The 72,089-nt window shown below is 34.7% G+C and overlaps 1 protein-coding gene and 5 long non-coding RNA genes across 7 annotated transcripts; 4 read left to right on the plus strand and 2 right to left on the minus strand.

Moving 5' to 3' along the window:
• Positions 1-27,387: 27,387 nt before the first annotated feature.
• On the plus strand, positions 27,388-31,390 carry LOC145950145 (uncharacterized). Its single transcript, XR_014428246.1, has 4 exons — positions 27,388-27,500; positions 27,622-27,691; positions 27,906-27,968; positions 31,345-31,390. It is a non-coding gene; the product is annotated as an uncharacterized LOC145950145 (long non-coding RNA).
• Positions 28,071-28,825, minus strand: LOC145950143 (uncharacterized). The gene is made up of 2 exons (XR_014428244.1): positions 28,755-28,825; positions 28,071-28,415 (listed from the first exon to the last, which is right to left on the minus strand). It is a non-coding gene; the product is annotated as an uncharacterized LOC145950143 (long non-coding RNA).
• Positions 31,391-31,478: 88 nt separating the features above from the next.
• On the plus strand, positions 31,479-31,845 carry LOC109818327 (uncharacterized). Its single transcript, XR_014428248.1, has 3 exons — positions 31,479-31,561; positions 31,652-31,694; positions 31,785-31,845. It is a non-coding gene; the product is annotated as an uncharacterized LOC109818327 (long non-coding RNA).
• A 1,014-nt stretch (positions 31,846-32,859) lies between these two features.
• Positions 32,860-35,548, plus strand: LOC145950144 (uncharacterized). Its single transcript, XR_014428245.1, has 4 exons — positions 32,860-32,911; positions 32,989-33,038; positions 35,119-35,253; positions 35,396-35,548. It is a non-coding gene; the product is annotated as an uncharacterized LOC145950144 (long non-coding RNA).
• A 3,557-nt stretch (positions 35,549-39,105) lies between these two features.
• Positions 39,106-41,622, minus strand: LOC145950146 (uncharacterized). Its single transcript, XR_014428247.1, has 2 exons — positions 41,372-41,622; positions 39,106-39,314 (listed from the first exon to the last, which is right to left on the minus strand). It is a non-coding gene; the product is annotated as an uncharacterized LOC145950146 (long non-coding RNA).
• A 3,581-nt stretch (positions 41,623-45,203) lies between these two features.
• Positions 45,204-56,127, plus strand: LOC109818325 (uncharacterized). Of its 2 annotated transcripts, none has more exons than XM_083061119.1 (13): positions 45,204-45,457; positions 50,739-50,813; positions 50,889-51,023; positions 51,165-51,554; positions 51,639-51,877; positions 52,533-52,862; positions 53,004-53,199; positions 53,654-53,746; positions 53,843-53,934; positions 54,231-54,348; positions 54,525-54,578; positions 55,358-55,409; positions 55,525-55,664. In XM_083061119.1, the coding sequence occupies exons 3-12, from the start codon at positions 51,015-51,017 to the stop codon at positions 55,370-55,372; spliced, it is 1,536 nt and encodes a 511-aa protein (XP_082917245.1). In that variant the 5' UTR covers positions 45,204-45,457; positions 50,739-50,813; positions 50,889-51,014; the 3' UTR covers positions 55,373-55,409; positions 55,525-55,664. The 2 variants fall into 2 exon arrangements, with proteins under 2 accessions (XP_082917245.1, XP_082917244.1); XM_083061118.1 differs by having other exon boundaries at positions 45,210-45,457; positions 54,525-54,610; positions 55,525-56,127.
• Positions 56,128-72,089: the final 15,962 nt, after the last annotated feature.

Consider the following 72,089-nt stretch of genomic DNA (forward strand, 5'->3'; position numbering starts at 1 on the left):
CTGTGTTCACTGACCATGCAGCTATCAAATACTTGCTAACTAAATCTGATTCCAAACCAAGGTTGATAAGATGGATTCTGCTGTTATAGGAATTTGATTTAGAAATAAAAGACAAGAAGGGCTGTGAAAATCACATTGCAGTTCATCTGTTAAGATTATAAAATGAAGAGGTGACCATACTTGAAAGTGCAATCCATGAGGAATTTCCAGATGAGAAATTATTCTCTGTGCAAGAAAGACCTTGGTTTGCTGATATGGAAAATTTTAAGGCAGCTGGGGTTATTCCTGAAGATCTTAATTGGCATCAAAGAAAGAAATTCTTCAAGCATTCTGCTTACTATGTATGGGATGATCTTTATTTATTTAAGATTGGTGCTGACAGTTTGTTGAGAAGGTGTGTTTCAGGTATAGAAGTCAGGGATATCTTGTGGCATTGCCACAATTCACCTTATGGAGGTCACTACAACGGAGATCGCACAGCAGCAAAGATCCTCCCGTCAGGATTTTACTGGCCTACTATTTTTAAGGATTCTCATGAACACTGCAAAAATTGTGATAAGTGTCAGAGAGCTGGAGGGATTTCCAAAAGACATGAGCTACCTTTGCAAAATATTCTTGAAGTTGAAGTCTTTGACTGTTGGGGAATTGATTTTGTCGGACCACTTCCATTGTCTTATTCTAATGAGTACATTCTGGTTGCTGTGGACTATGTCTCTAAATGGGTGGAAGCAATGGCAACTCAGAAGGCTGATGCACGAGCGGTGATCAAGTTCTTAAAGAAGAATATCTTTACCAGATTTGGAACACCAAGAGTGCTCATTAGCGATGGTGGTTCTCATTTCTGTAACACACAACTGAAGAAGGTGTTAGAACATTATGGTGTCAGGCACAAGGTCGCCACACCATATCATCCTCAAACCAATGGGCAAGCTGAAGTATCCAACAGAGAATTGAAGAGGATTCTGGAGAAGACAGTGGCCAGTTCTAGGAAGGATTGGGCTTTGAAGCTAGATGACACACTATGGGCCTATAGGACTGCATTCAAGTCTCCTATTGGGTTCTCACCATTTCAGCTTGTCTATGGTAAAGCCTGTCATCTGCTAGTGGAATTGGAACACAAAGCATTTTGGGCTTTAAAGGCCTTAAATTATGATTTGAAGGCAGCATGGGAGAAAAGAAAGCTTCAATTGCATGAATTGGAAGAAATGAGGTTGCAAGCCTATGAGTCTTCTAAGTCCTACAAGCACAAAGCCAAGATATACCATGACCAAATAAATATGAAATTGATTTGTTAAAGCTCAAGTATGAATAAATATTACGAAGATAATCATTCAAAATAATAGATTGTTTCGATCTTTAACAAAAACTTTGGTTAAACTTAGACGTCATGCGGCAACAATACTCTTCAATGCCTAAAAAAATTGAAATTTATTAATTTATAATTATAAATTATAAATTAAAAAAATACAAATATATAAGATATTTCACATCATCACCAAAATTATCATTTTCGTATTTTTGCAAACGTTTATTTCTCAAATCTACATTTTTGTCAATTTATTTTTGCAAATGGTGTTGGTAAAACTTAAACTCACATGGTTGCACTCATATACACAAAGAGGCATGACACAGTTGTGGCTAGTGAAAGGAATGATATTAGATTTAGGATTTCTATATACTATTAGAAACTTGTAGTATTAATATATATATATATATATATATATTATTTATTTGATTAAATTAATAGATAATAGGTGGGGATGTGGCTGGATAGGGTGGAATGGGGTGGATACCATAGTATTTAGATTTATATCCCACTTGTAGATATTTTTGCACATATCCATAGGGTTTGAGTACACTTTGTCATCTCTAAGTGAGATTAAGAATCATCCACCTCATTCCCAACACAAATTCACATGAAAGGATATAAAATATAAAAGAAGTTGGATTCGATCTCAAGTCCTACTTAATAAAGCAAAAAGACTTAACCAAATGTATAATCCTTATGAGACAATTAGTATTTTAATCTATATAATAGATAAAATAATATTTGTTTTATATAATTATAATTTGTAATAAAATAGTATAATAATTTTATGCCTATACAAGTTTTAACCTTTTAATTTGTAATATATAATGTATTTATCATTTAGATTTAGATATTATATAAGTATATATTGATAAATATGTATATAAATATTTCAAAAATATTTTAACATAATTATGAATATATTAAAATAACTTTATATTCACATATATCTTATATTACATTAGTTTATATAAATGTTTGTTTTTAAAATGATGGAAAAGAAGATACACACTAGAAAGGAGTTGAATAATGTATATTAAAAACTCGCTCTTTTCACAGTAAAGTAGTAAAAATGAAAACGGATGAAGTAGTGAAGGTGATCAAACGAAGCACTCAAAAGCAAACGAAATGGCACAAGTGTTTTTATACTGGTTCGTCTCCAACCTAGAGACTACGTCCAGTTCTCAATCCAATCAGATTGAGTTCCACAATCTTCAATAAGATACAAGTATTCTTTACAAGCCACTTCTTACTAAACACCAAGTATTCTTTACAAGCCACTCCTGACTAAACCCAAATATTCTTTACAAGCCACTCCTAGCTAAAACCCAAGTATTCTTTCAACAAGCCTCTACAGGCTCAACTACTAAGTATTATTTTGCACATGTCTCTCCAAGTTCAACCCTTATAAATAAATTTGAAAAGAGTTACAAGTATAGTTTCGTCTCTTCTAGATGTGATTGCTATGAAAATACAACACAAAAAAAACTATATATGAGATTTACAATGAAGATCTCCTTTGTAGTGCCTCTGCTTCGTTCTTGAAGTTTTTAATCAGTTTGAACTGCTCAGTGAATGTTGAATGTTTATTATAACTCCTTTTCTTTTTATGTGTTCTCATATTCTCTTTGTAGAATGAAGGCTTGATCCTTGTCGCCACCCGCCGAAACGGACCTTGGCATTCGCGACGATGGTTGGACTCTTTTTAAATTTTGAAAAATGATGGATTGTTAGAACGACTTATTCTCAAACTGAGACCTCATCGAACTAACAATTTTATTAAATGATTCACCAATCCATGTTAATCCCAAGCGGGACCCTCCATGGATTAGTGGTTTTCGCAAAAAGAAGGGTTCTTGGAGTCGCCACCAATGTTTTACTCAAAACATTGGAAAAAGATATAAGGCAATTGATTTCATAAATCAACTTTGGCCATTACAACCAGAGTCGGGTAAGGGAGTCGGTTACGTGCGGGGAAGGTGTTAGCACCCTACAACGCCCCTTTCGGGTTCCCTATGACGGATTATTTCATAAATAACAGTGTAAAATTACTAAATTACCCCTATTTATTATAAACGGCTATGAATAAGATATCTACATGATGAATAAATTAAACATGCGATGCAACAATCAAAAAGCAGTAAAAGGAAGGATTTTGAAGAAGAAACCTTTGAAGCGTGCTTTTATATATTCAAATGTTAGGAGGCTTTTTGGCGCTCCCTCCCACTACACGCTCGCTCGCTCCTTCCCTAAAAATTAATCTTTACTATGGAAATCAAAAAGATTTCCCTTCGACTAGTTCGAATTCTCAAGCTAAATGCTCAGAACTCAAGAACTTCGTCGGATCGGCTCTCGGAGAGAATTCTAGGGCAGAACACTGCTCAAAAACCCCAGAATACTCAAGAAGAGAGTCCAAGAAGTGTGGAAAAGTGTGGAATGATGTCCAAATGACGTGCTATATATAGGAGTGAGGCGCAGTACGGCCTCTGACATCAATACGGCCCGTACTGAAGATTTGAACTACAGTACGGCCGTATTGAATTCAGTACGGCCGTACTGAAGTTTCAAAAACTTCAATACGGCCGTATTGGTTTCATTACGGCCGTACTGAAGTTCAAAAACTTCAATATGGCCGTATTGGTTTCAGTACGGCCGTATTGTAGTTCAAATTGTTCAGTACGGCCGTACTGAACTTCTAGGAGGCCGTATTGAGCTTCAATTCTCCCACATCCTTATTTTAAGCTACTCTAAGACCTCTAAACCTACAGATAATCATCCTAGGGTCTTCCAGGAGTCCTTCTGGCTGACTTTCCTTTGGTCTTCGAGAGTCTTTGAGTCTTATTTCCGACCCGGACAATTTTAGGGGTCTACAGCTGCCCCCCCTTTACTTAGTCAAACGGCTTTTTGGTGTACCGGTTGACAAGTAACGGAGTTGACCCAATTGTCCGGGGAGTAGGCCATCCTTCTGACTTGTAGTGTCTTCCGGTGGAAAATTGTTGAGTAGCCTCTCCAGGTTGAGTATTAGTCGTCGCCTCTCCAGGCTCGTGCATACCTCGGTGCTTCTGACAACCTTGGTAGCGTGAGTTTGCCCTCTCCAGGGTTAGCTTCGCTCGACACCCGAGCCGGAAGCTGCATACCTCCGTGTTTTTGACGACGGGGTAGTGTGAGTACCGCCTCTCCAGGCTTAGCTTCGCTCGACACCCGAGCCGGAAGCTGCATACCTCCGTGTTTTTGACGACGGGGTAGCGTGAGTACCGCCTCTCCAGGCTTAGCTTCGCTCGACACCCGAGCCGGAAGCTGCATACCTCCGTGTTTGTGACGACGGTGGCAGTGTGAGTTTGCCCTCTCCAAGGTTAGCTTCGCTCGACACCCGAGCCGGAAGCTGCATACCTCCATGTTTTTGACGACGGGGTAGTGTGAGTACCGCCTCTCCAGGCTTAGCTTCGCTAGACACCCGAGCCGGAAGCTGCATACCTCCGTGTTTTTGACGACGGGGTAGCGTGAGTACCGCCTCTCCAGGCTTAGCTTCGCTCGACACCCGAGCCGGAAGCTGCATACCTCCGTGTTTGTGACGACGGTGGCAGTGTGAGTTTGCCCTCTCCAGGGATTTGCAATGACTTTGTCTCCACAGTCCACGATGCTGCTTCGACGGTTGTTTTTGCTTTTGATGCCGCTGAGGGCTGGATAACGCAGGGATCCGTCTGGGGGATGTGCAGTTACTCATAGGTTCTTGTGTCCCAACTTTCCATTGCGTAGTTGGTACCCATTGGGGAATTTCTGATTCCTTGGGGTTGTCGCCACCGGCCCAAACGGGCCTCGGCGGTCGCGAAGACGGTCGAGCTCGCTTTTATTTTAGTTTTGAAAATGTATTGGATTATTAGAACGACTTGTTCTCAAACTGAGACCTTGCCGATCTTATCCAATTTATTTATTAAATGTCTCACCAATCCATGTTAATCCCAAGCGGGACCCTCCATGGATTAGTGGTTTTCGTAGTAAAAGGGTTCATGGAGTCGCCACCAATGTTTTACTCAAAACATTGGAAAAAGGGATAAGGCAATTGATTTTATAAATCAACTTCGGCCATTACAACCAGAGTTGGGTAAGGGAGTCGGTTACGCGTGGGGAAGGTGTTAGCACCCCACAACGCCCCTTTCGGGTTCCCTATGACAGATTATTTTTAAAAATAATAGTACAAAATTACTAAATTACCCCTATTTATTCTAAACGATTATGAACAATATATCTACATGGCGAATAAATTAGATATGCTATGCAACAATCAGAAAGCAGTAAAAGGAAGGATTTTGAAGAAGAAACCTTTGAAGCGTGCTTTTATATATTTCGTAAAACTGGGAAGCTTTTTGGCGTTCCCTCGCTCTACAAGCCCGCTCGCTCCCTCCTATAAAATTTTGACTACGGAAATCCGGAGGATTTCCCTTCGACTAGGTTCGATCCTCAAGCAAAATGGCTCGGGGCTCAAGAACTTCGTCGGATCAACTCTCTGAGTGATTTCTAGGGCAGAACACTGCTCAAAAACCCCAGAATACTCAAGGAGAGGGTTGAAACTATGTTCAAAAGTGTGGAATGACGTCCAATTGACGTCATATTTATAGGGAATAGGCGCAATACGGGCTACAGAATCAATACGGCCGTATTGAAATTTTTGAACTTCAATACGGTCGTATTGAAGTTCAATACGGCCGTATTGAAATTCAGAAATTTCAATGCGCCCGTATTGAGTTTACTGCGGCTGTATTGAAGCTTCAATACGGCCGTATTGATTTCAATACGGCCGTATTGAAGTTTCAGAAACTTCAATACGCCGTATTGAGTTCACTGCGGTCGTGTTGAAGCTTCAATACGGCCGTATTAAGTGTAGTACGGCCGTATTGGGCTTCATTCCCTCCACTTCCTTATTTTAAACTACTCTAAGACCTCTAAACCTACAGATAGCCATCCTATGGTCTTCTAGGAGTCCTTCTGGCTGACTTTCCTTCGATCTTTGAGGGTCTTCGAGTTTTATTTCCGACCCGGACAATTTTAGGGGTCTACAGCTGCCCCCCCTTTACTTAGTCAAACGGTCTTTTTAGTGTGTCGATTGACAAGTAAAGGAGTTGACCCAATTGTCCGGGTAATACGCCAACCTTCTGACTTGTAGTGTCTTCCGGTGGAAAATTGTTGAGTAGCCTCTCCAGGTTGAGTATTAGTCGTCGCCTCTCCAGGCCCATTGCATACCTCGGTGCTCTGGACATCTGGGTAGCTGAGTATTGCCTCTCCAGGCTTGTGCATACCTCGGTGCTCTGGACATCTGGGTAGCTGAGTATCGCCTCTCCAGGCTTGTGCATACCTCGGTGCTCTGGACATCTGGGTAGCTGAGTATCGCCTCTCCAGGCTTTGTGCATACCTCGGTGCTCTGGACATCTGGGTAGCTGAGTATCGCCTCTCCAGGCTTGTGCATACCTCGGTGCTCTGGGCATCTGGGTAGCTGAGTATCGCCTCTCCAGGCTTTGTGCGTACCTCGGTGCTCTGGACATCTGGGTAGCTGAGTATTGCCTTTTAGGCTTGTGCATACCTCGGTGCTCTGGGCATCTGGGTAGCTGAGTACCGCCTCTCCAGGCTTGTGCATACCTCGGTGCTCTGGACATCTGGGTAGCTGAGTATCGCCTTTTAGGCTTGTGCATACCTCGGTGCTCTGGGCATCTGGGTAGCTGAGTACCGCCTCTCCAGGCTTGTGCATACCTCGGTGCTCTGGACATCTGGGTAGCTGAGTATTGCCTCTCCAGGCTTTGTGCATACCTCGGTGCTCTGGACATCTGGGTAGCTAAGTATTGCCTTTTAGGCTTTGAGATGATTTTGTCTCCACAGTCCACGATGCTGCTTCGACGGTTTTTTCTGATTTTGTGCCACTGAGGGCTGGATAACGCAGGGATCCGTCTAGGGGATGTGCAGTCATTCACAGGTTCCTGTGCCCCAACTTGCATTGCATTGTTGGTACCCATGGGGAATTTCTGACTCCTTGGGGTGTAGACACAGATGCTCTTTCTCTCTGAGTTGAGCGATGCCTTATGTTTGGCTGACGTCCTTTGACGTTGGTGGAGTATCCCGGTTTATCCTTATTCGGGTATCTCTTTTTGATTTTCTGATTTTTGCTGCCTCTGTGTAGGCTGTTATCCGCTGGGGATTCTGGATGTTGATTTTGTCTCCACAGTCCACGATGCTGCTTCGACGATTGTTTTTGATTTTTGTGCCACTGAGGGCTGGATAACGCAGGGATCCGTCTAGGGGATGTGCAGTTACTCATAGGTTCTTGTGTCCCAACTTTCCATTGAGTAGTTGGCGCCCATTGAGGAATTTCTGTTTCCTTGGGGTGTAGACACGAAGATGCTCTTTCTGAGATGAGCAGTGCCTTATGATTGGCTGACGTCCTTTGGACGTTGGTGGAGTATCCCGGTTATCCTTATTCGGGTAACTCTTTTTAATTTTTGGATTTTGTTGCCTCTGTGTAGGCTGTTATCCGCCAGGGGATTTTGTCATTGGTTGTGATTGGCCTCTTCTGTTAGGCAGATCATCTTGATGTTCAATGATAGGCTGAGAGCCGGATTCCGCTTGGGGAATGATTATTGATCTTTTCAATTTTTTTTCTTTTTGAAGGGGTGCCTCTTGAGTAGGCGACTGGGGATTTGAAGTTCAGTGTTCGGCTGAGTGCCAAATTCCGCTTGGGGAATGGTTATTGATGTTTTTTGATTTTTCTCCTTTTGCAGGGATGCCTCTGAGTAAGCGACTGGGGAATGTGGGATCTTATGTATCCCAGAGTATTATTCAGGAAGCCTCTGCAGGCTTAGCCTCACTCAGCGCTTGAGTCAGAGAGCTATCTTCCACTGAGGAAGTTTTAAGTCCTTTGACTAGATATACTGCTTGGGTGATCGTGCTTCCATTGGGAATGTCGTCGATCTTGCTTTGATAGCTCTCGCTGGGGATTCGTTCCGTGAGCTTGAGTTGAGGTTTCTCTGGGGAGTATTATTTCTGCGAGCCTCTCCAGGCTCAATTATTCTTTGATGTGGAGTATTATTTTGGCGAGCCTCTCCAGGCTCAGTTATTCTGAAAGAGTATTATTTCGGCGAGCCTCTCCAGGCTCAGTTATTCTGAAAGATGTGAAATCTTTGTCTTTTTTTTTTTTTTTTTTTTTTTTTTTTTGTCGACTTTTGACTTTTTCTGTATTTTTGCCTTTTTTGTCATTTTTTGGCTTTTTCTGTATTTTTGCCTTTTTTGTTGTTTTTCGGCTTTTTCTGTACAGAAATGTCTCAGTTATTCTGAGAGAGTATTATTTCGGCGAGCCTCTCCAGGCTCAGTTATTTTGAGAGTATTATTTCGGCGAGCCTCTCCAGGCTCAGTTGTTCTGAAAGAGTATTATTTCGGCAAGCCTCTCCAGGCTCAGTTATTTTGAGAGAGTATTATTTCGACAAGCCTCTCCAGGCTCAGTTATTCTGTGGGAGTATTGTTTCGGCAAGCCTCTCCAGGCTCAGTTATTCTGAGAGTATTCTTTCGGCAAGCCTCTCCAGGCTCAGTTATTCTGAGAGTATTCTTTCGGCAAGCCTCTCCAGGCTCAGTTATTCTGTATGACGCTGTTGATTTTCTGAATCTTTGCATTTTGTTTGCTGCTGTCATACACAAGCAATTTTTCTATTTTTTCTATTTTATGCAATTGCCTCATGATAAGGTCTTTAAATGTGCAATTAATATGTGTGATGCATGCAATACAATTTTTTATTTTTGTTCATTTATTTAGAAAAGTGAGTGGCTCTCCCTATCCTCTTCTTCTTGGAGGACTTTCTGTCATTGACGCGAGGGAGTATTTTTATGAGCCTTTATGCAGGAGATTTATGGATTTTATAGGAACCCCTCCAATTTTCTTTATTTGACCGATTATTAAGAGAGTTTCGTACAATTTTTGAAACATCAATTTAGAGGCATAATCACATGGTCAAGAGAGAAAAGAAATGAATAGATATTTTATTGATATTCGCAAGTGTTTTTACAGAAAGATATACAGAAGGAAATTTCTGAAGAATGGCTGGCCAGGGTAGGCTATATACATTGGGCTTAACAATTATATCTGTAATTGTTGCTCTTTACGTTCCCCTAATTGCTTCGGCCTGAGCCAGGAGTGTAGATGCTGCAAGATGCTTGCTTCTAGAAGATAATCACTTGAATCGCCTTTCGGTTTTCGATTCAAGCGATCGTTGCTTGCTTTGCTTTTACATCTTATTCTTTTGCCCCTAACTTTTGCCTAGGACGTATCCTAGCGGGGATGATTTTGCCGTTGTTTTGCCTAGTACCCTTGTACTGGCGGGCTTTTTATTTTGCCCTAACTTTTGCCTAGGACGCCCTTTTTGGGTTTTCATCCTAGCGGGCCTATGCAAGCAACGTCTTCAAGCATAGTACTTCTTTACCACGTCAGTGTTGACTAAGTATCGAAGTTCTTCTCCATCCATGTTTGTGAGGATCAATGCTCCTCCTGAGAAAGCTCGTTTTACCATGTACGGTCCTTCGTGATTTAGGGCCCACTTTCCGATTTTGTCCTTTTGAGTTGGTAGTAATTTCTTCATTGCCAACTCTCCCTCATGGTAGACTCGAGGGTGGACTTTCTTGTCAAAAGCCTTCTTGATCTTCCTCTGATAGGCTTGACCATGGCATATGGCGTTCAGCCGTTTCTCTGGGATAAGGTTCAACCGGTCGTGTCAGCTTTGAACCCTTTCTGCCTCGGAAAGTTTTGCTTCCATGATTACCCTTATATAAGGTTTTTCGACTTCGACGTGTAGAATTGCCTCCTGAAGTCCTATAATCATGAAGAGCAAAGGGTAACATCTTGTGTCAGTCTTTAAATGAGACAACCATCTTTTGCACTATTTTCTTGATGTTCTTTTTGGTTGCCTCGACTGCCCCATTCATCTTTGGCCGATATGGGGAAGAGTTGTGGTGTTGGATCTTGAATTCTTGGCTCAGTTCTTCCACCATTTTATTATTCAGATTAGATCCATTTTCAGTGATGATTTATTTCTCCATGCTTCCACTAGATTATTCTAAAATCTTTTGGGACAAGAGAGAAAAGAAGGGAAAGATATTTTTGTTTTGAAGTTTGTGTTTTAGAGGGGATTTATTTTTCAAAAATGGTTTTTGTAAGAATGTTTGGCCAAGGTAGGCTTATGTGTTTAGGCTTGTTTGATTAAACACTTATGAAGTTAAGAAAATCTTTGTTTATTGACGTTGTGATTTTGACAACTTGGATAGCTGCTCTTGAACCTTTCTTTTTGAATTCGGTTCATGGTACCATCATGGATTTCTTTTGTTTTTTGATTGTCCTTATTTTTGCCTAAAACACCCTTTTGTGACGTTTTAGCGGACTTTTGTTTTTGTTCATTTTTGCAACCCTAACTTTTGCCTAGGTCACCCTTTTGTGGGATTCCTAGCGGGTCTTTTGCTCTTATTTTTGCGCAGACCCCTTTTTGGGTTTCCCGCCGAGCTTCTTTTATTTTAAAGGATTTCTTTTTATCCATGATGGCACTTATTGAGGCCAAGAAAAGGTGCTCCAAGTTGTCACACACACTTCCACATAAAAATGATGTGGGTTTATTATTATTAAGATGATTTTAACCTCATTCATGTTTATTCAAACAGGGTTAAAAAATGTGGTTTAGAATTTTATTATAAGCAAGAAAAGAAGCAATGAGAAAGAATGATTTTATTATAATCATAGTGGAAACATGTGTCCTTATTTCATCACTGATATGGGTCCCAATGTTGACCTCTTTCAATTCTTGACCCTGCCCCAAATTCACGGTCTCCAATTTCTCTTGACACGGTTGGAGTAGACGAGTTTCTTGATCCAGCAGTCTTTGCAGATCCGGAGAGATGGTCTCCTCATCACTGTCCAACTCAACCCTTTTATCCTCAACTTTTGGATCCCGGTCAGAGCGAACAATTACAGACATAATTATTTTATTGGTTCTGTTTAGGTTTAGAATTTATTAATGTTAATGAGAGAGAGAAAAGAACAAAATAAGAGAATAATGTGTGAAATATGCCTCTTTATTGATATATATATGTAAAACTGTACAAAACCCTTATTTACATGAAAAGGTACTCATGATCTAGGGTACTGATCACGAGTCCCTAAGAGAAAAGAAAAATATGGAGGGGCCCTATTGTGGCTTGCCATTCTCTACTCCTGCTTTGGTAGAGGATTCTTGCTCACATCGGGTGCTGTCGAATCGAAAGTGACCCACCCAGCATCAATAAGGTCTTGGACCTTATATTTGAGAACTCTACAGTCCTCCGTTGAATGCCCCGATGCCCCCGAGTGGTATAGACATTTATCTTGTGGTTTGTACCACTCGGGGTAAGGTGGATCCTTATCCTTTAGTGGAACGTAAGCTAGAAGATGAGCTTCTACTAGCTTCGGCAGGAGGTCGCTATATGTGGTCGGAAGCTTATCAAACTTCCTCACAGGCTTGTATTGCGACTTTCCCGACTTCGAAGTGGAAGAAGATGGAGAAATGGTTACAGCGTTGACTCCTCCCTCTTTCTTCTTCCCGAAGATCTTCTTAGCCTCGAATGATTGGGAAGACTTAGCTAGCTTCCCACTTTTCAATCCTTGTTCCACCCTTTCCCCAATGGTGATGATGTCCGAGAAGAGTGTCGTTGTGTTCCCTATCATCTTGTCATAATAGGGACCAGTCAACGAATTGATGAATATGGACACCGTCTCCTTGTCCGACAGCGGGGGCTCTATCTGTGCCGCCAACTCCCTCCATCGTTGGGCGTACGCCTTGAAAGATTCATCATTATTCTTGCTCAAGGCTTGAAGATCTGACCTATCGGGTGTTAGGTCTATGTTGTATTTGTAGCGCTTGAGAAAGGCGTCGGCCAACTGCCTCCATGTGTGTACTAGATTTCCATCTAGCTGCATATACCAGTTGAGCGCGGTATCAGCTAAGCTCTCTTGGAAGCAATGGATCAAGAGCTTTTCATTTGTGGCATATGCAGCCATCTTGCGACAGTACATGGTGAGATGACTTTTGGGGCAAGTCGATCCCACATATTTTGGGAAATCTGGCACTTTAAATTTGGGAGGGAATTGGATGTCCCTCACTAAGCACATGTCGGCGGCATCTTTGATGTCAAAATCATGCCCCTCCATAGCCCTTAGCCGATCCTCTAGGGCGTGGAATTGTTCTTTTGAAACTTCGGGCTCTTTAATCATGATTCCAGCCCCAATAGGTATGGCATGTGGAGGATCTTCTTCATGCTCTTCCTCCTCTCCTTCATGATGGGACCCATGGTCACTGTGATGAGATCCATGGATGTTGTGATGACGCATGAGTTCCAACATTTGCGCCATCTGCTCTTTGAGCTGTGAAAGCTCGGTCGTGAGCTTCTTGTTTTGTTCCTCTAGCGCTTCCATTTTCTTGATTTTCTTTGCGCGTGTGAGGACAGAGAGATGACCAGCCACTTTCTAAAATGAATGTTTATTCTAATTAGCTTATTTATGATATGAATACACTCTTGATGTGAGCTTGATAATCTTTCATCTTTGAGGCGCTGCCTTTTTAAGATGAAAGTTTATCACCCTCCCTAGGCTATTATCTCTCCACAACGGAGAATCTCAATAGTCACGGGTCTCTTTCACTCACATCGAGAGGGTATTAGTGAACCTATAAATGATGATGAGGATGCATGAGGTATTATTGATAATGATGCCTATGCTCCTTACTTTTATTATATTTCCACACATGGTCTTTCCTCTCATGTCATGGTATTTTCATGCATGGGGATTATTCTTTAGACCTTATCACGAGGTTTTATTAATGCACAAACAATTGCACATAAGCATTTACACAAACAATTCACTCATCCACGAACAGTCACGAGCGAATCACGAGGTAGGGGTCTCCTGCAGAAAAGTGTATATTCAAGGAGGATCTAACTGTTCTCACTTGGTCAAAGGCCCCCAAGGTGCCCCCATTATAGGGACCCAATTCCTCTCGTCGTAGGTCGATGGAAAGCTCCAACGCACCGTCGGACTCAAGTTCATGGTTATCACCTTGAGTGATGTTTTCCGACAACGGTCTACGGGCACCTATAGACCCATTCGACAACCGGCCGTACTAACATCCACTCCCTATGGTTAATCACTCATGCCCCCGGGTATAGAGGGAACTGTTGTGTGCAAAGGTTTGTGTGCAGTTTTTATTTCAAACAATTGCGTAATTTTAAAAATACAACAGTTATTAAAGCCAAATAGATAAACATGTTATCATACAAGTGAGGGGTAATAAAGTAATTTTAACTATTATTTGTTAAAAATAATCTGTCACTAAATGGGACTGACACTCGAGGCTTCCCCAGTGAAGTCGCCATCTGTCGCCACCGGCCCAAACGGGCCTCGGCGGTCGCGAAGACGGTCGAGCTCGCTTTTATTTTAGTTTTGAAAATGTATTGGATTATTAGAACGACTTGTTCTCAAACTGAGACCTTGCCGATCTTATCCAATTTATTTATTAAATGTCTCACCAATCCATGTTAATCCCAAGCGGGACCCTCCATGGATTAGTGGTTTTCGTAGTAAAAGGGTTCATGGAGTCGCCACCAATGTTTTACTCAAAACATTGGAAAAAGGGATAAGGCAATTGATTTTATAAATCAACTTCGGCCATTACAACCAGAGTTGGGTAAGGGAGTCGGTTACGCGTGGGGAAGGTGTTAGCACCCCACAACGCCCCTTTCGGGTTCCAATTGACAGATTATTTTTAAAAATAATAGTACAAAATTACTAAATTACCCCTATTTATTCTAAACGATTATGAACAAGATATCTACATGGCGAATAAATTAGATATGCTATGCAACAATCAGAAAGCAGTAAAAGGAAGGATTTTGAAGAAGAAACCTTTGAAGCGTGCTTTTATATATTTCGTAAAACTGGGAAGCTTTTTGGCGTTCCCTCGCTCTACAAGCCCGCTCGCTCCCTCCTATAAAATTTTGACTACGGAAATCCGGAGGATTTCCCTTCGACTAGGTTCGATCCTCAAGCAAAATGGCTCGGGGCTCAAGAACTTCGTCGGATCAACTCTCCGAGTGATTTCTAGGGCAGAACACTGCTCAAAAACCCCAGAATACTCAAGGAGAGGGTTGAAACTATGTTCAAAAGTGTGGAATGACGTCCAATTGACGTCATATTTATAGGGAATAGGCGCAATACGGGCTACAGAATCAATACGGCCGTATTGAAATTTTTGAACTTCAATACGGTCGTATTGAAGTTCAATACGGCCGTATTGAAATTCAGAAATTTCAATGCGCCCGTATTGAGTTCACTGCGGCTGTATTGAAGCTTCAATACGGCCGTATTGATTTCAATACGGCCGTATTGAAGTTTCAGAAACTTCAATACGTCGTATTGAGTTCACTGCGGCCGTGTTGAAGCTTCAATACGGCCGTATTAAGTGTAGTACGGCCGTATTGGGCTTCATTCCCTCCACTTCCTTATTTTAAACTACTCTAAGACCTCTAAACCTACAGATAGCCATCCTATGGTCTTCTAGGAGTCCTTCTGGCTGACTTTCCTTCGATCTTTGAGGGTCTTCGAGTTTTATTTCCGACCCGGACAATTTTAGGGGTCTACAGGGGTGTAGACACAAAGATGCTCTTTTCTGATGTGAGCGATGCTTTATGATTGGCTGACGTCCTTTCGACGTTGGTGGAGTATCCCGGTTATCCTTATTCGGGTGACTCTTTTGATTTTCCAGTTTTTGTTGCCTCTGTGTAGGCTGTTATCCACTGAGGGATTTCTGTCGTTGATTTTGATTGGCCTCTTCTGTTAGGCGGATCATCTTGACGTTCGGTATGTGGTTGAATACCAAATTCCGCTTGGGGAATGATTATTGATCTTTTTTGGATTTTCCTTTTTTTGGAGGAGTGCTTCTGAGTAGGCGAATTATCTTGATGTTTGGTGTTCGGCTGAGTGCCGGATTCCGCTTGGGGAATGGTTATTGATCTTTTTGATTTTTCTCTTTTTGAAGGGGTGCCTCTGAGTAGGCGAATGGGGATTGAAGATCTTATGTATCCCAGAGTATTATTTAGAAAGCCTCTTCAGGCTTAGCTTCACTCGTCGCTCGAGTTGGAAAGCTATCTTTCACTGAGGGAGTCTGAGTCCTTTGACTCGGATATTTCGTTTGGATGATCATTGCTTCCATTGGGGGATCTTACCGATCTTGCTTTGATAGCTCTTACTGGGGATTTGGTCCAAGAGTGCGAGCTGAGAAGTCTCTGGGGAGTATTATTTCGACAAGCCTCTCCAGGCTCACTTATTCTGTACAATTGGGGAGTATTATTTCGGCAAGCCTCTCCAGGCTCAGTTATTCTATACGATGAGGGAGTATTATTTCGGCAAGCCTCTCCAGGCTCAGTTATTCTGTATGATGAGGGAATATTATTTTGGCAAGCCTCTCCAGGCTCGGTTATTCTGTACGATGGGGGGGTATTATTTCGGCAAGCCTCTCCAGGCTCAGTTATTCTGTACGATTGGGGAGTATTATTTCGGCAAGCCTCTCCAGGCTCAATTATTCTGTATGATGAGGGAGTATTATTTCGGCAAGCCTCTCCAGGCTCAGTTATTCTGTACGATTGGGGAGTATTATTTCGGCAAGCCTCTCCAGGCTCAATTATTCTGTGGGAGTATTATTTCGGCAAGCCTCTCCAGGCTCAGTTATTCTGTACAATGCGGTTGATTTTCTGAATCTCTGTCTTTTTTGTTGATTTCTGTATTTTTTCCTTTTTCTGTCGATTTCGGTTTTTTCTGTATTTTTGCCTTTTTGTTGATTTCGGCTTTTTCTGTTGGCTGCTGTCATACACAAGCAATTTTTCTATTTTTCTATTTTATGCAACTGCCTCCTGATAAGGTCTTTGAATGTGTAACTAATGTGTGTGTAATGCACAAATGCAAGTTTTATCATTTTTATTAATGTTTTTTAGAAGAAATGAATGGCTCTCCCTATCCTCCTCTTCTTGGAGGAATTTCTGTCGTCGACGCAAGGGAATACTTTTATGAGCCTTTTACGCAGGAGATTACGGATTTTATAGGAACCCCTCCAATTTTTCTTTATTGACCGATTATTAAAGGAATTTCGTACAATTTTATGAAACACCAATTTAGAGGCATAATCACATGGTCAAGAGAGAAAAGAAATGAATAGATATTTTATTGATATTCACAAGTGTTTTTACAGAAAGATATACAGAAGGAAATTTATGAAGAATGGCTGGCCAGGGTAGGCTATATACATTGGGCTTAACAATTATATCTGTAATTGTTGCTCTTTACGTTCCCCTAGTTGCTTCGGGTGAGATGCCTGAGCCAGGAGTGTAGATGCTGCAAGACGCTTGCTTCTAGAAGATAATCACTTGAACCGCCTTTCGGTTTTCGATTCAAGTGATCGTTGCTTGCTTTGTTTTTGCATCTTATTCTTTTGCCCCTAATTTTTTCCTAGGACGTATCCTAGCGGGGATAAATTCGCCTTTGTTTTGCCTAGTACCCTTGTACTGGCGGGCTTTTTATGTTGCCCTAACTTTTGCCTAGGACGCCCTTTTCAGGTTTTCATCCTAGCGGGCCTATGCAAGCAACGTCTTCAAGCATAGTACTTCTTTACCACGTCAGCGTTGACTGGGTATCAAAGTTCTTCTCCATCCATGTCTGTGAGGATTAATGCTCCTCCTGATAAGGCTCGTTTTACCACGTATGGTCCTTTGTAATTTGGGGCCCAGTTTCCGATTTTGTCCTTTTGGGCGGGTAGCAACTTCTTCATTACCAACTCTCCCTCATGGTAGACTCGAGGATGGACTTTCTTGTCAAAAGCCTTTTTGATCTTCCTCTGATAGGCTTGACCATGGCATATGGCGTTCAGCCGTTTCTCTTTGATAAGGTTCAACTGGTCGTATCGGCTTTGAACCCATTCTGCCTCGGAAAGTTTTGCTTCCATGATTACCCTTAGAGAAGGTATTTCGACCTCGACGGGTAGAACTGCGTACTGAAGTCCTATAACCATGAAGAGCGAAGGGTAACATCTCGTGCCAGTCTTTAAATGAGACAACCATCTTTTGCACTATTTTCTTGATGTTCTTATTGGTTGCCTCGACTGCCCCATTTATCTTCGGCCGATATGGGGAAGAGTTGTGGTGTTGGATCTTGAATTCTTGGCACAGTTCTTCCACCATTTTATTATTCAGATTAGATCCATTTTCAGTGATGATTTATTTCTCCATGCTTCCACCAGATTATTCTAAAATCGTTTGGGACAAGAGAGAAAAGAAAGGAAAGATATTTTTGTTCTGAAGTTTGTGTTTTAGAGGGGATTTATTTTTCAAAAATGGTTTTTGTAAGAATGGTTGGCCAAGGTAGGCTTATGTGTTTAGGCTTGTTTGATTAAACACTTATGAAGTTAAGAAAATCTTTGTTTATTGACGTTGTGATTTGACAACTTAGATAGCTTCCCTTGAACCTTTCTTGAATTCGGCTCGTGGTACCATCATGGATTTTGTTTTTTTCATTTTTGCAACCCTAACTTTTGCCTAGGTCACCCTTTTGTGGGATTCCTAGCGGGTCTTTTGCTCTTATTTTTGCGCAGCCCCTTTTTTGGGTTTCCTGTCGAGCTTCTTTTATTTTAAAAGATTTCTTTTTATCCATGATGGCACTTGTCGAGGCCAAGGGAAGGTGCTCCAAGTTGTCACACACACTTCCACATAAAAATGATGCGGGTTTATTATTATTAAGATGATTTTAACCTCATTCATGTTTATTCAAACAGGGTTAAAAATAATGCGGTTTAGAAATTTATTATAAGCAAGAAGAGAAGCAATAAGAAATAATAAAGAATGATTTTATTATAATCATAGCGGAAACATGTGTCCTTATTTCATCACTGATATGGGTCCCAATGTTGACCTTTTTTATCTCTCGGCCCTGCCCCCAAATTCACAGTCTCCAATTTCTCTTGACACGGTTGGAGTAGACGAGCTTCTTGATCTAGCAGTCTTTGCAGATCCGGAGAGATGGCCTCCTCATCACTGTCCAGCTCAACCCATTCATCCTCAACTTCCGGATCCCGGTCAGAGCGAACAATTACAGACATAATTATTTTATTGGTTCTGTTTAGGTTTAGAATTATTAATGTTAATGAGGGAAAAAGAGAAAAGAATAAACGAAAGAATGATGCGTGAAAAATGCCTCTTTATTGATATGTATAAAAACTGTACAAAAAAAACCTTTATTTACATGAAAAGGATCTCATGATCTCGGGTACTGATCATGAGTCCCAAAAGAAAAGAAAAATGTGGAGGGGCCCTATCATGGCTTGTTCTTCTCTCTATTCCTGCTTTGGCCGAGGATTCTTACTTACGTCGGGCGCTGTCGAATCAAAGGTGATCCATCCGGCATCGATAAGGTTTTGGACCTTATATTTGAGAGCTCTACAGTTCTCCGTTGAATGCCCCGGTGCCCCCGAATGGTATAGACATTTGTCTTGCGGATTGTACCAATCGGGGTACGGTGGATCAATTTTCCTTGGTGGAATATAAACTAGAAGATGATCTTGCACTAGCTTCGGTAGGAGGTCGCTATATGTGGTCGGAAGTTTATCAATCTTCTTCACAGGGTTGTACTGCGACTTTCCCGACTTCGAAGCAGAGGAAGATGAGGAAATGGTTATGGCGCTGACTCCTCTCTCCTTCTTCTTCCCAAAGGTCTTCTTAGCTTTAAATGATTGGGAAGGTTTAGCTAGCTTCCCACTTTTCAGCCCTTGTTCCACTCTTCCTCCAACATGCCCCTCCATAGCCCTCATCCAGTCCTCGAGAGCGTGGTCTTGATCTTTTGAAATCTCGGGCTCTCTAATCGTAATCCCCGCCCCAAGGGGTACAGCTCGCGGAGGGTCTTGCTCTTCCTCATGATCCTCCTCATGATGGGACTCATGGTTACTATGGTGAGCCCCGTTCATGTTTTGGTGACGCATGAGTTCCACCATTTGCGCCATCTGCTCCTTGAGCTGTGAGAGCTCGGCTGTAAGCTTCTTATTTTGTTCCTCCAACGCGTCTATCTTCTTGATTTTCTGCGCGCGCGTGAGGACAGAGAGATGACCAGCCACTTTCTAAAATGAATGTTTAATCTAATTTTATTTATGGAGTGAATACACACTTGACATGAGCTTGGTAACCCTCCATCTTTAAGGCGCTGCCTTTTTAAGACGAAGTTTTACCACCCTCCTTGACTTATGACCTCTCCCCAACGGAGAAACTCAATAGTCGTGGGTCTCTTTCACTCATGTCAAGGGGTATTGGTGAACCTAAAATGGATGATTACGAGGATGCATGATGTCTTATTGGTAATGGTGCACATGCTCCTTACTTTTATTATATTTTCACACATGGTCTTTTTCCTCTCATGTCATGACATTTTTATGCATGAGGTTTATTCTTAGACCTTATCACGAGGTTTATTTTTAATGCACAAACAATATCACATAAACCTATACACAAACAATTCACTCATCCACGAACAGTCACGAGCGAATCACGAGGTAGGGGTATCCTGCAGAAAAGTGCATATTCAAGGTGGTTCTAACTGTTCTCACAGGTCTGAGGCCCCCAAGGTGCCCCCATTATAGGGACCCAATCCTTCTCGTCGTAAGTCGATGGAAAATTCCAACGCACTGTCGGACTCGAGTTCATGGTTATCACCTTGAGTGATGTTTTTCGACAACGGTCTACGGGCACCTAGGCCCATTCGACAACCGGCCGTACTAACATCCACTCCCTATGGCTTACCACTCATGCCCCCGGGTATAGAGGGAACTGTTGTGTGCAAAGGTTTGTGTGCAGTTTGTATTTCAAACGATTGCGAGAATTTAAACATACAACAGTTATTAAAGCCAAATAGATAAAACATATTATCATATAAGCGAGGGGTAATGAAGTAATTTTAAACTATTATTTTAAAAACAATCCATCACTAAATGGGACTGACTCACGAGGCTTCCCCAGTGGAGTCGCCATCTGTCGCCACCCGCCGAAACGGACCTTGGCATTCGCGACGATGGTTGGACTCTTTTTAAATTTTGAAAAATGATGGATTGTTAGAACGACTTATTCTCAAACTGAGACCTCATCGAACTAAAAATTTTATTAAATGATTCACCAATCCATGTTAATCCCAAGCGGGACCCTCCATGGATTAGTGGTTTTCGCAAAAAGAAGGGTTCTTGGAGTCGCCACCAATGTTTTACTCAAAACATTGGAAAAAGATATAAGGCAATTGATTTCATAAATCAACTTTGGCCATTACAACCAGAGTCGGGTAAGGGAGTCGGGTAAGGGAGTCGGTTACGTGCGGGGAAGGTGTTAGCACCCTACAACGCCCCTTTCGGGTTCCCTATGACGGATTATTTCATAAATAACAGTGTAAAATTACTAAATTACCCCTATTTATTATAAACGGCTATGAATAAGATATCTACATGATGAATAAATTAAACATGCGATGCAACAATCAGAAAGCAGTAAAAGGAAGGATTTTGAAGAAGAAACCTTTGAAGCGTGCTTTTATATATTCAAATGTTAGGAGGCTTTTTGGCGCTCCCTCCCACTACACGCTCGCTCGCTCCTTCCCTAAAAATTAATCTTTACTATGGAAATCAAAAAGATTTCCCTTCGACTAGTTCGAATTCTCAAGCTAAATGCTCAGAACTCAAGAACTTCGTCGGATCGGCTCTCGGAGAAAATTCTAGGGCAGAACACTGCTCAAAAACCCCAGAATACTCAAGAAGAGAGTCCAAGAAGTGTGGAAAAGTGTGGAATGACGTCCAAATGACGTCCTATATATAGGAGTGAGGCGCAGTACGGCCTCTGACATCAATACGGCCCGTACAGAAGATTTGAACTACAGTACGGCCGTATTGAATTCAGTACGGCCGTACTGAAGTTTCAAAAACTTCAATAGGCCGTATTGGTTTCAGTACGGCCGTACTGAAGTTCAAAAACTTCAGTATGGCCGTATTGGTTTCAGTACGGCCGTATTGTAGTTCAAATTGTTCAGTACGGCCGTACTGAACTTCTAGGAGGCCGTATTGAGCTTCAATTCTCCCACATCCTTATTTTAAGCTACTCTAAGACCTCTAAACCTACAGATAATCATCCTAGGGTCTTCCAGGAGTCCTTCTGGCTGACTTTCCTTTGGTCTTCGAGAGTCTTTGAGTCTTATTTCCGACCCGGACAATTTTAGGGGTCTACAATCCTTATATAGTAGTTTCAGAGAAGATGATCATTGCAACAACGTTTAAATTTAAACGTTCATATTTCTTCATGTGTTGCTTTGTTTGTCTTCCTAGGTGATATTAAAGAGTATTGTTGATGTATTTAATGCTCGCATTAAATGCTTATCAAGACGTGTGTACCTCTTATCTAATCTAGCAACTACTTATCATCATTTCTTTCTATTTTGAGTGTAGCAAAGAGTGTCAACATAGAGTAGTTGGGGCTGGTGTAGAGCAATACTTTTTCAGTCTCTTTTCCGTGATATTCGGGATCTTGCTTTATGGCTTTTCATAGTTATTTTGTCTCTTTCCTCATTAATGCTCTTCAAGACTTTTGAAGCTCCTTTTTACTTAATCTATTGAGGAATATCACATTAAATGAAGTGCAGTGTCAATCGTATAAAATAATGTTCATTTAATGTCAGTCAAGCGAATGATATGCTTCGTTTGATTTCTATTATCTTACAGATGATGTGTCATCTTCACATTTCGTCTGATATGTTTTATCTTTGAAGAATGCTTTCATTTACTTATAGAAAATCTTTTTGTTTGTTATCATTAAAACTTAAGGGATCGTTTGTAGTCTTAAAACAAGATTTTTTATTTAATAATCTCCCCATTTTTGATAGTAACAAACACCTTTAAAAAGATATACTAAGCTTTTTCCTTTGAAAGTAATTTTCTTTTTCTAATAAGACGAAACGAGTGTTCATATTTCGAAAAGAGTCTATAAGAGATGTCCAATTAAAAATTATCATACTGATGTGAGATATACATATCCAAGATGATAGAAGTCAAGTGGGCAACTTTGACTGTGGTCTGATTTCTTCTTATGACATTTGGTCTATCATATTTACTTAGTCATTTTAGCTAGACATTATTGTGTTTGACAGACTAAGGTATCAGAGCATATTATTCAAACATAAAGGACTCCCCCTGAAAACAAACATGGTTAAAACAAAAGTGATAAAAATAACACAAAAATATATTTCATTTCAGATAACATAACAGAAAGAACATAGTTTTATAAAATCAAAAAAGAGAAAAATAAAACACAAAGAAAAACACAAAAGAATCCTAAACCCTAACACAAGGAAAGCCAAAGGAAATTAGAAGAAATTTGAACATCTTCTCCCTTTGATTTGGTGGATATCTCCTCCCATTGCAGTAATTGTTTTAATTATTTTTTATTAGTTTATTATTATTAACCCTATATAAGTAAAGTGCGAGTTACAAATACAAATATAAGTGTCTAGGTACTAAACAATAGTAGATACAAAGATAAAGATCAAAATTGTTATCTTCGTAAATGTAGACCTGAGTACATATATAATTTTTAAACGCATATACGAGGATAAGTACCATAAAATCCTATCAAGAACTTATTCATTGTCATTTCTCTCATTGCAAATCCTCGAAAAAGTTAATGGTTGACTTTGATCTCATATGAGTCATGTCTAAATCTAATTTAAACTTTTTATAAAAAGAAATTAGAATACTAATTAAAAATATTTATAAATACTGTGTATTTATAAATACTGTGTATTTATAAAAAAAATAATATTGTATTATAACACTATCTTTATTCTTAATTATAAATAACAAATATTTTTTTTAATTTTAATTATAATTAATAATCATTAGTTTATGAAGTTACATAAGTTAAATTTCTCTTATATTTTGTTCATTATTAACTTTATTTTCCATACATTATAATTATAACTGATATTAAATATAATAATATTCAAAATAAAAAATATATTTAAAATAAAATTTAAATTTATGATAGAATTAATTAAAAATAATAAATATATCTAAGATAGGAAGTGTCAAATATTACTCCCTCCGTTTTTTTTTATATGGGTTTGGGGAAAAAATAAGTAGACATTAAAAATAAATACACACATTGTTCAGTAAACATGTATTAATTATTAAGGGTAAAAATGAAGAGAAAAAATTAATAAGTCATTGATTTTAGTAAAATGACAATGAAAAAAAAAACAACAAATTCTGACAAAACGACTATAAAAAAAAAGGGTATGACCCACAAATTGTTCTCGAAATGCGGCATATATAAATATAAAACGACATGTTTTTATTTCGAAACATTTAAAAAAGAAAAGAACGAGGAGGGAAGAGGAGACGAGGCTCTAGTGAAACACGACGAACGAGACTTACTCCTGGGCTTCGCTGTTGTTGGCGCAACCACAAACACCTCCGCTGCCCCGCATTTCACACTCGCACGCATCTTAGCATTAGCAGGTTCACATCTTCACTAATTTGGTTGCCCTCTAAATTTTAAACTTGTAGCTGTGTGTTGTTTGTGCCATGATGATTCTGATTTTACCCTATTACTCCTTTTTTTTTATGTGGCAAATCAAATTTGTATTGAGTCATTTGGAAAACATTAATCAATGATTCAATGTTTTCAGTCACCATTCTTTGGGTTGAGAATTGGCTTAACAATTGGAACTGCTTTTGGTATAGGCTCAATTACTGGAATGTCTAGAGGCTTTTTCACCGTTGGAAATGGCTTCAGCACTGGGATAGGAATTGGCTTAACAATTGGAACAGGCTTAATTACTGAAATAGGTTGAGGCATTTTTAATATTTCCTTAACACCTGAAATTGGCTTTGGTATAGGATTCTGTTAGGAAAAATTCAAGTGTTGCCTATCGTAGATTATTAAAAAGAGTCACCCATCATTTATCCACTTACCAAGTTCAATAGCGTTGGATGTGAGGTGGTGTATTAGAAAAAGATCAAGTCTCACATCGATCAGAGATAAGATAATTAAAGAATATATAAGTGGGAGACAATCCCCGACATTATAGGATTTAGTTAGGGCCAAACTCACTATTCTAAGATAGTATTAGAGCTATCTAAATCCACTTTAAAAAGAGTCACCTACCATTGATATACGCACCAAGCCTAATAGTGTTGGGTGTGAGGGAGTGTATTGGAAAAAATTTAAGTCTTACATCAATTAGAGATAAAACAATTAAAGAGTATCTAAGTGAGAGGCAACCCTCACCTTACAAGCCGGTTTTATAAGGTGAGTCACCTACCATTGATATACACACCAAGCCTAATAATGTTGGGTGTGAGGGAGTATATTGGAAAAAATTTAAGTCCTACATCGATTAGACATAAAACAATTAAAGAGTATATAAGTGAGAGATAACCCTCACCTTACAAACCGGTTTTATAAGGTTGAGTTAAACCCATAACTAACATTCTAAGAGCTTCTTAATCACTGGAGTAGGTATAGGTTTTTTGGCCACTGGATATGGCTTTAGAATTTGCTACTTCACCTTGATTATCTGTGTCGGTTAGCCTTTTATCAGAAGGCTTGCCACCTACGTTCACCTCAATTCCTGCACATAAACATTGATTATTGAATATCTACGGAAATTTCCGTAGATAAGTTATCTACGAAAATTTTCGTAGATAAGTTATCTACGGAAATTTCCGTAGATAACTTATCTACGGATATTTCCATAGATAACTTATCTACGGATAATTCCGTAGATAAATTCCGTAGGTAAAACATATTTTTATTATCTTTTCATTTTTATTTATTATAAAATAATTAGAATATTTAATTTAACATTATTAAAAAAAATAATCATTATAAAATTTATTCTTTTTTAATTTAATTATTTATTATAATACTTTTTAGTTACCGTATTTACCAAAAAAATATTTTTAATTAAAATATATTTTAGAATCTTAGTTAATTCATTATCATTCACTCACTTGATTAAAAAGTGATAAAATATAATTAATTTTTAGTTAATTTAATAAAATAAAAACTTTAAAATGTATATCTAAAATCTGTAACAATTTCTTAAATACAAATATTTAATTAATTAATTTTAATATATACTAAATTTAATATTAGAAAATTTATAAATATTTTAGTTATAATTTTTATTATCTTTTGATATAATATTGGATTTCTTTTGATTATGAAAGATATTTACCTGGATTTAAGTTATGATTGTTATAATCTTTTGATTTAATATTGAATTTTATTTATTATAAAACATAATAAATAAAATCTAAAATCTGGAGCAATTTCTTTGATACAAATATGTAATTAATTTTAATATATAATAAATTTAATATCAGAATATTTATTATAATTTTAGTTATGATTTATATAATATTTTGATTTAATATTAAATTTATTTTGATTATAATATTTTAATGTATTTTATTTGAAATATCAGTTAAAATATTTTATTATCTTTTCATTTTAATTTATTGTAAAATAATTAGAATATTTAATTTAGTAAGATTAAAAAAAATAATCATTTTAAGATTTAATTTATTTAATTTCATTATTTATTATAATACTTTTGTCATTGTATTGATAATTTTTTTTTAATTAGAATATATTTCAAAATTTTAGTTAATTCATTATCATTTACTTATTTTATTAAAAAGTGATAAAATATAATTTATTTTCAATTAATTTAATAAAATAAAAACTTTAAAATATATATTTAAAATCTGTAACAATTTGTTAAATATTAATATTTAATTAATTTTAATATATAATAAATTTAATATTAGAAAATTTATTATGATTTTAATTATAATTTTTATTATGTTTTGATTTAATATTGGATTTCTTTTGATTATAAAACATAGTAAATAAAATCTAAAATATGTATCAGTATCTTTGATAAAAATATTTAATTAATTTTAATATATAATAAATTTAATATCAAATTATTTATTATGATTTGAATTATAATTTTTATAATCTTTTAATTTATTATGATTTAATTTTTATAATCTAACAACCCAACTTTTAATTGTTAATAGGATGTGAGACTAATTAAAAATTTGATACTAAATTAATATGATTATCCTATACAAATGAAATTTAAAATAATTCCTTGATTTTAATCTAATTCAATAATAACATGATTGATTTAAATTATATTTTAAAATAAATGTTTATTTATTTATTTTTTAAAATAAATTAAGCACAAACTAAATTATCGGGTGCACCTACTCTCAACCTCCGAAATTCATCTTCTCTCTTCCGCCCCCAAACCCCTTCTCCCACCAACTCTTTCACCCGGAGCAACTCATCTCCGACAAGGAAGACGCCGCCAACAACTTCGCCCCGAGGCCACTACACAGGTAACCTCCCCCCTCTCTCTACATTTCCCTTTTTTTTCCAATAACGTAACCCTAACCCTAATTTCCATTTCTAGTCGGCAAGGATCGCCGACAACTGCACCGGCCTCCAGGGCTTCCTCGTCTTCAACGCCGTGGGCGGAGGCACCGGCTCCGGCCTCGGCTCCCTCCTGCTCGAGTGTCTCTCCGTGGATTACGGTAAAAAATCAAAACTGAGCTTTTACTGTGCCTGCTATCGTGCGGCGTTCTTCTTCTGCCTCTGTTATCGTTTTGCGTTCTTCTTCTTCTGCGGAGCTGTGTTCTTCTTCTTCTGCTGCGCGACTGTGTTCTTCTTCTTCTTCTGCGCGACAGTATAAAAATGTCATCCTAATATGCTTGTTTTTGTTTTCAAAATAAATAGTTCTAATGTTGGTATGGGATAAAGGGGAACGCTCATTTGGATAATATTTTATTCATTAGTTATTTTTTTCAATTGCTTTTGATGGTTATGATTTTTGATTGTATACAAGTTATTTAAATTTTTTATTTTGTGGTTTGTGTTTTTCAGGAAAAGATGTGATAGGACTTGCCTAAGCAGGTTCTGGTAAGACTGGAGCTTTTGCCCTTCCCATATTGCATGCTCTCTTAGAAGCACCATGCCCAAATAATTTCTTTGCTTGTGTGTTGTCTCCCACCAGGTTTGATTGATACCTAATCATGGGATGAATTTACATATAATTTGAATTTTTATTGATTGAAAATGCTAACTCTCATTTAACTAGTTTATTTATTCTGTTTCTAACCTTTTTATTGATTTAGAGAGCTTGCTATTCAAATTGCTGAGCAGTTTGAAGCTCTAGGTTCTGAAATTGGTGTGAAGTGTGTTGTGGTGAGTTTCAATATAATTTTTTTAAATGATTCACTGTGTGAATTTTATTGCTTCTCGTTTACTGCATAACTTAGAGTTTTTGTGTTATGTCCCCTTATACCATTTCCAGCATAATACTTAGCTTTAAATAATGGTCAGGAACTGTGTTAATCTTCCATTTGAGACAATCATGTTAGAAAAACTATTTGCTTGACATGATTTCCTTTCTCTCTAGCTTGTTGGAGGAATTGACATGGTACAACAATCCATCAAGATAGCAAAGCAACCTCACATTATTGTAAGTGTTACTATTGCTGATAAGAATGTTTTGATTTCATTTGTTTCTTTAATTCAATAGTGTTAGATAATAGTTGAGTGAGATCCAAAATTTAATCTTGAGTTGAGTATGTATATAAAATATATCACTCATGTTTTACTAAAAATTTAATCTTAATTAAAAGAAGTTGCAATGAAACGTGTATTTTTAATTGAAAATTGTAAAATTTGATTGTCTATAATATGCTACTAACAAACAAGGCCTTCAACTGGCTGGTACACAACTAGTCATATTAGTCCAAAAACTGCTGAAAGCAAATAAATGCATAAGCCCAAAAACCAAATATTGAAAAACATGAATATTGAATGCCACTTAAAGAGCTCTCCAATATATTCCTTTTTGAGCCCCAACTGTGCTCTTGGCAGAATCAGCAGCCCCTCGTGCCTTTTCCTGCATTTGCTGCCCAGCCTACAACACCAAAACACTTTCATCACTCACCAAAATTCTCCATAATATTTAGCTTCTTCTGTTCATTCTAAGAGCATGTTTGGATGTTCTATTAGTTCCATCATTTTAGATTTTTTTTTAGTGAAAAGAAGTTGTTTGTAAAAAATTTGTATATTTCAGACAACAGCTGAATTTTGCATATAAACAGTTTTTTCTTTTATTTTAAAAAAACAATAAGTTGTATTGATGTATTAGAAAATATGAAGTTTATAATTGATTATAAAAATAATCTAACTTTTACGTATTTTCCAAACATACTTTAAGTCAACATAGTTAAATTGTTCAAATAAATGGTTTAACCTCTTGGCAGGATTTTTTGGCAGATTGAGCAGCATTCCTTGCACTATCGATCATGCTGCTTGCCTTTTCTTAAATCAACAATAAATAACATTATTCTAGCTATAATGCCACTATAGTCTATAATTGAGAATGATGTGCAAAAATTACAAGGTCATGAATATATTGCATACATGTCTTATTTGTATCAGTGGTAAAACTAACCTGAGCTTGTCCCGCGGCTTGGCCAGCTTGATGGCTCATATTCTGGGATTGGGATTGATTCATTTTTGGTTCCCCTGTTTTGGTCTTGAAAAAGCAGGTTATTTCCTAAGCTCCCCTGAGCCTTCTCTGAGTTAAATTATAACCTAAGGCACCAAAAACCCTCACTCTTACCAACAACACTAACCCGCCACCACCTCCACCCCTTGGCCTCACTCCACCAGCCCACCACTACCTCTTGTGCTTCCTTCCTCACAGTCTCCCTCTCATCTTCCTCCACCAAGCTATCACCCAATAAGGCCAAAAGTTTTGGAATGTAATAAATGATACATTATACATGACCTATAAGTACCCCTTATGTTGCAATACGGTTTACGGGCATTTAGTTATGTCCTAGAGTAAGAACCAATCTATGGCTACAATTGCATAAGTATGGGAAAAGTTAGGGTTAAGACTAGAACAAGTATGGATATGAAATCATTCACGTACATATGCCTCGTATATACATTATTTGGTTGTTCAAATGAAAGTGATCTCACCTCAATTTGTCTTCGATAGTGTTTTTAATGATTTCTCACTAAGCCCAGTTATGTGGATTAAAAAGGGGCTGAATAGTTTTAATGATACTTGCATATGAAAGATGAAAGAGAGACAAAGAGGAGCACAAGAACTTTTAGCTGAAGGGAGCACTTTATCTCCAAAAAACCTACAAATGTACCCCATAAATTATCAATATGTCAATTAGTAAAAATAAAAAAAAATAAAAAATAAATAAAAACTCACTTCAAGCAAGGAAAATTCAAGTCAAATAATTACAGGATCTCTTAAACAAATGAAGCAAACAGACCTATATTGAAAGTACTTTGAATCTTGTCCAAACCGATATAAAAAGTACTTTCTATGTTATTTAAATTTAAAATACAACCAACAAAGAAATTGTGGTGTTATTTACAAAAATGTCACCGCGTTTTTTTTATAAAGCCACCAACATTTTATCTTGTTATAGAATCACTGTTCTGCACTAGTGATCTTGTGTAATTTCATATTGTTTTCTATACACACAATTATGGTGAAGTCAATTGCAACATATATAGTCAATTGCAACAAAGAAATTGTGGTGTTATTTACATAAATGTTGCAATTGACTATATATGTTGCAATTGACTATATATGTTGTAATTGACTTTACCATAATTAAAGTTATTTGACTATATATGTTGCAATTGACTATATATGTTGCAATTGACTATATATGTTGCAATTGACTTCACCATAATTAAAGTTATTTGACTATATATGCTGCAATTGACTATATATGTTGCAATTGACTATATATGTTGCAATTGACTATATATGTTGCAATTGAATTCATCATAATTAAAGTTATTTGACTATATATGTTGCAATTGACTATATATGTTGCAATTGACTTCACCTTAATTAAAGTTATTTGACTATATATGTTGCAATTGACTATATATGTTGCAATTGACTATATATGTTGCAATTGACTTCACCATAATTAAAGTTATTTGACTATATATGTCGCAATTGACTATATATGTTGCAATTGACTATATATGATGCAATTGACTATATATGTTGCAATTGACTTCACCATAATTAAAGTTATTTGACTATATATGTTGCAATTGACTATATATGTTGCAATTGACTATATATGTTGCAATTGACTTCACCATAATTAAAGTTATTTGACTATATATGTTGCAATTGACTATATATATTGCAATTGACTATATATGATGCAATTGACTTCACCATAATTAAAGTTATTTGACTATATATGTTGCAATTGACTATATATGTTACAATTGACTATATATGTTGCAATTGACTTCACCATAATTAAAGTTATTTGACTATATATGTCGCAATTGACTATATATGTTGCAATTGACTTCACCATAATTAAAGTTATTTGACTATATATGTTGCAATTGACTATATATGAGGTTGTTGGTTAATTTAGTGATCGTTACAATTAGTTGGGAATGTGCATGTTATTTTAGAGATCAATGGCTATTGCCATTGGATGTTTTGTTGAGATGGGATCACTTTCACTAATCAAAGTGTATTTGGATGGTGAATTTAAAAGGAGTAATTTTTTTTTTTTAAAGAATTTCAAATGTGTTGAGATGAAATGTTTTGTACGGTCTTCAACATTGATTCTCGGAACCATTACATTAATAAAAGATCGTGCGCGTTCTTGTATACTCTTGATGGTGACTGAAATTTGTCATTACATCGATCTAACGGTGTCTTTCAAATCATAAATTTTATATGCTCAATCTCTTAAAGTTTACTATACTTGTTCTCTCCAGTTATTTAAAAGTTTTTTATGCTTATTTTCTCTTCAAATCTGTAACAGGGCTGAATTGATGAAAAAATTAAACGGTGCTTACTTTCCTGAGGAGGTATTGTTGTCCCAAGTTTGTGAGTTTGTGTTTTTTTATGCATGTATTCTTTTCCCATGGCTTACTTTGAATGTTGTTGAAATTGCTCAGAAACTCTGCAAATGGTTCACTCAATTACTGTTGGAAGTGGAATACCTGCATTCAAATTTTGTTTTACATCGTGACCTAAAGGTATACTTTTATGAAACAGACTATATGGTCTATGATTCTTGTCTTTCATTTTAAATGTATTAAGTCTGATTTTGTTGACTCTGTTGACAGTGTTCCAACATCTTTCTTATCAAGGATCAGGATGTTCGCCTAGGTGAGTTCACCTACCTACCCATCTTTGATTATATTGGAGATAGATTTTTAAGTCCTCATCTGAATTTGTCCTTATTTTTCTGTCATGTAGGGGATTTTGGGCTTGCTAAGACACTAAAAGTAGATGATTTGGCATCTTCGGTATGTGTAACACTGGGAACATGTTGCTTTCTTCTTTATCTTTTTTTTTTTTGCTCAAAAAAGATCTCTAAGATTCATGCAAAACATTTTTCCTATCAAGTTTCCATAGCACTAATGCATTATGCAGAATTACGGTTTTAGAGTTTTTCATCTTTAAATCATAACCTTTTCTTTCTAGGTCTTGTGTAGACTTATAGAGATATACTAAGAAGACATCAATTCTAATTGTCAAATAGGCATGCATAGTTATTTGGACATCTAATTTTTGCTCCATAATACTTTATCTGTTTATGAGAACCAGAAGCTTCAGCATTTTTAATTGTTACTGAGCTTTTCGTCTATTGGCCAAGCCAGCCAAGGACTAATAATATCATCTGAACTATGTTTAGTTAAAATTATCCTATTGTTAAATTTATTTGTTCCTTCACACCTTACATTTCATTTATTTTTTCTATTGAAACTAGACGTTCACCAAAACATTTTTCATTTTAAAGTAACAGAAAGTATGGTCGACGGAAATAATTTGTTTAATCAGTTCCCTTTTCTTCAAAAAAAGGGGAACAATAATGTTTGCTTCATGCAAAACATAAATTTTCAGCCCCATACCCTTCCCTCTAGTGAGCAAGCCTTATTTTCCTGATCCTTTTAAGTTACAAACTATATTTCAGACAAAGAAAATAGTGGAAATAGGAATTGAGTGTTGTTTGAGTGAACTGAATTTGCTTTCTTGCTTGAAATTTGATAGATAAGAAAAGTGTTATTGCTCTTATTGATAATAGGACAAGATCTTTTCTAGAATTTGGGCTCTTTCAGCTGAGAGACCTTGCTGTTGCAAACTTGTTTATTATCTCTCATATTTTGTGTGGACAAAATTCATATTTTAATAATGTTCAACTTCTAAAGGTTTGAAATATGACAATGCTACCAACTTTTAATTCCATATGATTAGTGTTACGCTTATATAAAAATTCATAGTAACCACATATTGAATTAATAATTGCTGTAAATGTTTCTATACAGGTGGTAGTAACTCCTAATTACATGTGCCCTGAACTGCTTGCTGATATTGGTCACTAGGTATGTACTTTACAACCTAGTATCTAATACTTGCATATTTGGTTTTGCCGCAGCTAAAAAGCATTTTTCTTGCTCAGGGTGCTGTATATACGAGATGGCTGCTCATCGCCCTGCTTTTAAAGCTTTTGTAAGATTTCTTTTGATTTTTTACTTTAAAATAGTTATAGTTAGGATGTAATTCGTTTAATTGAAGAAGTAGATTGCAAGCTAAGTTTTTATCCGAGTTTGAAAAACTACCACCTACAAGATATGTTCTACTCAACATATAGTTTCCTATGAGTTTGAAAAGCTAAGTTTTATGTATAATTTTATGCAAAATAGTCTTATTTTACACTATGACATGGAAACTAATTATGCATAATTGCTATGGGTATTTAGATTTTAAAGATGTTTGATTTCATATTGTGGTTATAGGATATTTAAAGAAATATGAGAAGTGATTTTATTAATATTTCTGACCAGGTAAAACTATTTATAATGATTGGTGTGGAAAGGTAAAACAAAATAATCTCTGTTATGTTGAAATCAGTTATCTACGAAAATTTCCGCAGATAACTTACCTATGGAAATTTCCGTAGGTAAGTTATCTACGAAAATTTCCGTAGGTAAGTTATCTACGAAAATTTCCGTAGATAAGTTATCTACGGAAATTTCCATAGATAAACTCATCCGTAGATAAATTCTGTATCCGTAGATAAAATCTGTAGGTAACGTTATCTACGAAAAATTATCCGTAGATAACGTTATCTACGACCTTATTATCTACGGATTTTTTTTCTGTAGATAATCCGTAGATAATTATCAGTTATCTACGAATTTTCATCATTATCTATGGATTTTTTCCGTAGATAATGCTGATTTTTCTTGTAGTGTTGTCTTCAATAGTGTTTTTAATGATCTCTCACTAAGCCCAGTTATGTGGATTAAAAAGGGGCTGAATAGTTTTAATGATACTTGCATATGTGCGAGATGGAAACTCAAGATGCATAGGTGAATGTATGATGTATTCCTTGTTCCAACAAGAAATTCATGTGTATAAGCCTTGCCTAAAATGTAAGTGTTATGTCATGCTTAAGATAAAAGAATGAATGAGATGTATGTGTAACTCATTGGTTTGGCATGCCCTTTCTTCACTGTTTTGCTTGAATATAATGATTAAGAATACTTACAATGAATTGGTTGTTACCCTTGTGAGGGTTCAAAGGTTCACATGTCTTAGAATAGTGGATTTAAGCCTAACTCAACCCTACAAAACCGGCTTGTAAGGTGAGGGTTTCTTTCCACTTATATACTATTTAATTACCTAATCTCTATTCTCTAGTCGATGTGGGATTTGGGTTTTTTCCAGTACACCCCCCTCACATCCAGTATTATTGGGCTTGCTACGTGGATAAATGGTAGGTGACCCTTTTTTTAATGATCTAGGATTGGTAGGACTTGAATACACCCCTCATGCCCATGGTTCATGTATCAATGGTGGGTGACCCATTTTTAAGAATCTAGGACAACTCTGATACCATCTTAGAATAGTAAATTTAAGCCTAACTCAACCCTACAAAACTGGCTTGTAAGGTGAGGGTTGTTTTCCACTTATATACTATTTAATTGCCTAATCTCTAGTCGATATGAGACTTGGGTTTTTTCCAATAACATGTCTCTTGTGAATGTTTTTGGTTGCATGCCTCTTTGACTTGTGGAATTTCGATGAGGTTGATGAGTCATTTACTACAATATGCTACCTATGTCTGCGAATTCTATGCAAGTATCAATAATTGTGATTGATTCTATGATTGTAAATGTTGTAGTACTTTCTCTGTAATTTTGTTTGAGATTGATATTTGACTATATATGTTGCAATTGACTTCACCATAATTGTGTGTATAGAAAACACTATGAAATTACACAAGATCACTAGTGCAGAATAGTGATTCTATAACAGGATAAAATGTTGGTGGCTTTATAAAAAAAATACGGTGACATTTTTGTAAATAACACCACAATTTCTTTGTTGGCTGTATTTTAAATAACATAGAAAGTACTTTTTATATCGGTTTGGACAAGCAAGTGATATTCAAAGTACTTTCAATATAGGTCTGTTTGCTTCATCTATTTAAGAGATCCTACAATTATTTGACTTGAAATATTTATTTATTATTTTTTTATTTTTACTAATTGACATATTGATAATTTATGGGATACATTTGTAGGTTGTTTGGAGATAAAGTGCTCCCTTCAGCTAAAAGTTCTTGTGCTCCTCTTTGTCTCTCTTTCATCTTTCATAGCCACTCCTACCTTCTACGGGAATCTACAAAAGGCTATCCATTTCATCCTCTATGAAGTTTGTGAGTTTCTTATGGTTACGGTATCTCTTTGTCTCGTGTGCCTTATGTGTGTAGGGTCTTGTCAATGAACCTTCTAATTATACAATTCAGAGAAAGTTCTCTTCATGGTTTAAATTTTTGTGTTCTTTCCTGGGTTTTGCAGACATGTTTGGGCAAAGGTGGGGGCTTTCACTTCCCACCATGTCACATGCTAAATTTTTGTGGGATTAGAATCTTATTAGATTGCCCACTGGACCTTTCTTCTCTCTTGGTGTTTTCTCCTGTACCTGCTGCTTTTGATTTCTTGCCATCCGAAGAAAGCGGCAATACTGTGGCCAATGGTTTTCTTGATTCAAGAGTTGGGTCTGGGAAAAAACAAAATTGAAAAGCTCCTTGATGCTAAAAGCTTACTTTTTACTGAACCTTGGTACAAGACTGTTAATAACTTGCACCTGTGGAATTCTTCTTTCATTGATGTCGTATTAATCTCCAGTCTAATGGGTATTCTGGGATTGCCTTTTCTTACTCGAATGAAGGGTTTCTCAACTAAGGTACTCTTCTGATGTTGCAAGTTATTGTTATTATTACTGGACTATGTTCTTATTTTTGTTAATTTCTGTCACCTAATTTGTTAGCTTAATGTTTTTTCAATTGTTAGATATATATAACGGAAGCATCGGCAAGATTAGGCCAGCTAATGATGGAGGATCTTGTATCAATGCATGTGGAATTCAGTCAGTTTTATGGACCAGAGGAATCAAATTTCCCTGCATGGCTGAGGCAGGAAGAGCTTGAAATCCTTCCTTCTGAATTGAGAGAGATAATATTGGGAAAAGATGGAGTGGAGTTGGGTGGTTGGATGCCATTGTACAGGTGATCTACCATTAATTAGTTTGCATTTTATCTCAAAAAACTTACATGGAGCTATATATTCAATATCCAAAACTGCATGAAGTAGCTTGATTATTACATGCACTGGTTCTGTGTTGTTTTCTTGGGATTGATTAATTATATTTTTTAATTAATAAGTGATTTTGACTTGCTTATTGCTTCTTTGCTTGAGCTTTATCTTTAACTCTCAGACTAGAAAAAATGAGGGGAGAAAATTTTGAAATTTGAATGCAGACAAAATGGAAGGAGAGAAAAATTTGAACCTTTGTTTCTAAATTCAACTTTCCTCTCCTTTTTCTTTCTATTTTCTCTTCAACCAAATAAAACAAAAATACATCATTCTTTGTGTTTTCTCTCCTATTTTCGTTTTTGTCTCATCCAGACAAATCATAAGAGTCAGTGAAAATCTCATGACACCCCATTCAGGGTATGGGATGGGTATATTTAACACTCATTTGGATTCTGGGATTCTATCAGTGATTTGCCTTGTGTAATTTTTATACATATGATCATTTGGAAATTCTATATGTAATGTATTATATAGTCTTTGTTATTGTAGTTAAGCTGTTGCTTTTTACTCTGATATGTAAATCTTGCTGCTGTATCCATTTTCGTTTAGGTTTTAATTTTTGGAATTTCTCAGTGCAGGTGATGTGAAGGATTGCATGCTAAAGATTCACAAGCTTAATTATGCTGAGGAAGCTTGCTACAATGGTACATTAGTTATAAAAGCATTCAGCTCCGGTACAGAAATAGGAAGTTGTAATTGGATTCTAGGTAGTCCGAAGGGAGATATTACTTATCTTTCGGGATCCAACATCATTTCTGCACATGCAATGCCTTTTGATTACCGCAGTTTACAGGGGACTTGTGCATTAATTTATTCAGACTTCTTATCCTTTACTGATACTCAAGATGGCGAGGATGGGGATAGTAACTCTGTTCTAACTGCTGATAAGTTATTACCTATGAGGTATGAAATTTTATCCCCTTTCAAACTTTATGTCGTATCCACTAGACACTTAAAGTTATTGTTATTCAAGTTTTCATCCACTGGTTGTAGTAATGAATATTTATGTCTTTATATTGATTTCCATGTTGGTTATTACTGAAGTTCTCAAGATTTGGCTGGATTAAACCATAAATTTGACGAGAATTTAGAAGAAAAGAAAAAGTTGGTTTTCATATGCTCATGTGCAATAGACTGTATCAATGAAGGTTGTTCAGTTCTTATTCCTATAGACCGACTTGGAACTGTTTTGCTTCTTTTGGAGGAAATGACAACATTACTTGAAGCTTCAGATTTGAGGGTATCCTATTTTTTTTCCTTTTTTTGTCTATGTTTTTTATTAATCAATTATCAAAGTCAAGAAAAACTATGATGGAAATTTGGAATAATATTTTGGGTGTCATTAATTAGCCTTGTCCTGCAGTACCCCATACTCATCCTTTTTAGTTGCTTGTAAACTGCCTCTCTTTACAATACGTGGCATTTGCTTTAAGTTCTGTTTTCTTTTCTTTTTCTGATTTTCTAATTTTGTTTGTCAAGAGACAGACCAGACCAAATCCTTTTATTTTTTGTTTTAGTGCTTGTAATGGGATTTGGGAAAGACAGGGAATGTCAAAGTTCCATCTTTTATGAACTTGAAATCATTTAATTTTCTAGTCGAATAAACATGACTATTTGGAAAAAGGACATTTGGATATTACTCACTGACTTCTAGGTTCTAATATTTAGTAATTGCAATTTTATCCTTGCATTGCCTAGTAACTCAAAAACATCATGATAGCATACATATCCCATCAATAACTGTCAAGGAAAATGATACCTAGAGAGTTACACTTGTCCAACGATCTCAATCCTATCTCAAAAGAAAGATAAAAGAATAAGTTATAACTCTTATGAAGACATGAGATTCTGAATAGATCCTCTTCTCAGCTAACAATTCAAAATCACAACAGATATATTTAACGCTTATAACTAGCCTCTGATTACCAAAACAACTATAACTGAAGTTCTAAACCTTCATTTTATCTCATTCTAGTGCCATTGAAAAGATCACATCCAAGACTACAACTTCCATGAAGACCACAAAATCCAAATCTATCAATACGGTACTCCTACTAGCATAACAAAACTACAGTGAAAACATATCCTACACTAGACAACAATAGTGCACTAACATCCCACATAATACCTCAACCCTTCCAAACTTACTTCTTTCTACCTTAAACTCATATCCAAGCTTCCAACTACAATCCCTAAACGAAAATAATTCACCTATTCCACAAAAGACTTAGAGCTGAAATCAAATCCTCATGCAACCTAACCCCTAACAAGACTAATATGCAAGCATCAAAACTTAAGGAAATCACCAACACTTTGACCTTTCATCAAGAACACTCAAAGTTCTAATGCTCGACACATAACCTCTTGGATTCAATCATTACCACTATAACTTTCAGAAACGCCACCAATCGTAAACTCTTAATACATTCGATAAGTCAATTTCTTACCCACATCCAAGCTTCCACTAGTTCTAGTTGGTTAGCAAGATACTTCGTCTAGTACCACTACTTGCACCTATGCTCGCAACACGAGCGATGCCACCCAACCACTACTTCTTACATAAGCAAGAAGTATCAAAATAATTAAGCAATCATGAGATTAAGAAAGAGCAATCAAAAATAGCATCATCAAGTTATATCATGTCTAACAGACAAATCCTGAGAACACAATGCACATAAATAAATAACAACAACATAATCAATCATCACATTAGCACATCAATAAGCTTCACACTCAATGCATTCCATCATTCATCTATCGAACAAGCCTAGTAGACTCACAACTCACGGCCGATTGGATCGACCTGCTCTGATACCACTAAATGTGACATCCTTACTACCCCAACACATATTGTAATAATGAAAACTTAACAAAAACAATTTTCAATTTCGGTAAAAGGGTTCACATGAGAATCTTCAAAATTGTTCTTCAATAACCACAACGATAAAAATGAAACGTGAGAGTTTACAAATGACTTTCAAAAATAATATTTACAATTCTAATTCCATATAACAATCTATGTCCTAAAGAAAATCCTCTGCCCCGATGTCACAATATCAGAGCATAACCACAACTCAACCGTTAGCATTCTAGATGTCACTCGTAGCCGGATCTTCCTCACCTAAAATATCCACAAATTGCACGGTGAGAAAAGAAAACATCTATATATATAGCACATAAGAAAACACAACATATTATCTCATTATAACTAAATATTCATAAATATTTTAACATATCGTATTTCAATCAATCATACATCGTCATCACGTCATAATTCTCAATCACACCAATCATCACAAATCTTGCACTTCACACTATGCCAAGGTCACGCTACCCATTTAACAATCTCAGGCCGTGCTCACCCCTGATATAACACTGTGCCAAGGTCACGTTATCCCTATCCCAGGGTCGTGCTCACCCTTGACATGTTAACCAAGGTCACGATACCCACGTAACAATCCAGAGCCGTGCTCACCCCTGATATAACACTGTGCCAAGGTCACGTTATCTCTATTCCAGGGCCGTGCTCACCCCTGACATGTTAACCAAGGTCACGATACTCATGTAACAATCCAGAGCCGTGCTCACCCCTGATATAACACTGTGCCAAGGTCACGTTATCCCTAACCTAGGGCCGTGCTCACCCCTGACATGTTAACCAAGGTCACTATACTCATGTAACAATCCAGAGCCGTGCTCACCCCTGATATAACACTGTGCCAAGGTCACGTTATCCCTAACCTAGGGCCGTGCTCACCCCTGACATGTTAACCAAGGTCACGATACTCAGGTAACAATCTCGGGCCGTGCTCACCCCTGGTCATAGGTGTGAAGAACCTCAATCACATCTCATTCACATCCACATTCACACACATTCACATCCACATCCACATCCACATCCACATCCACATCCACACCCACATCTCAATTCCACAATACATACACAATCCACACAAAATGGTGATTCACATACCCCTCAAGTAATTCATCATCTAGATCATCAAATAATATAACAATAACATTCATAAACTAATATAACAAACAACATAATTATCAATTTAATATAATTTTAACGTAAACAGTAAAATCTCCAAATTTTCCAAAACCTAACTCACAAGCACTTTTCTACAATTTCGTTCTCCCTCTCAGATCATCATTCTTACAAATTATTAGCATATCTATAATCCTCAACACATACAGAATCTAATGGGATCCTCAATTTCTCAAACAGAAATCATCCAATTTTTCACAACCTAACTTATAGGCACTTTTCTATAATTTCGTTATCTCTCCCAGAGCATCATTTTTACAAGTTAAACATATATTCGTAATCCTAAATATATACAGAATCACATAAGATAATTAATCCTCCAAACAGAAATAATTATAAAATTATTCATAATTCTAAGGGCTCTTCCTCTACCCAATTCACTCATGTAACTCTACATATAAATAATCTCCTTTTCTCCCGTACTTGGATAAATAGGAACTCGGGCAGAACCTCCTCCTCTTTTTCCTTAAACAAGGATCGGAACTAAATCTGGGACAGAACCTCATCCTCTGAGTTCCTCTTGGTCTTCAGAGAGAAGAAGAGGAACGAAAGAGAAAATAGAAGAGAAGAGAGAGTGAGAATGAGAGGTGTGTAGAAATGAGAGGATTTGAGGCCTATTTATAGGATTTTTCGCCCACCTACCACTACGACCAGTTCCAAAATCGGAACGGCCCGTTCTGGGCCCTTCAAACCTACGCAAATTTTTGAACTGGAACGGCCCGTTCCAAAACCAGAACGGCCCGTTCCCAATCCCAGCAGAACGGCCCGTTCTCCCTCCGGAACGACCCGTTCTCCAAACCAGAACGGCCCGTTCTCCCTTTGGAACGGCCCGTTCTCCAAACCGGAACGGCCCGTTCTCCCTCCAGAACGGCCCGTTCTGATTCTCAAATTTTGGGCCTTTAACTTATTCCAGAACGACCCGTTTCACTTTCGAAACGGCCCGTTCTGGGCAACGAATTGGGCCTACGGCCCATTGAAAATTGGGCTGTTACAGTTGTGGCTCAAGCTGAGAATGGATGTAAATCATGTAATGTTGCTACAACTATGAAGCTATGGTACATTGGTACTTATTTTGTGGAACAAAAAATGGAAAATTATCTATACACAAGTAGGCTTAGAGCACGAACCTGTAGAGGCTTCATTGGCAGTTACAGCAATAAAATTGGAAAAATAGAAACATAGAAGAAGAAAGCGGGGCACCCTGTAGTGCAACACAAGCACCCTTTGAAAAGTGGAACTCTTCCTCATTGTGAAAACACCTAGGCCACACCACTCACCAAGGTATAGTAATGAAAGATGAAAAGAAAAATATCTAGATTAAGGCTTGAGTTTCTCTAGCCTCATAGGATTGGTGTATATAATGGTTTGGCTAGCTTAGGATTGGCGTAGTTTTAGTGGCTCGGGCGCTATAACTTCTACTACTTAATTATATGAGGTTGTTGGTTAATTTAGTGATCATTACAGTTAGTTGGGAATGTGCATGTTATTTTAGAGATCAATGGCTATTGCCATTGGATGTTTTTGTTGAGATGGGATTACTTTCACTAATCAAAAGTGTATTTGGATGATGAATTTAAAAGGAATAATTCTTTTTTTAAAGAATTTCAAATGTCTTGAGATGAAGTGTTTTGTTTGAATAGATAATTTATAAAGAATTTGAAATTCAAGCATTTATGAAATTCCTTAAAATAGTATAATTTCAAATTCTTTAAAAAAAAAGTAAAAATTTAAAATTCTTCATATTTTTTCTTTCTTATCTCACCTATATATATTTTATCTTTCTCTCCTATCTCTTAATTACTGAATATTCAAAAATATTTTTTAAATAATTAAATATTATGCAATGTTAATTTTTAAAATAATTAAATATTTAAAATTAGCTAATATTTATTTTTATAAAATTAAATCTTATAATCTTATTATATATATATATATATATATTATATATATATATATTTAAAATCAATTTCACTCATGATAAAAATCAAATTATCATATATAAACTAAAAATTTAAAATTTAAGAAATTTGAATTGATTTATCCAAACAAAATATTTAAAAAAATGATGGAAATTAAAACCAAAGTAACTTAAATTTTTTAAATTTCTTAAATTTTTCATCCAAACACACCATCAAAGCATTTAAATTTCTTAAAAAAAAAAATGAATTACTCCATTTAAATTATCCATACACTCTATATGAACTTCCCTACTTGAGCACTAATGAGAGTAAAAATATTGAGTAAATTGTAGTTTTTTTTCTTCTATAATATGTAATTTTTAATTTTTTTTTCAAATTTTAAAGTCTATAATTTTAGTTTTTAAATTTTATAAAATTTATAATTTTGTGACTTTATTAAATTTTCATCTATTGATCATTAAAGTTAAAATATTGATCAGGATTTGACATTAAATAAATTATATGATAAATAATATTTTAAAAATATTTATGCTAAATTTTACTTTCATTTTTAAAAGTTAAAAGTGATAAAATGAGATAAATAGAATAAAAATAGAAATTAAAAGTTAAACTTAACCTTAATGTTTTAAAAAAAATTAATTTTCATATCATCTATTTTATTTTTCTATCAAAATTTTAATTCTACAATTTTAATTTCTCAATTTTACAAAATTCATAGTTTTAGTTCCTTGATTAATTTTTCATCAATTGATCGTTAAAATTGATACATTGATCTTGATCAAATATTAAATAAATTATACAAAAATAATATTTAAAAATTTATGCTAATTCTATTTTTAATTTTATTATTATATGCTAAAAGTGATTAAATGAAACGAAAATAAATAAAATTAATTTTCATATCATTTATCTAATATCAGGTCATGATTAATACTACAATTTTAATGATTGATAGAAGAAATTCTAGTAAAACACCATAATTACAAATTTTTAAAATTAAAAACAAAAATTAATAAATTAAAAGTTGAAGGAACCAAATTACGGATTAGATATCATAAAAAAAAAAAAATTTCTGAATAACTTTGAATCATAGTGTATTTGTAGAAGATTGAGAAAATGATGTTAAAAAATAGTAGAAGAAATAGGAACATATACCAGTAAGAAAAGAAGGAAGGTACTCTACCTTCAAGAAAAACAGTTGTTGTTGTTTTATTTTTTAATTTTTTTATTAAATGATGATTAGTTTTTCTTTTTATCTATAGTTTTTTATGATAGTTAATTAAAGAGTAATATTAGTAAAAAAAATATAGACAAAAAATAGTATCTCTTTTATTTTTAGTATAGATAAAATTAAAAATTTTAATATTAATATTATTAATTTCCTCGTTTCATTATTTCTGATTTAAAGGACAGAACAACGGCGTATACTCACTCATTACCACATTTTCTGCATCTAGAAGAAAAAAAATAAAACAACAGCGCTCGCAGTATTTCTCCCATATTATTAACTTAATATTAGTAGTATATATTAATTACTAATATATAATATTTTTATGAAATAATAATAATAATATTTAATAGTGATTTATTCATTTCTTTCATCGTCTCATAATTTCTGATGTTAAAAGACAGAACGAAAAGAAAATAGAAACACAAACAAACAAACAGCGCTCACAGTACTTCTTTCTCTCTTCAAAACAAGTTTTTTTTTTTTTTTTTTTTTTTTTTTTTTTTTTTTTTTTTTTAAATGTCCGATCCAAAAGGTAGCTGCACAAAGGCCACTTTCAGTTATTTAGTTTTTTTTTTTTTAAATAATTGCGGCTTTTCTCTCTCAACTGAAATCAATTAAATAATAGTTAAAGTTTTTAAAATATTTTAATCTCTACAAAAATAAAAAAGAATTATTTTATTTTCTATAAATTTTTTTATTTTCATAAAATTTATAATTATTATTTCTAGTCTTTATTATTTTTCTTTCTCATTAAAAATATAATTATTTTTGTTCATATGAAACTAACAGATAATATTATGTATTGATAATTTTAATTAATTTTCCATTAATACATTTATCTTATGGAATATATTTATATATTTATAAAAGTATATTAATATATTAATTTATATTTATGAATTATTAATTAGTAATACTATATTTATTTAATTATGAGTGAAAATTATAATATATGCATCTTAAATATAGATTAAAAATCATATAATTTTAAAATATTATATATATATATATATAATAATTTTAAAATTATTAAATCTTAAATGAAATGAACTAAAATTATATAATTATAATAATTAAAAAATTAAAATTACTCGATTAAAATTTAAGAGTCAAAAATCATATAGTAATAATTGAAGATAAACAAACACATATAATTAATACTTATTTATTTATTAAAATATTAAATAACCATTTACGGTATTATTCATTGTTAATGATATCATGTATTCATGTTAATATATAATATTTCTGAATTTTTTATAGGTGTTTAAAATAATGTTTACAAATTTACTTATTTATACTTATTTTATAAAGACAAAAATATTTTCAAAGATCAAAATTTACTCAATTAATAAAGACAAAAAATATTTTATAAGGATCACAATTAATATTTATAAATTTTAAACAAAATAAAAAATAAAAAATAAAATTTAAAGTCAAAACCCGCTCTTTTTACACCATTTAAAAAATTTAAATATAATTAAAATATATTTCTAGTAAAAATATTTTTTATTGTACAATTTAATTCATACCATAAATTGTAAATTATATTATTGACTTTTTTTTACAGCTTCTATCATGAATTTTAAAGCATATCTGAAACAATATTTTTAAATAAATTAATAATCATTAGTCAAAAAAGTTTAATTAATAATGTAGTGAGAATGTAACAAAGTTTAATTAAAAATAAATGGATAAATTTACTATGACATTTATATCTTGTATAAGAATCCAAAGACTTTCTGTCTCTTTGGCTTGGCTCTTATATTTTTCAATTATTTAGTTTGAAGTTTCTCTCTCTATAAAATATAAATAATTTCTGTTGTGAATGTGGATAACCCAGTCTTACCCTTATCTCCTACCCTTTCCCTTCGTCTCTAAAAGCCAACGCCGCAACTAACAGAAACCCAATCTCTTGTTTCAACCCTCAACTGAAACACAACACAACACAACACACGCAACAAATCTCTCAACAAAACAACAACACAAATACACAAACTCAAACATCACGAATCCAAAACTCACCGCCGCCTCCGCCGCAGCGCCGGAGCATCATTCCCGAGGTGAATTTCCATCGCTTCTTTTTTTCTTTTTCAATTCTCACCCCCTGAAAAGTAATTGATTATGAAAATTTCCTAAAACAAACCCTAGAAAGATTAATAGCGTCTTCGCCTTCACGCTAAATGATCTTCTGCTGAAATATCTGCTAACAATTAGCGTGATTTCAATTTAATATCTGTCAACTGTTGAGCTAGTTTTTTTTGGTAATTATTATTACTGGGACAGTAAATTGAATCTCTAATTCTCTATCAATATGGCTGATTATTTTTATTTTGTGGGGTTAATATAGATGATTGTGATGCTGTTATGAAACACACAAGAACCTCAACTCATTATTTTTTACATTACATCTCAGTTACCTTTCTGTCACTGAAAAATAGAGATGCTTAACAGAAGAACCTACACGCTAGAGATGACAAATTTAGCCTTTTTTCTTCCTGCTGCAAACTAAAGTGTTTCTTCACTACACATTTTATCTTCTCTTTTTTGTGTTTTTTTTTACTGTATTAGTGTGCACATAGCATAGATAAATCATAGTTAGCACTCGAGTGTGATATAGTTTTAGTACAGTTAAATTACATTCTATGTTGTCTTAGATAACTTAGAATATACATGAGAAATATCAATGGGATTACTTTTAGCAAAGAGGCTATTTCCCACAAAGTGAGCAATTACGGTTTGAATTTAAATTGAAAAAGGTACACCATATGATGTCTCACTATATTTTAAGTAGAATTACCTCTTATTAAGATACATATTAGAAATCATAAAACAAGATACTTAAAAATCAAAATTAACAGCGTTGAGCTAGTTACCTAATTTCATTTTAATGTTTTTTAATATGATTTTCTATTATAGTTATATTAAGGTCATTATGATTTTTCTAAAGTGATTTTAATAGTAGTACCTTAGTAAAAAAACCTAAAGCAATTAAAAGGATATTGAACCACTATGGTTGGCTTAATGACAGGGAGTTGAGCTAGTATGCATATGACTGAATGTTTGAATCCTGATCACGTTATTGTAATTTTGATAAATAAAAAAGAGGCACTACTAAAAATAATTAGAGATGTAAGTCAATATGACTAGATTAATATAATGATTTGAGTAATTTGCATGGAATTATAAACATACATGATAACAGGTGCTATAATTATTTTTAATTTTATAAAAGACAATATTACATTATCACCCGCAATTTTAGACCCGTGCAATTTTTTTACATCTTATCAGTAAAATTTCAATATCTAAATGCGTCTGGTAATAATATATACTTGAACATTAAAAGGGAAGAAAAATTCTTCATCCATTAATACAAGTATGGTCATTATGAAAATATATATTGGGCTGTAACAGCTGTGAAGAAAGTGATAACTGAATTATCTGCCAAAATGAAAGAGATGTGAGTTGGTCTTTAGATAACAAACAGTTGAGAAATTTATTTAGGTCATGAAATTCCATATTTCACCTGGGACTATAAATCTTAAGGCTGGATCTAGAAGTTTCCTTTAACTTAGCCTAGTCTTTGTATTTTGAATTTTTTTAATTATGATATGTAAACTATCTCTATCTACCCTCTGCATTAAATTTATAATTTTACTAAATTTATATATTATTTAAAAGCTTAGAACTATTTAAATTTATTATTATTATCGTAACATCTTAAGTTTTGACTCTAGCTAAGAGAATAATATACCTATATAACCATGCTGTTTTGAAAAAGAATATATTTATATACGTATTAGCTTATAGCTCTGTTTTCAATTATTTTCTTTATTTATTTAACTGAATTTTCAAAATTCTAAAATAATTATATAATGTTTTAAAATATTAAAATTTTTTATTTTAATCTAATAATTACTACCACCTAATTTAATTATTCATTCTCTCCCTCTTTATATATATATAAGTTTTATTTAAGAATAAAAATGGTTTTTATTAAAATAACTTTCCTCAAATAAGTATTTAATTAAGTTATTTAAAATAATGTTTTTGTAAGAGTTTCGAAATGATGTATATAGCTAAATAAATTTTATCAATTATTATATCGTTTTATAACTTTTACCAACCTTTAAATTATAACTTCATATCATCTTGTATGTTTTTGTCAAATTTTATTAAAATTAAACAATAATTCAAGGGTAATCAAATTATTCATATTTTTTATATATTTTAAAATGTATATATTACATCAATTTTGATCTATATGAATGAAGTATCAAATCATCATAGTTTAATATAAAATTTTGCATATATGATTTAGGAGTAGAGAACTTTCAATCTAATGATAAATTTTAAAAAAGAGTCAATCACCTATACACTGTTAGTGTAAAATTTTTTCATTGACAGTCAATCAGAGTCGTTAATAGTGCCTTTTCATCTACTCATTTAATTAAATTAAAATAAAAAAGGCTCCATTAACGACTCTGATGACAGTGTAAAAAACTTTACACTGCCAGTGTATAGGTGATTAACTCTTTAAAAAATAATTATTTAATTGAAAGTTATGAGTGATGTAATAATTCATAACAGTTACGTTGATGTCAATTAATTCCTCTCTCTCTTTTATTTATATATATATATATATATATATATTTATATGCTTTATTTAAGAATAAAAATGGCTTTTATTAAAATAACTTTCCTCAAATAAGTATTTAATTAAAGTTATTTATAATTAAGTTTTTATAAAAGAGTTTGGTAATGATGAATATAGCTAAATAAGTTATTATAGTTGGTGATTTTTTATCGCTAATTAAACTGATGGAAAACCCGATGCTTTCCTAAGCTCCCCTGAGCCTTCTCTGAGTTAAATTATAACCTAAGGCACCAAAAACCCTCACTCTTGCCAACAACACTAACCTGCCACCACCTCCACCCCTTGGCCTCACTCCACCAGCCCACCACTCCCTCTTGTGCTTCCTTCCTCACAGTCTCCCTCTCATCTTCCTCCACCAAGCTATCACTCAAGGCCAAAAGTTTTGGAATGTAATACATAATACATTATACATGACCTATAAGTACCCCTTATGTTCCAATACGGTTTACAGGCATTTAGTTATGTCCTAGAGTAAGAACCAATCTATGGCTACAATTGCATTAGTATGGGAAAAGTTAGGGTTAAGACTAGAACAAGTATGGATATGAAATCATTCCCATACATACGCCTCGTAGATACATTATTTGGTTATTCAAATGAAAGTGATCTCACCTAAATTTGTCTTCGATTGTATTTTTAATGATCTCTCACTAAGCCCAGTTATGTGGATTAAAAAGGGGCTGAATAGTTTTAATGATACTTGCATACGTGCGAGATGGAAACTCAAGATGCATAGGTGAATGTATGATGTATTCCTTGTTCCAGCAAGAAATTCATGTGTATAAGCCTTGCCTAAAATGTAAGTGTTATGTCATGCTTAAGATAAAAGAATGAATGAGATGTATGTGTAACTCATTGGTTTGGCATGCCCTTTTTTCACTGTTTTGCTTGAATATAATGGTTAAGAATACTTAAAATGTATTGGTTGTTGCCCTTGTGAGGGTTAAGCCTAATTTAACCCTACAAAACCGGCTTGTGAGGTGAGGGTTGCTTTCCACTTATATACTATTTAATTACCTAATTTCTATTCTCTAGTCGATGTAGGACTGGAGTTTTTTCCAGTACACCCCCCTCACGTCTAGCATTATTGGGCTTGGTACGTGGATAAATGGTAAGTGACCCTTTTTTTAATGATCTAGGATTGACAGGACTTGAATACACCCCCTCATGCCCATGGTGCATGTATCAATGGTGGGTGACCCATTTTTAAGAATGTAGGACAGCTCTGATACCATCTTAGAATAGTAGATTTAAGCCTAACTCAATCCTACAAAACTGGCTTGTAAGGTGAGGGTTGCTTTCCACTTATGTACTATTTAATTGCTTAATCTCTAGTCGATATGAGACTTGAGTTTTTTCCAATAACATGTCTCTTGTGAATGTTTTTGGTTGCATGCCTCTTTGACTTACAATATGCTACCTATGTCTGCGAATTCTATGCAAGTATCAATAATTGTGATTGATTCTATGATTGTAAATGTTGTAGTACTTTGGTAGTCAATCCTGAATAGCGGAGCGAAGCGGTCAATCCTAAAAATGGGATAGCGGGATAACGCGGAGCGGGATAACCACTATTTTAATATCAATTTTTATATATTAAATAATTAATAATTAATAATATATATATAAAAGCTAAAAGAACAAAAAATAACTCTAAATTCATGCATTAAAAAAAATATGCTGAATTAAATTTAATCAGAATTTTAAAAAATCTGTTGAATTAAATTTAATCAGAAATTAAAAAAAAAAATCTGCTGAATTAAATTTAATCATAAATTAAAAAAATTTGCTGAATTAAATTTAATTAGAAATTAAATAAAAAAATTTGCTGAATTAAATTTAATCAGAATTTTAAAAAAAATCTGCTGAATTAAATTTAATCCTAAATTAAAAAAAAAATCTTCTGAATTAAATTTAATCAAAAATTTTAAAAAAATCTGCTGAATTAAATTTAATCAAAAATTAAAAAAACAAAATTGCTGAATTAAATTTAATCAAAAATTTAAAAAAAAATCTGTTGAATTAAATTTAATCAAAAATTAAAAATAAAAATCTGCTAAATTACAAAATAGAAAATGAGAAGACGAAAGAACAAGACAGGACCGGAGGAGCGTCGGACCGCAGGAGCAGGAGCGTCGGAACTGACGGAGTGCATCAGAACTGGAGTGCGTCAGACAGAGACGCCCGAAGAAGACGACCGGAGTTCGTCGCGTCCCCAAGAGAGAAAGAATCAATCGAGAGAGAGAGAGAGAAGAAGGAGCGCGAAAAACCCTAAACAACAGGACTGGTTCCGCGAGGGGGAGAGGAAGAATTAGGGAAAAAAAAACCCTGAAATGACAGACTTACCCTTAATGAAGGGTAAGTCCAAGACGCTCCGCGATTCCGCCGTTTTTGGCCACTCCGCTCCACGACCGACGCGGCCGCTCCAGCCGCAACACAAATCCGAGACGCGACAGACCAACAATTGCGGCGTCGGGCCGCTCCGCTCCAGAGCGCCGCGATAGCGGCCGCTCCTACCGCTATTGACAACTATGCTCAATATAGGTCTGTTTGCTTCATCTATTTAAGAGATCCTGCAATTATTTGACTTGAAATTTCCTTGCTTGAAGTGAGTTTTTATTTATTTATTATTTTTTTTATTTTTATTAATTGACATATTAATAATTTATGGGATACATTTGTAGGTTGTTTGGAGATATGTTTGCTTCATCTATTTAAGAGATCCTGCAATTATTTGACTTGAAATTTCCTTGCTTGAAGTGAGTTTTTATTTATTTATTATTTTTTTATTTTTATTAATTGACATATTAATAATTTATGGGGTATATTTGTAGGTTGTTTGGAGATAAAGTGCTCCTTTCAGCTAAAAGTTCTTGTGCTCCTCTTTGTCTCTCTTTCATCTTTCATAGCCACTCCTACCTTCTACGGGAATCTACAAAAGGCTATCCATTTCATCCTCTATGAAGTTTGTGAGTTTCTTATGGTTACGATATCTCTTTGTCTCGTGTGCCTTATGTGTGTAGGGTCTTGTCAATGAACCTTCTAATTATACACTTCAGAGAAAGCTCTCTTCATGGTTTAAATTTTTGTGTTCTTCCTGGGTTTTGCAGACATGTTTGAGCAAAGGTGGGGGCTTTCACTTCCCACCATGTCACATGCTGAATTTTTGTGGCATTAGAATCTTATTAGATTGCCCACTAGACCTTTCTTCTCTCATGGTGTTTTCTCCTGTACCTACTGCTTTTGATTTCTTGCCATCCGAAGAAAGCAGCAACACTGTGGCCAGTGGTTTTTTTGATTCAAGAGTTGGGTCTGGGAAAAGACATAAAATTGAAAAGCTCCTTGATGCTAAAAGCTTACTTTTTGCTGAACCTTGGTACAAGACTGTTAATAACTTGCACTTGTGGAATTCTTCTTTCATTGATGTCGTATTAATCTCCAGTCCAATGGGTATTCTGGGATTGCCTTTTCTTACTCGAATGAAGGGTTTCTCAGCTAAGGTACTCTTCTGATGTTGCAAGTTATTGTTATTATTACTGGACTATGTTCTTATTTTTGTTAATTTCTGTCACCTAATTTGTTAGCTTAATGTTTTGTTCAATTGTTTGATATATATAACGGAAGCATCAGCAAGATTAGGCCAGCTAATGATGGAGGATCTTGTATCAATGCATGTGGAATTCAGTCAGTTTTATGGACCAGAGGAATCAAATTTCCCTGCATGGCTGAGGCAGGAAGAGCTTGAAATCCTTCCTTCTGAATTGAGCGAGATAATATTGGGAGAAGATGGAGTGGAGTTGGGTGGTTGGATGCCATTGTACAGGTGATCTACCATTAATTAGTTTGCATTTTATCTCAAAAAACTTACATGGAGGTATATATTCAATATCCAAAACTGCATGAAGTAGCTTGATTATTTCATGCACTGGTTCTGTGTTGTTTTCTTAGGATTGATTAATTATATTTTTTCATTAATAAGTGATTTTGACTTGCTTATTGCTTCTTTGCTTGAGCTTTATCTTTAACTCAGACTAGAAAAAATGAGGGGAGAAAATTTTGAAATTTGAATGAAGACAAAATGGAAGGAGAGAAAAATTTGAACCTTTGTTTCTAAATTCAATTTTCCTCTCTTTTTTCTTTCTATTTTCTCTTCAACCAAATAAAACAAAAATACATCATTCTGTGTTTTCTCTCCTATTTTCTTTTTTGTCTCATCCAGACAGATCATAAGGGTCAGTGAAAATCTCATGACACCCCATTCAGGGTATGGGATGGATGTATTTAACACTCATCTGGATTCTAGGATTCTATCAGTGATTTGCCTTGTGTAATTTTTATATATATGATCATTTGGAAATTCTATATGTAATGTATTATATAGTCTTTGTTAGTGTAGTTAAGCTGTTGCTTTTTACACTGATAAAAATCTTGCTGCTGTATCCATTTTCGTTGAGGTTTTAATTTTTGGAATTTCTCAGTGCAGCTGATGTGAAGGATTGCATGCTAAAGATTCACAAGCTTAATTATGCTGAGGAAGCTTGCTACAATGGTACATTGGTTATAAAAGCATTCAGCTCCGGTACGGAAATAGGAAGTTGTAATTGGATTCTAAATAGTCCGAAGGGAGATATTGCTTATCTTTCGGGATCCAACATCATTTCTGCACATGCAATGCCTTTTGATTACCGCAGTTTACAGGGGACTTGTGCATTAATTTATTCAGACTTCTTATCCTTTACTGATACTCAAGATGGCGAGGATGGGGATAGTAACTCTGTTCTAACTGCTGATAAGTTATTACCTATGAGGTATGAAATTTTATCCCCTTTCAAACTTTATGTTGTATCCACCAGACACTTAAAGTTATTGTTATTCAAGTTTTCATCCACTGGTTGTAGTAATGAATATTTATGTCTTTATATTGATTTCCATGTTGGTTATTACTGAAGTTCTCAAGATTTGGCTGGATTCAACCATAACTTTGACGAGAATTCAGAAGAAAAGAAAAAGCTGGTTTTCATATGCTCATGTGCAATAGACTGTATCAATGAAGGTGGTTCAGTTCTTATTCCTATAGACCGACTTGGAACTGTTTTGCTTCTTTTGGAGGAAATGACAACATTACTTGAAGCTTCAGATATGAAGGCATCCTCTTTTTTTTTTTTTTTTTTTTTTGACTATGATTTCTATTAATCAGTTATCAAAGTCAAGAAAAACTATGATGGAAATTTGGAATAATTTTTTGGGTGTCATTAATTAGCCTTGTCCTGCAGTACCCCATACTCATCCTTTTTAGTTGCTTGTAAACTGCCTCTCTTTACAATACGTGGCATTAGCTTTAAGTTCTGTTTTCTTTTCTTCTGATTTTTTAATTTTGTTTGTCAAGAGACAGACCAGACCAAATCCTTTTATTTTTTGTTTTAGTGCTTGTAATGGGATTTGGGAAAGACAGGGAATGTCAAAGTTCCATCTTTTATGAACTTGAAATCATTTAATTTTCTAGTCGAATAAACATGACTATTTGGAAAAAGGACATTTGGATATTACTCACTGACTTCTAAGTTCTAATATTTAGTAATTGCAATTTTTCTATTTGTAGGTTCCAATTTATATAATTTCTTCTGTGGCTAAAGAGTTACTGGCATTGCTTAACATCATACCTGAGTGGCTTTGCAAACAACGTCAAGAAAGGGTACGGGCTTAGAATTATTATTTTTGTCCATTGCACTTGGATAATTTTATTTATAAAGTTTGACTTTTGCTTTACCTACTTTAATTGGTGCTGCAGTTATTTGCTGGGGAACCATTGTTTGCACACGTCAAGCTCCTAAAAGAGAGAAAGATTCATGTGGTTCCTGCTACTCATTCACATGAACTCTTGTGAGTTTTCTTACCATGTTCTTCCCTTCTCTTTCCTTAAAATGAACCATTCATAATGGAATTTGTTAATCAAATTTAGTGTTCTTTTAATTGCACATTTTAGATTTGAAATCAAGTGTTATTTCACATTGCAATGTAAAAAACTATTTGGGGGGAATTTGAGTTTCATAACTGTTTGAGTTGAGTTTCTCTTAATAACCTCCAGATATCAGAGGAGTTTGATTTTAAGGAATGGCATAAGTCAGAAATGGTTTTTTATTGTAATTTTATTACAGAAACTAATGTATTGCTTGTAGAGTTAATTGGCAGGAACCTTGCATTGTATTCTGTCCTCACTGGAGTTTGCGTATGGGTCCTATTGTTCATTTGCTTCGTCGATGGTGTGGTGATCCAAAATCTTTACTTATTATTGAGGTATGATATATTTCCTCACATAATATAAATAGTAATTATGATGCTTCATTGTAGCCATTTTATTCCTTTGTGTTTGGGGGTTGAAGTATCTTGATATGTGCAGTATTTTATGTTTTGTCCTTCTAATGAAGTTTAAATGTCCATGGCCAATGTTACATTGAATTTACTCTCTGCAGGGTGTTTTGAATCTTGAGCTAGCACTTTTACCTTTCAATCCAGTTGCAATGAAGGTTTGTCCATGTCTGTTTCCCTCTGGAATAGGGTAGGTTTACCTTTCCCTTTAGTTACTTCTTCCAATATATTATGTACATTCATGTATGTCATAAATTGTTCTCACTGGTAATTTTCAAAATCTCTAAACATCTAGCCGGTGACAGTCTATGTATACTCTATAGTGTTAACCAAGAAACATAGGGGTGAGAAAAACCTATCAAGAATGTAAAATACAACCTTGATAAACATATGGATGGGCTCCTTAGTACCATATATTAACTTTTTTGAGTTAGGGAGTGGAGTACATCGTTTGTCTCTTTTCTTGGCTCCACATTTCAAAGTACCTTTCGAAAATGATAATTTCTTTATCCTTTTGTCATTAAAATGTAACATATAATAAAATTATTCATGTCTTCATTTAACCGCTTCACTTTTTGGGATTGTTTGTTTATGACATGGTAACATAGTCTCTGACCACGTGATTCAGAGTTTGACTCTTGCCATCCTCATTGTTTGAATAAATCCTCATTGAAATTTTGGCATATTCATAGCTGATATGAGGCATTTTATTTTGGACCATGAAGTTTGTAGGATTTGACATCTCATTTAGAGTAGATAGGTTCTGACTTCTGATAGACTTGTACCATATCAGTAATCATGTATCCTATTTTAGGTGAAGACACATGAATTGTTTTTATATTAATTATATCTTTATAAAAAAAAGTGTAATCTTTACTGACTAAAATTTGGTTTATGTATTTATCATTCTCTTTATTTTTTGATTTCCACATTATAGGTTGCAGAAAGTTAAACCTTTACTAGAGACATTGCAGCCAAAGACATTTCTGGTAAATTACACAAAGATTACTTTGTAGTCTATGCACTATATTATTGAATTATAAGATTATACATGCGATAAAATGATTATTTTTTTTTCTCTTTTATTCTATTCTTATTCTATAGTGTCCTGAGGAGTTGAGACCGCAGATCAACTTGTCAAGTGAAAAGTCTTTCTCTGTTTTATATTATACCGAAGCTGAAACTTTAAAAGTACCATACCGAAAAGGCAGTTCAGAGTTAAAAATTGCAACTGATTTGGCTTCCCAGTTTTATTGGAAAAGATTCAAAAAGGAAGAAATCGATGTAAAAAAATTGAAGGGAGAGCTATTGATGGAAAATGGTAGGCATCACTTGGTATTGGATAATGATAACAAAAACTCCTTGAGTAAATAGGTCTTTGGTACATGGGGGTTAACCCGATTTAGAAAAACTTATGGCTGCATTATCAAAGATGGGAATCAGTGGAGTTATCGAACATGATACGAGTGGTGATGCTAAATCACAATCTTTGTGTATTATTCACATTCAGGACCCTTACAAAGCCTCAATAGAGATTGGAGCCACGAGTGCAAATATCACTACTGCTGATGAGAATGAGGCTTCCTTCATTTATAAAATTGTGGACGATATTTTGGATGGGGTTTGATGTAATGGGTTTCTGGTTTGTAAAATGCCTGTATCAGAATATATTATTTATAGTTTATATGTTATTAGCTCAATTATCTATATCCACCGATTTTTATTTAGGTTCTGTTTAAATTTCATAGAATACGGTTTAATAAACATGATTTTGAAAGTGAGAATATAAGAATTAATTTTAGCTAGTTTGTAAAATAGGATTCTTTGGAAATGGATTAAATTTTTTTAATTCTATGTTTTGCATCTAAAATCAATTATTTACAACTTAAAGGCTGCCTCTTTTTTTGTTTTTTGTTTTTTGGTTTTAATCTCTTCGATTCTTGAACAAGGAACGCTCACCTCAATTGATTGAGGAATATAAGTTTTATGACATGTTTAGTTCAACTTAATTTTGGAAAATAATTGTTTATCTTTTAAAAAGTTTCTTTAAAGTTAAAAAAATTAATATTTTTTTCAAAATAACTTAAATTAATCATATATTTAATTAAATATTCCAACTGAATTGCTAATAAACATTAAGCAAAACTGATCACTTTAAACGTAATCGAGTTTGAAAAGGACAACAAGGTCATATGGCTTTTAACGGGGCATATTGGACTAATTTCTAATATTTTTGTACAGCCAAAACAATGTACAGCTGAGAATAATGTACAAAGGTGTTTGTTGGTTAAGAAAATTCGATAAAATGTATAATGTGAATTAAATTAATTAATTTAGTTTTTTTATTCGATCAAATTTAATCCAAATCAATTAAATTTGACTTTAACTCATTTGAATTATAGATTTGCATTTACAAATATGATGATCCGAGAGTCAAATTAATTAAAATTATTATTATTATTATTATTATTATTATAATAGTATTTTATAGTATTTTATAGTATTGTAATTTTATTAGCAACACATAATAATTTATTAAAAAGCATAAAGTTTACTTAGATGATAATTGTAACTTAGATAACTTAATTATATTTAAAGGGTTACCTTAGTTTTAGTGTACGTTTGGATATTAGTTTAAAATCATATTTAATGAAAAAATATATGTTCCTATGTAAAAAAAGGCAAAATCTTGTTAGTGTAGATTTCTTTTCAATCCCAATTATATTCAATTCAAGTTACTCAATTAGTTTCCAAACACACCCTTAAATGTTAGAATAATTTATTTTCAAATGTTAGAATTTATTTGACAACTTTAATTTCATATTTCTTACATTACTTTTTTATTTACGATGTTGAATGCTTTTTTGCTCTTGTTTAATAATAATTTTTTATTTAAGTTTGGGATATAATGTATTATTTTTATTCTTTAAATATCTACCATTTTTTTCTCTGAGAAAACCAATTAATCCAATTGTTGATTGGTTTGGTTTGAATCATAAGTTTTTCTTTTAGTAAATTCAATGCATACCAAACCAAACAAAATTAATTGGTCCAGACTTTAATTTACCCAAAATTCAAAACAAACCGGTCTATAAATACTCTTAATAATATTTGTGTTCACTATCGTCACATCCTAATTTTATTTTTATTTTTGACAAAAATATTCCTAGTAAAACAAATACATAACAAAAATTTCTCTTTTTTTCTTCTTCTTAAGTTGTGTTTGGATGAGGTATTTTAAAAAAATTGAAATTCTTGAAATTTGAATTACTTTGACTTCAATTTTCATCATTTATTAAATATTTTGTTTGGATAAATCAATTCAAAATTTTCAATTTTAAATTCTTAATATGGATAAGGTGATTTAATTTTTACCATTACAAAAATTGATTATATATATATATATTGAAATTTTAAGATTAAATTTTATAAAAATAAACATTAATCAATTTTAAGTAATTATTAATTTAAAAAATTAATATTAGACAATATTTAAAAATTAAAAAATTATTGATATTTTTAATGTCAACATTAAAACACATATGAGAGGAAGGAAGGAGAAAAAGAGAGAGCAAAAGAGAAGAGAAGAAAAAGATAGTGTGTAAGAAAGAAAGAGAGTAGAGACAAAAGAAATAGAGAGATAGATAGAGAGAAAAAAGAAAGATGACAAAGAGTGAGATAAGAGAGAGAGAGAGGGGGAGAGAAGAGATAAAAATTATAGGGACAAAAGAAGAGAGAGAGGAAAAAAGGAAAGAGAAAAATAAAAAAGAGAAAGGAGAAAGGGGAAAAAGGGGAGGGAGAGAGGATAGAGAGTGGGAGAGGGGAAATAGAAAAATAAGAAGAAATAGGTGAGATAAATAAAAGATACATAAGTGAGACAAAAAAGAAAAATCAACTTCGATGTATTAATCACAAATGACTATGTAGAGAAAAGAAAGATATAAGAAGGGGAGTTAAATAATAATAAAAATTTTAACACTTTTTTGAAATAATGTAGTAACGAGACCTTAGAAGTGTAGACAAAGAGATGAGGATAAACACATTACTTTTATACTAATTCATCTTAACCACTTAGATTACCTCAAGTTCCACTTCCTTTCAAAAAGATATAAGTATTCTCTCATAAGCCACTTCTAGTTGAACCTAAGTATTCTTTGACTTTTCTCTTTAAGGTCAAAAATGTTGAGCTTAGGGGAGCTGAAGACTTTAAGAGTTTTGATGATCACAACAACTTGGAGACAACAAGTGTACAACAACAACATTGAACACAAAAATAAAGTCAAGGAAGAGTCAAGAAAAATACCTTGAAGTATAGCTATGTAATAGAGCTTAGGAAGAAAATTGTTATAAATGAATTGTCATATTTGTGTCTGTGTGTGCTTTGTGCATTGAGCAAATCTTGTCTAGAATCAAGTAGGGAGTAGATGATGATGAGTTAAACATTGGAAAATTATTTTGAGACTTAAAATGAAGTTTTAAGAACTGACTCAAAATAATCGATTATTGTTAAATATAATCGATTATTTCAGCAAGTGGGCTAAGTGGAATGCCTTGCTGTAATAATCGATTATTTGCCAAAATAATCGATTATTTCAGGAACAACTCTCTGGAATAATCGATTATCCAGCTAAATAATCGATTAAATTGTTCTTGATTGATTTCCAGAAATTTGAAGAACAAAATAATCGATTATTCTTTAAAATAATCGATTATCTGGGTTTGAATTTTTATAAATAGTTTGAACTCTTTTGAAACTTTAGAACATTGAGTAAAAACTGATAATCAACTAGTAAAAACGTTTTAGAGAGTCTGTGTGACATCTTGGAGAGTTTTCTTTGTGAAATCCAAGAGAAAAACGTTTGTGAAAAGCTTGTGAGGAAATCATCATCATCATCATACTCTTGAAAGAGGAAGACAAAGATTTGTTCAAGAATTCCAGGTGAATTCGTTTCATTTTATTCTTTGTGAATCTTTGTGAAAAATCTTGAGAAGGGTTTCTCAAGTGGTGAAGTTTCTTGTAGTGGGTTCTACAAGGGTTACTTTCTTGGGGTCAAGAAAGTGGTTATCTTTTTGTAGTGAAGTATATGCATGTGTGTGTGCTTGTAAACCTTCTTGCTAAAAGATAGTGGATCAAATCTTAATCAGGTGGTGATTAAGGACTGGATGTAGGTCACATGTGGAGTGGCTGAACCAGTATAAAAGACTTGTGCAATCTTCTTCAACCTTATCTCTCATTTTGTAATTTCTTGGTTGTGCTTTAAAGAAGATAAAACTTGATTAACATGTGTATGTGAATTTTGATGGTTTAAATCTATAATTGGATATTATATTTGAACCTCATTGTCTTGTAATCAAGTTGCACATTGCATTCATATCATTGTAACAAGTCTTTAAGAGTGCTTCATTTGAAAATTCTGTCATAGAAAAGTTTTGATTGAATTTACGATCCAAAACTCTGATAAATTTTTAAAGGGTCATTGAATCCAATTCACCCCCCTCTTGGATTGGGCCATTCTTTTCTAACAATTGGTATCAGAGCAAGGTTCTTGAGAGTTATTCAAGATTTAAAAATGGCCAACAACAACCTACCCTATGGTGAGGGTGTCTCTATACATAGACGTCCTATTTTCAATGGTGAAAATTATGTCTATTGGAAGATTAGGATGAGAATTTTCATTGAAGCTATTGATATTGCTGTATGGGATGCTATAGAAAATGGACCCTATATCCCTATGAAAAAGAATGATGATGGTGAGCTTAAGGAAAAACATTGGAGTGAGTGGAGTGATGAGGAAAAGAGAAGAGCCCAACATGACAAAAGAGCTAAAAACATCATAACATCTGCATTGTCTATTGATGAATTTTTCAGAATTTCACAATGCTTATCTGCTAAAGAAATGTGGGACACTTTGCAAGTCACTCATGAAGGAACAAGCGATGTAAAGAGATCAAGAAAGCATACTCTCATTAGAGAATATGAGCTGTTTAGAATGCAAAATGGTGAATCTATTTCTGATTTTCAAAAAAGATTTACACACTTGATAAATCACCTTGTTGACCTTGGCAGGAAATTTGAAAAGGAAGAACTGAATCTAAAAGTGCTACAATGCTTGGATAGATCATGGCAAGCAAAGGTGACAGCCATTGAAGAATCAAAGGATTTGACCTCCTTGACATTAACTACTCTCTTTGGGAAATTAAGGGAGCATGAGCAAAAGCTGCACATATTTGATGAACATGAGCAGCAAGATAAGAAAGGAAAAGGAGTGTCATTAAAAGCCTTGAAATCTGCCAAAGGTAAAGAGGTGTGTGAAGAAACAAGCTCCGATGATTCCGAAACCGAGAACTTCAATCTGCTGGTAAAAAAGTTCAGAAAGTTCATGAGAAGAAAGAAGAATTCCCCCTACAAATTCAATAAGAAGTCAAACAAGAAAGAGGAAGCAAGCACATCCTCCTTTAATTGCTTTAAATGTGGTAAACCGGGACACATGAAAGCTGAGTGTCCAAATCTCTTGAAGAAGCAACAAGAGGAGAAGAAAATTAAGAAAAATGCAAAAGGAAAGAGAGCCTACATTGCTTGGGAAGATAATGACTCAAGCACATCAAGTGATGAATCTGAATGTGAGGAGAACAACCTGTGCTTGATGGCTGGAACTGACCATGACACAATTGTAAGTGACTCTGACCTTGAATCCAATCCGGATTATGATCAGCTTCAAGAAGCTTTTATACAAATTCATGAAGAAGCTGTCAAATTAGGTGCCTTAAATTCAAAGTTGAAAAACAAGCTGAAATGGTATGAAAATGCTTTAATTGAAGCTGAACAAGAGCTTGAAGATTTGAAGCATGAGCATGAAAATCTTCAAACTATGTTTAACTTTAGTGAAGCTCATTCATCAAAAGATGTTTGTGAACATTGCAAAGATTTTGAAAAAGAAAATGCTGACTTAAAATCCACACTTGCAAGGTTCACAAAGGGAAATGCAAATTTGAATATTCTTTTGGGAAAACAAAGAAACACTTTTGATAGGAGTGGACTTGGCTTTAATCCAAGTACAAGCATACCAATTGTGTCAAAGAAAGTAACTTTTGTGAAAAGTCAAAATTTTAGAAAACTCAAAAGAAACTTTTCTAGACAAGCAACTTGTTTTTATTGTTGTAAAAAAGGTCATACAATTAGGAACTGCTATTCAAGAAAATATGGAGTTCCAAGTGGAAAAATGATTTGGGTTGAGAAGAGTCAAAGGCTGAGAACTAACCAACAAGGACCCTCCACATGGGTACCTAAATTTTTCCTCTAAATTTGTGTTGTAGGAATGCTTGAGGGCCAAAAATTTACTGTGGTATCTTGATAGTGGCTGCTCAAGGCACATGACCGGGGATCCCTCCAAATTCTCAAGTCTGAAATTGAAGAATGAAGGGTATGTTACTTATGGTGACAACAATAAAGGCAAAATTCTTGGCCATGGCAATGTTGGTAATTCCTCCTCTCAAACATTGATTGAAAATGTTTTGCTTGTTGATGGCTTGAAACATAATTTGCTGAGTATTAGTCAATTGAGTGATAAAGGCTTTAAAATTGAATTTGATAATACATGTTGCTTGATATGTGATAAAAAGAGTAAAGAAATCAGATTCATTGGTAAAAGAATTGACAATATATACATGCTTGACTTAGAACACTCTATAATAATGTCAAACACTAAGTGTCTAATAACTCAAGAAGAAAACATATGGCTTTGGCATAGGAGAGCTGGACACATTCATATGGATCACCTAAATAAACTGTGTAGGAAAGAATTAGTGGTTGGTCTACCTAAACTCAAGTTTGGAAAAGACAAACTATGTGATGCTTGTCAAAAGGGCAAGCAAGTGAAGGCTAGCTTTAAAAGTAAAAATCAGATTTCAACATCTAGACCTTTGCAATTAATTCACATGGATTTGTTTGGTCCATCAAGAACAATGAGCTTAGGCGGAAACTACTATGGCTTAGTAATTGTTGATGACTATTCTAGATATACATGGGTTATGTTTCTTGCAAACAAAAATGATGCTTTTAATGCCTTTAGAAAATTTGCAAAACTTGTTCAAAATGAGAAGTGTTCAAACATCACCTCTATAAGAAGTGATCATGGAGGTGAGTTTCAAAACATAATGTTTCAAAAATTCTGTGAGGAACATGATATAAACCATAATTTCTCAGCACCTAGGACACCTCAACAAAATGGGGTTGTTGAGAGGAAAAATAGGTCTTTAGAAGAACTCGCTAGAACAATGTTGAATGAAACAAACTTGCCAAAATATTTTTGGGCTAATGCTATTAACACTATTTGTCATGTGTTAAACAAAGTTCAGATTCGGCCTATATTAAAGAAAACACCCTATGAAATTTACAAAGGAAAGAAACCTAACATTTCATATTTTAGAGTGTTTGGGTGTAAGTGTTATGTGCTGAACAATGGGAAAGAACAACTTGGAAAGTTTGATGCAAAGGCTGATGAGGCAATCTTTCTAGGATACTCTACAAACAGTAAGGCTTATAGAATTTATAATAAGAGAACTCTAGTTGTAGAAGAATCTGTCCATGTGGTATTTGATGAGTCAAATAAGCAAGAGACTAGACAAACTGAAGTTGAGGATTTAACTGAGTTGCTTGATCAATCCCTATTGGAGAATGAACCTAATGATGTGTCTAAGGAGAGTGAGTCACATGTGAAACAAAAGGAAACATGTGAACAATTGCCAAAGGAATGGAAAACCACAAGAGACTTATCAATGGACAATATAATTGGAAGCATTGGTAAGGGTGTTTCAACTAGAAGTGCAATTAAAAATATTTGCAACACTATGGCATTTGTGTCACAAGTTGAACCTAAGAACATTGATGAAGCACTTAAAGATGAACATTGGTTAATGGCTATGCAAGAGGAACTAAATCAGTTTGAAAGAAATGAAGTGTGGGATTTAGTGCCATTACCAAAAGATTATCCAATCATTGGAACCAAGTGGGTTTTCAGAAATAAGCTTGATGAATCTGGAATAATTCTTAGAAATAAGGCAAGACTAGTGGCTAAGGGGTATAATCAAGAAGAAGGAATTGATTATGATGAGACTTTTGCCCCTGTAGCAAGGATTGAAGCAATTAGACTACTTCTTGCTTATTCTACCATAAAGAATTTCAAGCTTTATCAAATGGACGTAAAAAGTGCTTTCCTCAATGGGCTGATACAAGAGGAAGTGTATGTGGAACAGCCACCTGGATTTGTGGATTTCAAAAATCCTAATCATGTGTACAAGCTCAAAAAGGCACTCTATGGCTTGAAGCAAGCTCCTAGATCTTGGTATGACAGGTTAAGCAAATTTCTAATTGAGAATGATTATGAAAGAGGAAAGGTGGATAATACATTGTTTGTCAAGAAGTTTAAAAATGATACAATGTATGTGCAAATATATGTGGATGATATTGTGTTTGGATCTACAAATATCTCTCTCTGTAAAGAATTTGCTAAAACCATGCAAGGAGAATTTGAGATGTCAATGATGGGAGAACTTACCTTCTTTTTGGGATTACAAGTCAAACAAATGCATGATGGAACTTTCATAAGTCAAAGTAAGTATTGCAATGAACTTTTGAAAAAGTTTGGTATGGAAGGGTGTAAGGAGGCTGCCACACCAATATCAAACAATTGCAATCTTGACTTAGATGAAAATGGAATTGTTGTTGATAATTCAAAATATAGAGGTATCATAGGATCACTCTTGTACTTGACAGCAAGTAGGCCTGAGATAATATTTGTTGTGTGCCTATGTGCAAGATTCTAAGATAATCCTAAAGAATCTCATATGAAAAGTGTAAAGAGAATCCTTAAGTATTTGAAAGGCACAATTAATGTTGGTTTGTGGTATCCAAAGGGAGTCTCACTAAGTTTGATAGGCTACTCAGATTCAGACTATGCTGGGTGTAGACTAGATAGAAAGAGCACAAGTGGAACATGTCACTTGTTAGGTAGTGCACTTGTTTCATGGCATAGCAAAAAACAAGCTTGTGTTGCTTTAAGTACAGCTGAGGCTGAGTATATTGCAGCTGGAAGTTGTTGTGCTCAAATTCTTTGGATGAAGCAACAATTAAGAGACTATGGAGTTGAGTTGAACAAAATTCCTTTGAGGTGTGATAACACTAGTGCAATAAATCTGACCAAGAATCCAATTTTGCACTCTAGGACTAAGCATATTGAGATAAGACACCACTTTTTGAGAGATCATGTTCAAAGAAATGATTGTGCTGTGGAGTTTGTAGAGACAAGTAAACAACTTGCTGATATTTTTACAAAACCTCTACCTAGAGAAAGGTTCAATCAATTGAGAATTGAGTTGGGAATAATTAATGAATCAAGTTTGAATTGATTGTGTTGTGAGAATGAAAGTAAGAGATGTGTGAAAGATTATATTTGAAAGTGGCAAACAAGTCTTGGTAAAATTTGAGAAGTTAAAATTTTCAGAGAAGCAAATCTTCACTGGAATAATCGATTATCTTAAGATATAATCGATTATCTTAAGTGATTTATGGAAACAATCGATTATCTTGGGAAATAATCGATTATCTGGAACATGAAGAATCCCAAGAGTTTTATGAAATAATCGATTATTTGGGAAATAATCGATTATCTGGTAAGAAGGAACTCAAAAGTCATTGTAATAATCGATTATCTTGGGTAATAATCGATTATCTGAGTAGTAGAATCTGAAAAGTCACTGGAATAATCGATTATTCTGTAAATAATCGATTATCTGGGTTGTGTTAGGAGAAACTACCCTCTGTAATAATCGATTATCCTTAAAATAATCGATTATCCATATCAGATTTCGTTTTTAAAAGATTTTTCTGATGCAAATAATCGATTATTTGCATAAATAATCGAATATCTGGGCAATTTTTTAAAAATTTCCTGAAACAGTTATCTACGCACCAACCCTTAAAACTACCCATTACCCTTATACTCAGAATGTGTTAGGACATAAAACACTTCTCTCAACTGATCTTCTGTCATTCTCTCATTCTCTCATTTTTCCCCAAACCCTCAAAACCCTAACCCACACAATTCTTCATCTTCTTCATCTTTCTCTAAGACCCAACCATGGCATCTTCTTCCAAAAGGCCCAAGAAGCTCGAAGTGAGGGGGAGCAAGCGTCCTCTTCCCTTTGGGCAGCTAATCACGAAGTGGTTTGCGGATGAGAAAGCTCAAGAATTCTATTTTGAGTGGTACGCCGGTCGGAGAATCATTCCTCCGAAGACCTTGAAGCTTGATTGGTTCAAGAACGAGGGGTTTAGCTTTCCAACCCTTTTGGAGCATCAGGAGTTGAAGGCATTCTTGGAAATGGAAGGACCCTATTATCCGGAGCTAATCAGATTATTCCTCTATTTTGCCTCCACTAATGATAGGGTTATGCAATCTGTGATTAAGGGGAAGTTAATCAGGCTGGATGGACCTACATTGAAAGCGGCTGCTGGGCTGAGCGGAACCGGAAAGGAGAAACCCCAACCATTCAATTTCGGGGATTTTGAAGAACTGACAACGTTCCGAGACTGTCAAAGGCTTCCATCTAACACCAACTACGAGAAATTTTTGGCGGGAGGTATGAAGAAAAACTCTCGTTTAATTTCTTTCATTATTGCCTGGATGTTAAAACCAAGGTTACACAACCATGCACAAATGTCTCGGGATGACATTTTATTAATGCATGTGATTAAGAAGAAAATTAAGATTGATTGGGTGTCAGTTGTGAACGATTGTATCTGGAAGGCAAGGAGAAAGGAAGACGGTCCGATTCCTTATGCTTTACTCTTGTCTAGAATTTTTGAAAATGCTGGAGTAGATTTGACAGGTGAAAGAAAGATTGTTCTACACGCGTCAAATAAGATTGAGAAATCTTCTTTGCACCACATGGGTATGCTGAAGCAAGAAGATAAGTGGGTTTTTAAAGGAGATGTTCCTCCTACCCCGGAACCAGCTACAGATGAGGACGGTGTTCCTTCTCATGATGAGGATCAGCCACCACAGGTGGAAGCTGAGCCTAGAGAAGCTGAGCCGGAGCTAAAGCCGTTCTCACGATTTGAACAGATCATGATCAACAAAATGGATGCTATGATGGAGATGTCACGGAGACATGAATCCATGTTCTCTAGAATTCTTGATAGGTTTGACGACCTAGATCATGAAGTTAGAATCATCAAGACGCAGCTTGGTATTCCGGATGATGAGGAGTGATTTCTGTTTTTGTTATTTTGTTTAGTTTTTAAATTCAAGTTTGGAACAATTTTTAAGTTCATTTGGGTTGTAATGATTTTAATTCCTGAACACTTTTATTGCTTTTGATGTTGAACAATTTAAATTTGATGAATTTGAAGCTTGTTTGTTAATGTGTTGGTTCAATTTTGATTCCAAAGCTTGGTTTGGATTGCTGATGCAAAATGCTCTGTTTTTGGTAAGCATATATGTTGGAATGTGATTATTTGTGCTTTGGAATACTCTGTTTTTGTACTGTGAAAATGACTATCTTAACTTGATTTGGTTTGGTTTGTGATATGGTGCACAATTGGCATCACAAATTGGTTAAAATTTGGTTTGAGTTGCAGAACCAAAATTGGTTCATTTATGATAATATTGCTGGAGAGAATCTGTACATGGCAATTCTTTGTTAACCTTGGCTTACTTTGTTTTTGATAATGCCAAAGGGGGAGAAATGGTATTGTGTATTGTGTGTTTAGTTGTTGTTTGCAGGTATTGTGCTTGTGTGTGTGTGTTGTGCAGGTGGTTTGTGGCACAATATGGCACCATAAGAAGTTAAGTGAATATTGGTTCATGGATTAGTTCATGGGTTGTCATCATCAAAAAGGGGGAGATTGTTGAGCTTAGGGGAGCTGAAGACTTTAAGAGTTTTGATGATCACAACAACTTGGAGACAACAAGTGTACAACAACAACATTGAACACAAAAACAAAGTCAAGGAAGAGTCAAGAAAAATACCTTGAAGTATAACTATGTAATAGAGCTTAGGAAGCAAATTGTTATAAATGAATTGTCATATTTGTGTCTGTGTGTGCTTTGTGCATTGAGCAAATCTTGTCTAGAATCAAGTAGGGAGTAGATGATGATGAGTTAAACATTGGAAAATTATTTTGAGACTTAAAATGAAGTTTTAAGAACTGACTCAAAATAATCGATTATTGTTAAATATAATCGATTATTTCAGCAAGTGGGCTAAGTGGAATGCCTTGCTGTAATAATCGATTATTTGCCAAAATAATCGATTATTTCAGGAACAACTCTCTGGAATAATCAATTATCCAGCTAAATAATCGATTAAATTGTTCTTGATTGATTTCCAGAAATCTGAAGAACAAAATAATCGATTATTCTTTAAAATAATCGATTATCTGGGTTTGAATTTTTATAAATAGTTTGAACTCTTTTGAAACTTTAGAACATTGAGTAAAAACTGATAATCAACTGGTAAAAACGTTTTAGAGAGTCTGTGTGACATCTTGGAGAGTTTTCTTTGTGAAATCCAAGAGAAAAACGTTTGTGAAAAGCTTGTGAGGAAATCATCATCATCATCATACTCTTGAAAGAGGAAGACAAAGATTTGTTCAAGAATTCCAGGTGAATTCGTTTCATTTTATTCTTTGTGAATCTTTGTGAAAAATCTTGAGAAGGGTTTCTCAAGTGGTGAAGTTTCTTGTAGTGGGTTCTACAAGGGTTACTTTCTTGGGGTCAAGAAAGTGGTTATCTTTTTGTAGTGAAGTATATGCATGTGTGTGTGCTTGTAAACCTTCTTGCTAAAAGATAGTGGATCAAATCTTAATCAGGTGGTGATTAAGGACTGGATGTAGGTCACATGTGGAGTGGCTGAACCAGTATAAAAGACTTGTGCAATCTTCTTCAACCTTATCTCTCATTTTGTAATTTCTTGGTTGTGCTTTAAAGAAGATAAAACTTGATTAACATGTGTATGTGAATTTTGATGGTTTAAATCTATAATTGGATATTATATTTGAACCTCATTGTCTTGTAATCAAGTTGCACATTGCATTCATATCATTGTAACAAGTCTTTAAGAGTGCTTCATTTGAAAATTCTGTCATAGAAAAGTTTTGATTGAATTTACGATCCAAAACTCTGATAAATTTTTAAAGGGTCATTGAATCCAATTCACCCCCCTCTTGGATTGGGCCATTCTTTTCTAACAATTGGTATCAGAGCAAGGTTCTTGAGAGTTATTCAAGATTTAAAAATGGCCAACAACAACCTACCCTATGGTGAGGGTGTCTCTATACATAGACGTCCTATTTTCAATGGTGAAAATTATGTCTATTGGAAGATTAGGATGAGAATTTTCATTGAAGCTATTGATATTGCTGTATGGGATGCTATAGAAAATGGACCCTATATCCCTATGAAAAAGAATGATGATGGTAAGCTTAAGGAAAAACATTGGAGTGAGTGGAGTGATGAGGAAAAGAGAAGAGCCCAACATGACAAAAGAGCCAAAAACATCATAACATCTGCATTGTCTATTGATGAATTTTTCAGAATTTCACAATGCTTATCTGCTAAAGAAATGTGGGACACTTTGCAAGTCACTCATGAAGGAACAAGCGATGTAAAGAGATCAAGAAAGCATACTCTCATTAGAGAATATGAGCTGTTTAGAATGCAAAATGGTGAATCTATTTCTGATTTTCAAAAAAGATTTACACACTTGATAAATCACCTTGTTGACCTTGGCAGGAAATTTGAAAAGGAAGAGCTGAATCTAAAAGTGCTGCAATGCTTGGATAGATCATGGCAAGCAAAGGTGACAACCATTGAAGAATCAAAGGATTTGACCTCCTTGACATTAACTACTCTCTTTGGGAAATTAAGGGAGCATGAGCAAAAGCTGCACATATTTGATGAACATGAGCAGCAAGATAAGAAAGGAAAAGGAGTGTCATTAAAAGCCTTGAAATCTGCCAAAGGTAAAGAGGTGTGTGAAGAAACAAGCTCCGATGATTCCGAAACCGAGAACTTCAATTTGCTGGTAAAGAAGTTCAGAAAGTTCATGAGAAGAAAGAAGAATTCCCCCTACAAATTCAATAAGAAGTCAAACAAGAAAGAGGAAGCAAGCACATCCTCCTTTAATTGCTTTAAATGTGGTAAACCGGGACACATGAAAGCTGAGTGTCCAAATCTCTTGAAGAAGCAACAAGAGGAGAAGAAAATTAAGAAAAATGCAAAAGGAAAGAGAGCCTACATTGCTTGGGAAGATAATGACTCAAGCACATCAAGTGATGAATCTGAATGTGAGGAGAACAACCTGTGCTTGATGGCTGGAACTGACCATGACACAATTGTAAGTGACTCTGACCTTGAATCCAATCCGGATTATGATCAGCTTCAAGAAGCTTTTATACAAATTCATGAAGAAACTGTCAAATTAGGTGCCTTAAATTCAAAGTTGAAAAACAAGCTGAAATGGTATGAAAATGCTTTAATTGAAGCTGAACAAGAGCTTGAAGATTTGAAGCATGAGCATGAAAATCTTCAAACTATGTTTAACTTTAGTGAAGCTCATTCCTCAAAAGATGTTTGTGAACATTGCAAAGATTTTGAAAAAGAAAATGCTGACTTAAAATCCACACTTGCAAGGTTCACAAAGGGAAATGCAAATTTGAATATTCTTTTGGGAAAACAAAGAAACACTTTTGATAGGAGTGGACTTGGCTTTAATCCAAGTACAAGCATACCAATTGTGTCAAAGAAAGTAGCTTTTGTGAAAAGTCAAAATTTTAGAAAACTCAAAAGAAACTTTTCTAGACAAGCAACTTGTTTTTATTGTTGTAAAAAAGGTCATACAATTAGGAACTGCTATTCAAGAAAATATGGAGTTCCAAGTGGAAAAATGATTTGGGTTGAGAAGAGTCAAAGGCTGAGAACTAACCAACAAGGACCCTCCACATGGGTACCTAAATTTTTCCTCTAAATTTGTGTTGTAGGAATGCTTGAGGGCCAAAAATTTACTATGGTATCTTGATAGTGGCTGCTCAAGGCACATGACCGGGGATCCCTCAAAATTCTCAAGTCTGAAATTGAAGAATGAAGGGTATGTTACCTATGGTGACAACAATAAAGGCAAAATTCTTGGCCATGGCAATGTTGGTAATTCCTCCTCTCAAATATTGATTGAAAATGTTTTGCTTGTTGATGGCTTGAAACATAATTTGCTGAGTATTAGTCAATTGAGTGATAAAGGCTTTAAAATTGAATTTGATAATACATGTTGCTTGATATGTGATAAAAAGAGTAAAGAAATCAGATTCATTGTTAAAAGAATTGACAATATATACATGCTTGACTTAGAACACTCTATAATAATGTCAAACACTAAGTGTCTAATAACTCAAGAAGAAAACATATGGCTTTGGCATAGGAGAGCAGCACACATTCATATGGATCACCTAAATAAACTGTGTAGGAAAGAATTAGTGGTTGGTCTACCTAAACTCAAGTTTGGAAAAGACAAACTATGTGATGCTTGTCAAAAGGGCAAGCAAGTGAAGGCTAGCTTTAAAAGTAAAAATCAGATTTCAACATCTAGACCTTTGCAATTAATTCACATGGATTTGTTTGGTCCATCAAGAACAATGAGCTTAGGCGGAAACTACTATGGCTTAGTAATTGTTGATGACTATTCTAGATATACATGGGTTATGTTTCTTGCAAACAAAAATGATGCTTTTAATGCCTTTAGAAAATTTGCAAAACTTGTTCAAAATGAGAAGTGTTCAAACATCACCTCTATAAGAAGTGATCATGGAGGTGAGTTTCAAAACATAATGTTTCAAAAATTCTGTGAGGAACATGGTATAAACCATAATTTCTCAGCACCTAGGACACCTCAACAAAATGGGGTTGTTGAGAGGAAAAATAGGTCTTTAGAAGAACTCGCTAGAACAATGTTGAATGAAACAAACTTGCCAAAATATTTTTGGGCTGATGCTATTAACACTACTTGTCATGTGTTAAACAAAGTTCAGATTCGGCCTATATTAAAGAAAACACCCTATGAAATTTACAAAGGAAAGAAACCTAACATTTCATATTTTAGAGTGTTTGGGTGTAAGTGTTATGTGCTGAACAATGGGAAAGAACAACTTGGAAAGTTTGATGCAAAGGCTGATGAGGCAATCTTTCTAGGATACTCTACAAACAGTAAAGCTTATAGAATTTATAATAAGAGAACTCTAGTTGTAGAAGAATCGGTCCATGTGGTATTTGATGAGTCAAATAAGCAAGAGACTAGACAAACTGAAGTTGAGGATTTAACTGAGTTGCTTGATCAATCCCTATTGGAGAATGAACCTAATGATGTGTCTAAGGAGAGTGAGTCACATGTGAAACAAAAGGAAACATGTGAATAATTGCCAAAGGAATGGAAAACCACAAGAGACTTATCAATGGACAATATAATTGGAAGCATTGGAAAGGGTGTTTCAACTAGAAGTGCAATTAAAAATATTTGCAACACTATGGCATTTGTGTCACAAGTTGAACCTAAGAACATTGATGAAGCACTTAAAGATGAACATTGGTTAATGGCTATGCAAGAGGAACTAAATCAGTTTGAAA

Source organism: Cajanus cajan, chromosome 7, assembly GCF_000230855.2.
Source record: "Cajanus cajan strain Asha chromosome 7, NIPB_CcT2T_4, whole genome shotgun sequence".
Taxonomy (NCBI): Eukaryota; Viridiplantae; Streptophyta; class Magnoliopsida; order Fabales; family Fabaceae; genus Cajanus; species Cajanus cajan.

Coding starts and splice junctions, on each gene's coding strand:
- LOC109818325 (XM_083061118.1), top strand. Junction 51,878..52,532: donor GGTTGGATGCCATTGTACAG/GTGATCTACCAT, acceptor GGAATTTCTCAG/TGCAGCTGATGTGAAGGATT. Junction 53,747..53,842: donor GCAAACAACGTCAAGAAAGG/GTACGGGCTTAG, acceptor TTGGTGCTGCAG/TTATTTGCTGGGGAACCATT.